The sequence below is a fragment of the Hemiscyllium ocellatum genome, chromosome 26, assembly GCF_020745735.1.
Source record: "Hemiscyllium ocellatum isolate sHemOce1 chromosome 26, sHemOce1.pat.X.cur, whole genome shotgun sequence".
Taxonomy (NCBI): Eukaryota; Metazoa; Chordata; class Chondrichthyes; order Orectolobiformes; family Hemiscylliidae; genus Hemiscyllium; species Hemiscyllium ocellatum.
This window is the reverse complement of record NC_083426.1, coordinates 41,846,030-41,918,118: the sequence shown is the minus strand read 5'-3', so window position 1 is coordinate 41,918,118 and position 72,089 is coordinate 41,846,030. Positions and strand designations below refer to the sequence as shown.

Genomic DNA, 72,089 nt, shown 5'->3' with positions numbered 1-72,089 from the left:
GCCATGAAGGAGCAGGAGACATGATTCAGCCTTGTCTGATGTCGATGCAAACTTGCTTTCAGTTTTGAATGCAGAATCAAAATTAGCATTAGGTAATTTGAAAAATTTGTTTTTCTATTTCTTAACAGTTCCTATTCTCTCAAGCATGACTTCTTTATTCTCTTATGCCAACGGAATAGTATTTCAGAACTACAATTGCAACAACATACCACATTCAAACTGCAAGGCATCATCAAGACTCACATCAACCCTCTTCCGACAGCACCATTCAAACCTGCAACATCTAACATATAGAAGGACAAGTGTAGCTGCAAGTTACACCCCATGCTGATGTAGAAGTAGATCACCATTCCTTCAATGCCACTTAGTCAAAATCCTGACAGCATTGTGGGTCCCCCTACATGGACTGCAGCACTTCACAAAGGACACTTCTCATGGGCAATAAATGCTGATCTTGTTAGCAACACCAAAATACCATGAAAGAATAAACAGTACAGAGCACAGCTTAACACTTCCTCCCCGCAACAATACTCATCTGGTACTTTCCATTCCTTTGAGCACCTCGTTGCCTTCTACTTCACTCCCCTTGTCATACAATCACACAGCACTGAAACAGACCCTTCGGTTCCAACCAGTCCATGCCAAACATAATCCAAAACTAAACTCAGCCCATCTGCCTGCTCCTGGCCCATATCCCCCCAAATCTTTCCTATTCATTGTCCAAATGTATTTTAAATGTTGTAATTGTGCCTGCATCCATCACTTCCTCAGGAAGTTCATTCCACACACTATCCACTCTGTAAAAAATCTGCCTCATTTCTTTTCCAAATCTCTCTCCTCTCACCTTAAAAATGAGCCCCCTAGTCTTGAAATCCCCCATCTTAGGGAAAAGACAACTACCACCAACTCTATCTATAACTCTCATTATTTTACAAACTTCTATCAAATCACCTCTCAACCTCCTACACTCCAGTGAAAAAAGTCCCAGCCTATCCAGGCTTTCTTTATAACTCAAACCTTCCATACCAGGCAACATCTCAGTAAACCTCTTCTGAACCCTTTCCAGCTTAATATCCTTCCCTTAGCTGGATGACCAGAACTGGACACAGTATTCTAGAAGAGGTATCAACAATGTCCCGTACAACCTCAACATAACGTCCCAACTCAAAGAACTAAGCAATGAAGGTAATCATCCTGTTTATATGTGAGGCAAACTTTAATGAATTATGTTCCTGCATCCCTAATTCCCTCAGTTCTACAACACTACCATTAATTCTATAAGCCCGACCCTTGTTTGTAGTACTAAAACGCAATGTCTTGCATTTAAACTAGATTGAACTCCATCTGCCATTTCAGTCCATTGACCCACTTGATCAAGATCCTTTTGTGATCTGAGAAAATCTTTTTCACTGTCTTCTATGCCACCAATTTTGGTGTCATCCACAAACTTAATAACCATGCCTTCCATCTTCTCATCCAAACCATTCATATAAAACAACAAAAGAGGACCTAGAACTGATCCCCGTGAAACACTGCTGGTGAAAGACCTCCACTCCAAAACGTAACCCTCTACCATGACTGTGTCTCCTGCCAATCAGCCAATTATGTATCCAATTAGCAAGCTCACCCTGAATCCCATGTGACCTAATGTTACTAATTAGTGTGTCATGTAGAACCTTGTAAAAGGCTTTACTAAAGTCTGTGTAGACAATATCTACTGCTCTGCCATCAACCTTTTTAGTAACTTTCTCAAAACACTCAATCAAGTTTGAGAGACATAAATCTCCTTGCACAAAACCATGCTGGCTACCCCAAATAATTTTTGCCTGTCTAAATGTCCATAAATTCTATCTTTTATAATCACTTTCAACAATTTACCAGTTTAAGTCCAGATGTTTCTTCTTCTCAAGTGTCTTCCTCCCTATAAACCGTCAGCCATATGCATGGCCATGCCCTCAACCACAACATCTCATATAGTTATAGAATCTCTACAGTGTGGAAGCAGGCCATTCTGCCCATTGGGTCTACACTGCCCTACGAAGAACATGCCACCCAGACCCATTCCCCTACTGTAAGCTTGCATTTCCCATGGCTAATCCACCTAGCCTACAATGGTCCTCTCCACTTCTTGATTATATAAGTCTACTTTTGCCAATTTGCTTGTATTTCTTATCAACTGTACTCCTCAACAATCCTAATCATTTTTCAGCTTTCCATGTCTATTCAGGAGTAGAATTATCTTCGTCCAAACACAACTGTTTAATCAATGTGACTCCCTCCCCCATTTGAATGTGATGTGATGTTATGTGCCAGCCCCAAGTAACATTAGGTCCTCATCACCGGCTATTAAAGGGAAAAGGAACCCTGTCCTCTAATGTTGCAGAACCATATGAATAAATAACCACAGATTCTTCCGAAAGGAGCTTTGCTGGGCCTGTTATTGCCTTCTTGGATGCATTATCAGGAATGTAGCAGGTTTGTGTACTAACACCCGCACTGATACGATAACATGATGAATCATTCTTGCCACAGCATTTATTTTTAGCTTAAGTTCAAAAATAAGAAAACCACATAAATAATGCTCCAAAAATAAAGTGAAACTGATATTGCCATATTGCTTTGCAATTTCATAGCTGTAAGGACCATGTTGCAAAAACAAAAAGAAATGAGATTCCAGTGGAAGGTGTGAGATTAAGTTAATAAGACTTCTGCTTTGGTTTGAAGAGAGAGAAATAGACAAGTCACAACGTAGCATTCTGAACAAAGCATTGAATTAGTGTGCAATTGGCAGGAAGTCAGAACCAGCAGGAACCAGCATGATCTACTGGGAACTACAAGACGGGGGGAGAATGGGTGAAGAATTCATAAAATAACTCAAAATTACACTTCAATTGAATGCCTTCAAACTACTCCAGTATTTGTTGTTCTAACCACAGTCATGTAACAACGCGTCAATATTTATTCTTTTGGGACTTGAATTGCATCACTGCTGCCTGACATAAACTGGAAGCAAGAATGTGGACAGGCATCAAGAAGTTCAGCACACTGGAGGGCAAAGTGGCTCTTAGATTGAAAGCAACCTCTATCTTAGATTCAACATTTAATGTGCCCAATCAATAAGGAAAAACAGAGGGACTAAAGTTTTTGAATCAAAAAAAGGAGTTCTGAGATCATAAGACCATAAGATATAGTGGAAGAATTTGGCCATTCACGCACCCAGTTTATCCCACCATTCTCCTGCCTTCTCCCCATAACCCTTGACGTCCCCCCTTATTAAACAACAACCTATGTATTAAACACACTCAATGATTTGGGTTACAAAGCCCTCTGCAGCAATGAATTCCACAGATTAACCACCTTCTGGTTCTAGAAAATCCTCCTCATCTCAGTTCCTTTACTCAAAAGCTGTGCCCTCAGGTCCTAGTCTCTCTAATTAGTGGAAACATCTCCTCCACACCCACTCTATTTAGGCCTCTCAAAATTCTATAAGTTTCAATCCGATCCCCCATCATCCTTCTAAACTCCATTAAGTGTAAACCCAGAGTCTCTACTGCTCCTCACACAGAGCACGAAAACAGACCCTTTGGTCCAACCCGTCCATGCCGACCAGATGTCCTAAACTAATCTAATCCCATTTGCTAGCACTTGGCTCATATCCAACTAAACCTTTCCTATTTATATACCCATCCAGATGCATTTTAAATCCTAATTGTACCAGCCGCCACCACTTCTTCTGGCAACTCGTTCCATACACGCATCACCCTCTGTGAGAAAATGTTGCCTCGCAAGTCCCTTTTATACATTGCCCTTCTCACCCTAAACCTATGCTCTCTAGTTCTGGACTCCCACACCCCAGAGAAAAGACCGTGTCAATTTATCCTATCCATGCCCCTCGTGATTTTATAAACCTCTAGGAGGTCATCCCTCAGCCTCCGATATTCCAGGGAAAACAGCCCCAGCCTGTTCAGCTTCTTCCTTTAGCTCCTGGCAACATCTTTAAGTTTTTTTCTGAACCCTTTCAAGTTTAACAACAGGTTTTGATAGGAAGGAGACCAGAACTGCATGCAATATTCCAACAGTGGCATAAGTGGGTACTGCAGATGCTGGAGATTAGAGTCAAAATTAGAGTAGTGCTGGAAAAGCACAGGTCAGGCAGCATCTGAGGACCAGGAAAATCGATGTTTCGGGCCAAAGCCCTTCATTCCTCTGATGCTGCCTGACCGGCTGTGCTTTTCCAGCACTACTCTAATTTTGACCCATATTCCAACAGTGGCCTAACCAATGTCCTGTACAGCCGCAACATGACCTCCCAATTCCTACAGTCAATGCTCTGACCAATAAAGAGAAGCATACCAAATGCCTTCTTCACTATCCTATCTACCTACAACTCTACTTTCAAAGAATTATGAACCTGCACTCCAAGGTCTCTTTGTTCAGCAACACTCCGAGGACCAAATGACAAGCCCGTCATCCCCGGGATCATTTTTGTAAACCTTCTTTGAACCCCCTCCAATTCTAGCACATCTTTCCTTAGATACAGGGTGCAAAACTGTTCGCTATATTCAAAATGTGGTCTGACCAGAATTTTATGTAGCATCAGCAGTATATTTCTGCTCTTGTATTCTAGCCGTCTTGAAATGAATGCTAATATTGCATTTGTCTTCCTCAACACCAACCAAACCTGCATTTAACATTGAGAATCCAGAACAAGGACTCCCAAGTTCGTTTGTGCTTCACATTTCTGAAGCTTTTCCCCATTTAGAAAATAGTCTACCCCTCTATTCTTACTGCTGAAATGTATAACCTCTCACATTCCCACATTGTATTCCATCTACCACTTCCTTGTCCACTCTCTTAGCCAGTCTAAGTCCTTCTGCAATCATCCCACTTCCTCAACACTACCTGTCTCTCCTGCCATTGCTACTCCATCATTTTTCCTGGTAAGCCTCCTTTCCAATCAACTCTGTCCAGCTCCTCTTTGTAGTTATCTTTGCAAATTACACATCACATCATACCTGCCAATATCAAATCTGCTCTCCAAGCTCATTTACATGGTTTTGTATACTGCGTGCATTTAAGTACAACAGCCTCAGTCCTGCATTCACTGCATTCCCCTTGTCATTGTTATCTCTTTATTTGCTGTGCCTGAAGTTAGATTCCCACCTTTTCCATACTCTCTGTCCTATTACTTGTCCTGGAAACTCTAAACAACCTCTGCTGAGCTCTCCCCTTTGTTAATGTTTTCCACAATTTTCCATTTAACTGATCCCGCACTTGACTATTTAGTTTAGTATCCTATTTGTAGCCCTACTTTTAGAGATTCACCAGGACTCTGGCCCCAACATAATTCAGGTGGAGCCTGTCCCATCAGAACAGCTCCCTCCTTCTGCCATTTGCCCATGAATTTGAACCCATTTCTCCCACACCAATCTTTGAGCCACACATTCACTTCTTTAACCTTGTTGACTCTGTGGCAATTTGCTTGTGGATCAGGTAATAATCCAGAGATTATCATCTTTGTTTTTTTTTTAAAAAGCCCCTGGCTGCTCATATTCGCTAAGAACCTGTTTCAACCATATTGTTGGTTATGACAATAGGATGTTTCCCCTTTCACTCCAAGTTCTTCTGCAGCCCAGGTGAGACATCCTGCACCTAGTAATCAATCAGGCTATCAACAAAGCCTTCTGGACACTCAATCCTGGCCATGTAGAACCCTTCCTATTCCCCTGACTATACTGTCCCCAATTACAACTACATTTCACCTTTTGACACCGTCTTGAATGGCTCTCTGTACCATGGTGTAATGGTCAATTTGTTCATTCTCCATACAGCACTCACTCTCATCCACATTAGGAGCAAGAACCTAAAACCTGAAGAGCGGAGGCGCCTTCAGCACTACCTCCTGAATCATTCTACGTGCCTTGCTTGCAGTCACAGCATCCTGTCCCTGACCACTGACCGAATTAGAGGAAGTTAATCTCATGAGTGTAATTGCAGCCTGAAACCGTGTGCACAGGTAACCCTGCCTCTCCCTAACGTGATTTAGAATTAGAATTAGGTTTATTGTCAAATGCACTCGCATAAGCATAGTGAAAAGTTTACAAGGTGCCAGTTACAGTGCCATCTTAGGGACAAAAGATATCTAGGTACAGGTTCTGAAGTATAAATTCTCTTAGGAAAATAAATTAGAAAAATAAATAAATTAGAAAGTCCAACATTACAGACCTTCACACCATTGTAGATACAAAAATAAAGTAAAAAGAAACAGTAATATGAAGTTCAGAAAAACAGCCCTTCCAACACCTTGCCTCCAGGCCGCATTGGGCCTCACCTCCAGTCTCCGTCGACACCGACTGTGCCGGCATCTTGGCTTCAGACTATGCTCTCGAGGCTGGGAGTCCACACAGGGCTTAACCTCGAAGATCTCAAGGCTGGGAATTAGCAATGACTTCACTGAAGGTTCAAGGAGAGGAGGTGAAATGAAAGCAAAAATAGAAATACGAAAAGAGAAAAAAAAAGTGACAGAGCAGATGAATTCCAGCTGAGGAATCCTACTCCACCGCCATCTTGCATTACTTGGAATAAGTCACATCAGTTCTGAGCTGGGAGTTCCTCAGGCAACCAACACCTGCTACAGATGCGGTCACTATGAACCACAATGGGATTCACCAGCTCCCACATCTTGCAGGTACAACACATTCTTTGGCCTGGCACCTCTATTTTAATGACTTAGTTCTTAATTTTATTCTTTAAAAAAATATTCTGGTCTTTTAGTTTGTAACCTGTAAATATTTCCTTCAATCTTAAAGTAACCAATAACAGATATTCAAATTATTAGCTCTTACCAGCCAATGAATTTATGGTTTTCCTATTATGTCACTCTTGTGCTGGGCCCCAGATCCTGGGCTTCAATTATCCTGTTAAAAAACCTTGTACATTATACTCGCTCTGAATGGAATCTCTCCCTCCTGACCATACAAAGCTTATTGACCTCGTTAAGATGTGATCTTCTAGAAGCAAATGAGGTACAGAATAGGAAAATCATGCGGAAATGCTTCCAATAAGTGCAGGTCAAAGGGGCAGAGCGCCAGTTAAGGATATCAGAAATTTCTTCAGGTAGAATCGACTCAAAGAATAGTGGAGATAAAAATCCCTGGAAAAACTTATTATGATGGATTGAGGTTTGTCCGAATAAGCAGTTGCATAAATTATCTTACAACCTGATGGTTCTTCCTTCCTCTCTATTTTGTGTGGTACCTACCACCAATTTTTGGTACCATGAGGTGGCCCTACTAGCATAAAAAAGATCTGGCAGCAACACTGCACAGGCATTGCTTGAACACGCAGGCCACTGAACCCAATCACCAACTCTCAAAAGGACACTACTGACAAAGAGATCCAATGCCAGATTAGTTGTGCCTGTTCAACTTCCTATAAAAATACAGCGAGTATTTGAGAGCAGAGACCTCCACCAAAAGTTCTAATGTACAGAGTTGCTGTCACCACACTCCAGCCCTGCAATGATAGCTGGATAATGTAGCAATGGCAATAAAGAGTGCTGGAATATTTCCACCTGGAATACCTTTGATTCTCCCATCGGATTCAGTAAATGTGGTAAAGGCATTCCTGGTGGAATTATTCCAGCACTCTTTATTGCCATTAATCCATTGTCCAGGTACAATGGGAGGATCATTGAACAAAAGCTTGTGTCTTTCTTGAAGACAGCATCACGAGCAGTTCGGCCAAACTCTCGTAATATCACCGACGATGAATTGTTAAGTGACCAGATGGCTAAAAGTGTTTCTACAAATTCCCATTTCATCTACTGCCAGGAGGCCAGTGCTCCAGGAGAGAACAAAGTAAACACTATAAAGATACTGGGGAACATTCTCTGAAGCACAGCACCATTGAAATTAATGGCAGCAAAGAGCTTATCACTGATTGTCCAAAATGGTGACTTGACCATCAAACTGCGCCATATTTTGAGTCCGAACACCTTAATGATGAGACAGAGGGGTGACAGAGAAGGCAAGAAAAAGGAGCAAATCCTGCATTCTGGATTCCACTACTTCACAAGATGTACTGTACCATATACTCAAAAGATTTGCAGGTCTGTTCAGTCACATGAAAAGTCAAGGCAGAAACTCACAACATAAGAGTCGTGTCATCCTCAAATTAAGAAAAAGTCAACAACAGAGAGAGTGAGAGCGAGTGCGCGAGAGAGAGAGAGAACATTTTGTGCCTGGAAAAACCCATACAGGTAGTTTTGCTATAATATGTTTTTTTAAATGCAAATGATGAACTGGGAACACTTTCTAAAGCATGAACTTTTAAAAGTGTATATTGGTTATAACACTATTCTGGCCCCACTAGTTTAAATGGCGAAGTTATTACGCGATGTTCTTATAATATGGGATTGCACAAGAATGGATCTTCCACATTATAGCAGAACTGATCCTAGTTTGGAAATCTTTTGGGTTTCAGTTTGCAGAAGTTCGGGTGGAGTTATACCTAAGAACACAGTTTCATCCGAAGAAAGGAGATATTTCAGAACAGTTAAGGAACAGAGTACTTCAGCGAAAGGGTTTTAGCTTACAAGCTCCAGTGAAGTATTTGAATAGATCCCTGAATCGATTATTTGAATTAAGAAAATCTAAGCTCAGTTATGTGACTAGTCAAATAAAAGACTATCAAAACTGTTAAGACCAGGAATCAAAAGGAACAAGATTTACCTAGAGATGTGATTGATGAGGGAACTATTTTTGAGTGCTGTAAAGTAAGAGTGCTGGAATTGACGGGTTTTAAAAAAAACTGTTCCTTTCAAATGGCAATATATTCTAATAGCTTATTCTATTTCATCATTTCTTTTCCATAATAAATTTCTGATTTATTGTTAAAAATAGGGGGTTTCATGATTAAATATAATTAAAATGGATGCAGGTTTGCTCGCTGAGTTGGAAGGTTCATTTTCAGATGTTTCGTCCACTTACTAGTAACATCCTGAGTGAGCTTCGAAGACTCACTGAAGATGTTACCTAGTATGATGACAAAACATCTGAAAGTGAATCTTCCAGCTCAGTGACCAAACTTACATCCAGGACCTCAACCTGAGCTACAAATCTTCTCAAAACTCGACATTTAAAAATCTATCAAGCCAATTCTCAGTCTGAAATCTGACTTGTACAGTAGTAACATCAGTTAGGATTGTAGGATCCTGCATGTCTGAGATTCAAGCAAAAACCAGTAAACAGTAGTCAGGAGTTTAAACTCATCACTCCTTTACTCATTCTCTCAAACTAAGTCAAGTATCCCTAACTCTGCCCCAGCTTAGCTCAGCTAATGACGATTGAATTAAAACCATTGGATGAACTTATCAGGACAAGAGGAAGTTCTGGAGATGATTCAGTCTGGATTTTGATGCAAACTATTTTCAGCTTTTCAATGCAGATTCTTGATTTGATTTTACTTCAAGATTGTTGTAACTATAATTCTGAACAGTTAATACTCTACAAAACCACAAACACAGAATCAGGAGTAAGCCATGTGGCCATTTGAGCATGCCCTACTGTTCATGGCTGACCCAACTCTCCTCATGTCCACTTTGCTGAGTTTTCCCTGTAACCCTCAATTCCCCTAGTCAGAGTCATACAGCACAGAAACCGGCCCTTCACTCCAACTAGTCAATGCTAACCACATTGCCTAAACAAAGTAGTCCCACCTGCCTGCGCTTGGCCCATATCCCTCCAAAACTCCCCTATTTACTTACTTATCCAAATGTCTTTTAAATGTTTTAACTACATCCATTACTTCCTCTGGCAAGACATTCCACACACAAACCACTGTAAAAAGGTTGCCCCTCACGCCATTTCTAAAAACTTTCTCCTCACCTTAAAAATATGCCCTCTGGTTGTGACCTCCCGCACCTAAGGGGAAAATAAAACCCTTGTTATTCACCCTCCATCCTTCATGATTTTAAGCTTCTATAAGGGCACCCCTCAACCTTCTATGCTCCAGAGGAAAAGGCTCCAGCCTATTTTTATAACTCAAACCCTTCATTGCCAGTAATTTCCTGGTAAATATTTTCTCCAATTTAACAATATCCTTCCTGTAGCAGGGTGATCACAACTGTACACAGAACTCCAGAAGAGGGGTCAATGTCCTATGGCATCTCAACTCCTATACTCAAAGGTCTGAGCAATGAAGGCATGCCTTCCTAACCTCCCTGTCTACCAGTGATGGAAATTCAAAGAATCACATACCTTAAGCCATGGGTCAATCTTCTATAACAATCATTAATTGTATAATCCCCGCCATTGTTTGTTTTACCAAAAATGCAATAGCTCACATTTATCCAAATTAAACTCCATCTGCCACTCCTCAGCCCATTGACTGAATTAAATCAAGATCTCTTTGCAATTTAGATAACCTTCTTCACTCTCCACTGTACCATCAATTTTGGTGTTATTTGCAAACTTACTAACCAAATCTCCTAAATTCTCACCCAAATAGTTTATATAAATGAAAATGGGCTTAGTATTGGTCCCTATGAAACACCACCGGTCACAGGCCTCCAGTCTGAAAAACAACCCCCCACCACCACATCCTGTCTCCTATCATAAAGCTAATTTTGTATTCAACTGGCCAGGTCTCCCTAAATCCCACGTTATCCAACTTTATTAATCAAGAATCTTATCTCATCCTTAAATATACACAAGGATTTTGCCTCCACAGCTCTCGACATTTATCCTAACAACTCTCTTAAAAATCCTGTATACTTTAATAAGATGACCCCTCAATCTCCAATGAGTAGAGATCCAACCTGTTTAACCTTTGCTCATAAGATAATCTCTCCATATCAGATCACCCCAGTGAATCTTCTCGAAACTACATCCAATATTTTTTTCTTAAATAAGTGGTTCAGACTTGCTCCCAGTCACTCTCCAGATGTAGTCTCACCAGCCTCTTCTACAATTTCAGTGACTTCCCCACTCTTACAATGCAATGCTGTTAAAATAAGGGATAATATTCCATTAGCCTTCCTGATTACCTGCTGCACCTGGGTGTTAGCTTTGTGTTTCTCGCACAAGTACCATCGAGTCCTTTTGTGTTGCAGCTTTCTGCAGTTTTTTACATTTAAATACTATCCTTTTGTTCTCCCTTCCAGACTTCACATTTTTCCCACATTATGCACTATTTGCTAATATTTTTGCCCACTTACCAATATCTCTTTAAAATGTTTATATCCCTCTTGTAACCTACCTTGACACTTATTGTCATCTAATCTGCAGATTTGGCTAAAGTATCTTTGCTTCCTTCTTTCAAGTTATTAACATACACTGTAAACAGTTGTGAACCCAGAACAGAAATGATTAGCTTTGAATCCACTCCAAGAAGTTCCCCTTATGAACAAAAGTGGATTATCGAGGCAAAAAGGAATCATCAGTGAGTACAACTGATGTTGTCCATTCCTCTAAACATGCTGAATACTGTTAGGTCCATACACACAAGTTTTTGGTTTATCGGATAAATCTTGGTTTATAGGATATAGGTTTGTAGGAATAGTTCTTTTCGATGCCCAGGATATGCCAAATTGCAAACTGACTATTAGAATCATAGAGATGTACAGCATGGAAACAGACCCTTTGGTCCAACCCGTCCAGATATCCCAATCCAACCTCGTCCCACCTGCCAGCACCCGGCCCATATCCCTCCAAACCCTTCCTATTCATATACCTATCCAAATGCCTCTTAAATGTTGCAATTGTACCAGCCTCCACCACTTCCTCTGGCAGCTCATTCCATACACGCAGCCCCCTCTGTGTGAAAAAGTTGTACCTTAGGTCTCTTTCATATCTTTTCCCTCTCACCCTAAACCTGTGTCCTCTAGCCCTGGACTCCTCCAACCCAGGGAAAAGACTTTGTCTATTTACCCTATCCATGCCCTACATAATTTTGTAAACCTCTATAAGGTCACCCCTCAGCCTCCGATGCTCCAGGGAAAACAGCCCCAGCCTGTTCAGCCTCTCCCTATACTTCAATTCCTCCAACCCTGGCAACATCCTTGTAAATTTTCTGAACCCTTTCAAGTTTCACAGCATATATCCAATAGAAAGGAGATCAGAATTGCACGCAATATTCCAACAGTGGCCTAACCAATGTCTTGTACAGCTGCAACATGGCCTCCCAACTCCTGTACTCAATACTCTGACCAGTAAAGCATACCAAATGCCTTCTTCACTATCTTATCTACCTGCGACTCCACTTTCAAGGAGCTATGAACCTGCACTCCAAGGTTGCTTTGTTCAGCAACATTCCCTAGGACCTTACCATTTAATGTATAAGTCCTGCTTTCCCAAAATGCAGCACCTCACATTTATCTGAATTAAACTCCATCTGTCACTTCTCAGGTCCTTAATTCTATTTGCCAAAGCTATCTCATGTCTTTTTGCCCTCCTGATTTCCCTCTTAAGTATACTCCTACTTTCTTTATACTCTTCTAAGGACTCACTCGATCTATTCGGTCTATACCTTACATATGCTTCCTTCTTTTTCATAATCAAACCCGCAATTTCTTTAGTCATCCAGCATTTCATTCCCTATACCTACCAGCCTTTCCTTTCACCCTAACAGGAATATATTTTCTTTGGATTCTTGTTATCTCATTTCTGAAGGCTTCCCATTTTCCAGCCGTCCCTTTACCTGCGAACAACTGCCCCCCAATCAGCTTTCGAAAGTTCTTGCCTAATACCGTCAAAATCTGCCTTTCTCCAATTTAGAACTTCAACTGTTAGATTTGGTCTATCCTTTTCCATCATTATTTTAAATCGAATAGAACTATGGTCGCTGGCCCCAAAGTGCTCCCCCCATTGACACCCCAGTCACCTGCCCTGCCTTATTTCCCAAAAGTCAGTCAAGGTTTACACCTTCTCTAGTAGATACATCCACATACTGAATCAGAAAATCGTCTTGTACGCACTTAAATTCTTCTCCATCTAAACCCTTAACACTATTACTTTCTTACAGAAGCAGTGGTTTATTGTACCTACTATTTTCAGACCCTATAATCTGGATCACTCATGAGGTTACTGATCTATTCTTGTTCCTCATTTGTAAGTACTATAATGCACACATTACAATTGATATCCACTACAGCTTCCTGAAGTTATAATGCTCATCCACCCAAACACTTGCACTTTATAAATAGAACAAGGCCTGAAAGCTGGGTTATTTTTCAAATAGGGAAGGTGGAGGATCTACCTTGTACATTTATCACTCTTCACGATTATATATAGACAAAAAACCCCTTAAAACTCTTACTTATAATGCCTTTTTGAGCTGCATTGCACACTGGTATTACTTTAGCAGGACCAGAAAATTCAAAGCTTAAAACATTAGAGAAGTCTAGCCAGTTAATCATACCTTCAGAAAACTGATCAATAAGATGCAAAGCTTCAAGGGCCGTGTGCGAAAACAAGAATTTTTTTAAAAATCAACTTTTACATGGAGCTTTGGTTGTGAAATCAAAATGCCATAAATAATTTTGGAAACCCAAACTCATTATCTCTGTACAAAAATCACATACTACAGATGCTGGAAATCTGAAACAATAAGGAAAATTAGACAAGTTCAACATCTGTGGATAGATTAAGTGAAGTCCATTAATCAGAACTGAACAGGTCAACCAAACGGAAATGTTTCACCGTGTAACCTGTTCAGTTTTCCCTCGATTTCCTGATATGGAGAAAATAGGACACAGGTAATGACTCAGCTAGGTCTCCATAGGAATTAGAAATCAGAAATTAACATTAGTCCCTGGTAAAGGTCAGGATCAAGCTCTCCATAGTCAATTTAAAAATTGTGGGCAATACCAAAATATCCTCCCGGCAGATACCCGACATGCTCAACTGTCTAACTTTCCACACCCCAGTTCCAGAAAAGAAAAAGTGGTCTGCAAATTTACTCCAATGTTTTAGATGTTAAACACTGACAAGTGCAGGAATAATAAATGTGCCATTATATGTAGAATCTAATTTTAGATGTTCATTGCTCCATCCGCCCATAATCCCATTTATGAAAAACGCCATGAAATTGGGATTAATAAATTAGCATCAGATGGCAAAGTGACCAGATAATTTTCATCACAAAACTTCTAAACCATGATGAATCATCAGGAGATTAAGGAATAAAATCACAATTTACTGTCACATGTATTTATGAAAATACATTAAGATGTGTACAAATTATCACGATTTAGTGCCATTTTAATTGCAAAAATTATAAAAATAATTAAAATAAAGTTCGGACAAATTTCATCTTTTGTTCCCTTCATGGCTCCTAGGTTTATAGTATCCACAGGATGCTGTCACTAAAGCTGCCTGAGGTCACCAAAGCAAGGATTTCAGGACCGAACCCACCATGCAGCCACTGCTGAAGCCACTGCGTCACTGCACAGCCTGGACCCATGAAGGCATCAATGCTGAAGCTGCCATAGCCACAAGGAACCAACTGAAATCACTATACTGCCACTCCTGAAACCGCTGCCAGGAGAACTAACCAGACCCACTGACAATGACACCTTCGATAAAGGCATGGGCTGCTATGGCCATCCTCATCCACCATGCTGCTGCCACATGCCCTTGCAACAGCCTTCCACTACTACAGAAAAGGTGAACTTTGATACAACACAAAAGAAACAAAAACAAGAAAGGAAAAAAAGGAATGAAACTAATGGCATTTATAATTATGCCTTAATGGACTGGTGCATCTTTCTAATTTTATGCTCAATGTCACACACGGAAAACAATCTAATTTTTTAAAGTACAAAATACATAATCCTTATTGTATCTTGATACAATTTTCAGATTATGTGGTTCACCAGAAAACAATTATGTAAGGAGGCTTCTTATTAGTCAGTCAAGATGTTACATTGTATGATGCATTCATTTTGAAGTCAATTAACCATAAATGTATTTCTCAGTGTAAATACTTCATTAAGTGCTGTTAGAAACAGTAGAAATTACAAGTGGCCCAAGACAACGGTAGAAAACGCGAACACAGCCTGTTTTCGATTTGACAGAACCGCAAAAGTCACAAAAGAAATAAAGAAGTGGCGGGGGGGTGGTTGGGAGAAAGAGGAGAATTCAGCAGTGTGTCCGTGCATCAACCAGACTAAACAAACAGTCTCTTCAGGGAAGCATTACACAACAATGCACTTTCCAATTTTGTTTGTTCCTATTGTGTCATTTTTGATTGTTGTAGATTTTCAAGCAACTCTGCTTTATCTATTACTTAGCCCTGGTATGGATAGAGTTTGGGGTGCAAGATGACGTTCAAAGTGCAGGTCTTCACAGAAATTACATATTAGCACCAATTGTCTTATGACTATATGGAAATTTTTCAAGGTTAAAAAAAAACACAGCATTGTTGCAGATGCATGGCTTTATTTCCTGCACAAATATACAACTGCCGCTTGCTTCTTTCTTCTCCAACACAAAGCAACAAGGAATGAGTAAAAAAAGCATCACAGTTGATCAGTTTTAATTCACATTAGATTAAGAGAACATTCTCATGCAACATCACATGCATTCTTAAGTTTAAAAAGGACATTTTAAGGAAATTTCAAAAGTTACTAGCTACTGAAAGGTCGCAAGTAATCTTTAGTAAGAAAAGTACATCGGTCAGTTCACTTTTACTCATATTAGACCAGCAGAACGTAAAGTATAAAAAAGCTAGAGTTTTTCAAAACAATACAACGTAATAATAGTGCTACATACAAAAATGCATTATATTGTGGCATACCATGATACTAACTGTAGCTGTGCAAAATAAAGGCAAGTGTTTTCAGAAAAACTGAAATAATACCCCTTTCTGGTTCATTACAAGAGCCGCCCATGATTGTCACTTTGGTCAATATTTCTACTGGGCCAGCAATACAATATAATCAATATCTACAGAAGAAAATAAGGATTGAAGTAAATCTGCTTCTTTAACCTTCTAACGAATATGTAGGAGGAGAAACATCTTATACAAAAATACATTAAGCCAAATGCAATAACTTCATGTTTTTCTTAAATGATTATTTCTATTTGAATCTTTTGGTCCTGCCCAAAAACCATCACAGCAGAAATATTGTGTGTAAATTAATTTACACTTTTTTTCCAGCTGAGGAAGGGGAAGATTGTCCGAACAGCCACTGTGCAATGCAAGTTGAGGAACATTGAAAATAATCAGATTTAAATTGTACTACATTAATAGAAACATTTCATGAAGAGAACCAAATCAAAACAAGATAAAAATAAATTTAGATGGCGGTTATCATCACATTTTTAAATGATGCCTTTGTACACCAGGCAGAAGCTTGGAGCAAATTTCCAGCATATTTTACTGCTAGGGATCAGTGTTTATGCAGTCCTAAAAGGAAAAACTACACTAAGCACAACTAAACTGGTAAATCAAAGATTTCCAGTTGGTTCCAAGCCGTCCAGAAAAGAACAAGGTCTCAGAAAAGCTGATGCCATTCCCTTTGTCAGCCTACAAGGGGATCTAATTTTAATCCAGTGAACCTAATGAGTATTTTTTTAAAAACAACTCCCCTGAAAAACTGATATTATAATTTAATGGAAAACCACATTTCATAATTCTTGTTAAAACCTAGGTTTTTGATCAGGATCACTCTACATAAAGCAAGCCTGTCTGTATGTCAAAGTCAATTACAATTGTTATTTATTGCAAGTCACAAAGTCTTTGAGAGAAGAACGTGGCACTGCAATTGGTGCTTATGTTTTAGACAAAAAAAAACAAGCCTAGATCATTCATGAAAACAACAGAAATATGTATCACATTTTTAAAGAGCCAATAATCTGAAATTTTAATATTAGAGGTAACATTTCAAGCTGTTACCTTTAGCTACATGGTCCCACTATAAAACTTTACACCTTACCTCATGAATTTTGATTAAAATCTTTTGAAGTCTGTTCAAATCATTCGCATCACATACAACAGAGTGGGATCTGAGACAGACATTAAGCAATTTTGGAATATTATGCTTTACATGCATTAGCAAGCTATTTAACAGTTATGGGAAATGGGTGGAACCAGAAGTGGATCTACAGTCTGCCAAAGTTCAAGCTGGATCTGCCCAGGCATATGGATGCAGCTGATCAATTCTCAAACCAAAAGACATAGTATCAGATGGCAATATCCTTGTTACTGGCTTGCCAGAGATCAGTTAGTTCAGCACAAATTAATTGGACCCAAGGCTTTCTAGTGTAGTCCAGCCAATATTGAAATCCACTGAGCAGGCCAGTAAAACAGAGTGCTCAGCTATTATATAGACTACCTCTGTTGGAATCACACTGTAATAAATGCCTAATGTATGTTTTGTTTAACATCAAAATTCAGTAAACTGAAATATTCAGCTACACTAATTTGTTAGGAAATCAGATAAGTCACAGTTTACCTGATCATTTAACACCATAGGATTGTCTGTGTAATATCTTTCTTTTTCACTCTGGAAACATTAGATTTTGAATGGAATTTAAAACTCTAAAGTACTGAAATTTCTAGCCAAGGAAACACTCCATGACCAAACAAAAATAACCAGAACTTTGCCCAGGTAAAGAACTAGTATTCCTGAAATGCTAAGTTTGACATTCTGTTTCAAAAGATGCCTCATAATTGGTAAAAATGAATTTTCCAATTTTTCTCTACAAGATTATGAGAACTATTTATTCAGTTGTTACAAAAATGAGTCCATAAACATTAATGTGCGAGATGACAGGCAGAGAGAATATTTACATGATGGGTAAGGGTTAAACATTATACCAAATTAATCTAGCACAGACCAACAGATTACACACAGAACTCTGGACCTCTAGTCCCCACAGTTTTGTGGCACATCAAAAGACACTTAATTACTAAGGTAATTCAAGGAGCTAAAAAGACCTCACGTCCTCCCAATAGGGCAAATCTGGAGGCTTCTACTTCAAGTATAAATTGAGTAACCAAATGTTACCAACTGGTGTTATGACAATAGACAGCATGGCTATTAAAACAGAGGCATCACTGCTTAATCATTAGTACACAGATTTTTTTAAAAAAGTACCCCAAGAGAACAGCAAAATTTCTGGTGTCAGCAGCTAATGTCACAGCTTTCAAAGATGCCACAGATATAACTGGAGCTATGTCAGAGGTCACAGTTGCTACTTGGAGCAGGATGAAAAATTAGATTAAATATAAGAATCAAATAGTTTTGGAGAAATAGATTTTCAATCAATTGAAATGATTTCTTGATAGATAACAGCAAGTACCTTTTATCAGGGAAATGCCATTTCTTTGTCGTCTTGGTTGTTCAAACAGTACTCCACATCTATAGGCTTGGATTATATATAGTGTTTTGACCAAAGCAGCCATAAACCCTTGCCATGTACAGTGTTCAAACAGAGACAACTACACTAGAATACACAGCTGCTGGTATGAGGTTTCAAATGATTTATTTTAATAAAAAACATCCTAGGAACTAAAGGAGTGCAACATGCCATTACATGTTACTATTCCACAACAGGAAAATTTGGAGAGATCAAATACTAGTCCCAAGATTAAGCTTTAGATTGCTCTTTCTTAGAATACCCACCAAGATCATCCTTCAAGTGAAACAAATGTCAGAATAAACCTGCATTTTGAAAATGCAGGATTTCTCACAACATTGAGAATGTAAAAAAAACTCTATAACACAGCTCAGACCTAAGCTGCATATAAACTAACGCAAAATCTAACCAAATTCTAAAATTAGTAAGTAATTTCCAGGATCAGAAACATTTTGGACTATTATTGAACAAGTTGCTGAGTTTCCAATAGATACTGTCAAGTAGATTTTCAAAATTAATTTCCAATCTTTAATTTTGAAAGCTGATTATTATTGAAGTTAATCTCAACTTTATTCATATCACTTACCTCATTTTAATTTTCAATTTCTGAGCACTTCAGCCCCAGATCATTTTTATCCCTTGGAGTTTTCTGTTCCAAATTTTATTTTCTCAGTCCTATATCTCATTATTATATAGTTTTTGTTCCTTGGTACAGCTTCAACCACACCACAAACTATGAACATTTCAATCTACATTCTGCTATGCAGTTTTTCTCCCCTCCTGTCAGCCCAAAATGAAAGCTGCCTTCCCTTTGCAACTGTGCTTTTTATTTGATAAGCTCCTAATGATAAAGTGTAAGACCACAAGTACTATTCAAATGTTAGTAATGAAAATTGTTGCAATATCAACTGTTCAAAGCCCACAGGTTAAAGTTCTCCCTTTACATTATAATATCTGCAATCAAAGTCTCAAATCTGCATAAAAACATATCATGCAGAGGTACTTATTAAAAAAAACTTAGAATTTATCTTAGCAACCCCCAGCCCCCAGATTTCATACACACAGCCTTTAAGGTCACAAACTTTAATCTCAGCAGCACCATTCATCAGTCTTCAGACATTCAGACTGTTATTACTCCTGAAATACTATGCAATTTCAAACCATATTACACATACCTAATTCATAACAGACATTGCTGGAGGCACACAATTCTGATGCCAGAGACACCTGTACATGCAATTCTACGAAAGACAAAGACTTCTAAGCTTAGCAACAGCTGCATTCTTAGTCATTTTTGAAAGCTGAATTTGATTTCGGCTGTGTACAGTATGGGTTGTCACCTCAAATGCAACAATTCATGTACAGTACAGGAGTCATACAAAAAGTGCATCAGTGAGAAGTATTTTGGAAAGGATAGTATGTAAGTGCTCTTACTGAGAGCCCCAAAGATCATCTTCAAGTGTTAAGCAAGGAACAATCCGTTCTGCTAAAACAAAAACAAACTCTTCACGCATACAAAAACAAAATGAATGGAGTAATTTGCCTTTGAATTTCTAAATAACGGCTAAAATTTCCATTCATCACATTTTTCAATCTTTAAACAATTGTAATACACCATTTATTGGTTATAGTTTGTGTCTCAGCATCCAATGCTGTTCCTACAGGAACAAGATTCAGAAGAGGAGATGAAAACCAGGGTAGTTTGCCAACATGGCCTTAAAGCGAGTTACAAAGTTACAATGTGGAGGAGTGTGGCTGAACTTAAAACTGTCCTGCACAAAATCAGTCTGAGAATCAATATCCTTTCATAATGAATTTGGCAATTTGATAGCAGTTGAAATTTCTGGTTAAGTATCTCCCATTCATTATCAGTAGCAAAGTCTTCACAATTACGTAGACGTAAACTGCTGCTAAAAGAATCTCTATTTTTTATAGTCCAGGGCTAGAGGCCTGCTCTAGCGAATATCCTCCAACTAAGATTTGTAAAACTTGTGGACCACAAATACACCAACCAACACTATAGCCAGAATCCCAAGCATCCATTTGATATAGATATTATCCAATTCCAGAGCTGCAACCTGTTGAAAGAAAAGAAGATATATTAAATAGATAGCCTTTTACAGAATTTGTACTGATTATTTTTAAATAGAGGCAGGAGACGAGATAGTATAGAATAAGTTTCCATAACACCACAAAAGACAACTTAGAGATCAAGAACTCCAACTGGATAAATTCTGAACTAAACTGGCAAGGCACATGGGACACATTTTGCCCATAATGAAAACAAACAATGCATCTTGGAAAATCAGGCCCAAAGTCATGCAGATTGTCACTTCACTCCCTTACCTTTACGAACCAAATAGACTTCTGAATTTTTAGCAGGAGGTTCTAATCAGGGCTCGTTCAGAAATACAGAGCCATACTTGCAGTCTGACAGGCCACTATCGTGTAAAAAAGCTGGGGGAAGGGAAACACGTGCACTTTTTGCACACCAGTCAGTTGCCAGATTCTGAAATTTAATAGCCCAGCATCACAAACACCCATTGTCAGAAGCTGCCAATTGTCTAAGGGTGAAGGCAAGGCACCAAGGCATATGGCAGCCAGGGTGCCAGGTAAATGATGGAGTGCATAGAATAGGTCAGAGCTGGTAAGAAATATCAGGTCCAGTCGGGGAGTAGTTTGGGGGACACCAGATCGGACAGCAGAATAATGGAAAAGGTTGCCAAGTATAGAGAATGGAGAAGAGTTAGTTCCCAGGGTAGTGGAGACAGCGCTGGAGACATTGAATAATTACTCAGGATTTAGACTAGATATTTAAGTAGTTTAACTTTTCCAGAGTAATTGTTTCTTTAACTGCAATGGTGTCTTTCAAATTCTCAGATTTAAATGAATACGTTTGGTTGGCTCAAAGCTCAGAGGGATTACCCATTGCCATGTCCAATTTTCCAGCCAATTTCCAAGTCGGTTACAGTGTGGATTCTGTAGGGTGACGATGCACAACTTCCACCAACACTTCAAAAATTATGTTATCAGAAAACATGGGTCAATAAAACTTAAGAAAAGTGAACTGCACCGAACAAAAATATACTATTGCAAAAAGGCCATCAGAACCTGACAAAAAATTAAACATGTTAACTTCTTATCCAAAGGACCTGGTTTGATAGCTTATTCCATTCACCCATTCGCTTTGTAAGCACAGCACTTGAAACAAGCATAGGAACCTAGCGTTAATGGAATGTGCAGGACAACTAACAGATGAACAACTCAACTAATATTTAAGTTCTGACTTATTCTAGAAAGCCATGGAGACCAATAACAACAAAAACAAACTTCCCAAATGATCCCAATGGAAGTGAACAAGAAACAACTTTCACTGCAACAAACGAAAATCACCAAAAGACATGTTATGACCCTGGGCATGCTTATGTATATGTAAAGCAGGAAAATCCATCTGTATTCTGCTCAGTTTCTTTTAACCAATGGAAGGACCTATCCATCTTGCAAGGTTGTGGAGCATGCAAAAACCTGACCACAGGACTGGAAACAAATGCGAAAGCCTAGTCATGGACATGGGACAACCATAAAAGAGGAGTCCCCTGATAAGTTAATGACTCAGAAGAAATGCTGCTGAGATAGAGGCTGAAGGACAGTAGCTCTGAATTGTTGGAATTCAGGAAGAACTCCAAGAAGCCTTTTGATAGCTTCCCTGTAGTAACGACATAGGAGAAAGAGCAGTGTTTGATGGTCAACTGAAGCGAGGAGGGGTTCTGTTCTGAAAAATGTGCAGCTGTTGCAGGCTTTGAGCAGTTGGAATCAGAAGTCCCTCAAGCTAAAAGGTGCAGGTGAACACTGAGGTTAGAAAAAGCCATGGAAACTTGGAAGATATCTGTGGTTGGAACAGCAGCATGTCTGTGAAGCCAACTGAATTGGTCAACTTGCCATGAATAGCTTAGTAGAGGTGATAGAGGAGGAAAGTCACAAGTGGTATTTAGTTGGCACGGCAAATAATGACGAAAGCTAGGGGAAACCTAGAGGACAGTACTAGCTTAGTGAAGTTAGCCGTCTGCTGACAACCTGTAATTGTGCCAGTGAGTAGGCACTGGAGAGCAGTTTCCAGAGCAGGGAGTGATGTCACAGGAAAAGACAAGAACCACCAAATGAGGAAGCAGTCCACAGCAGAGCAGCTCGAGGGAATTCCAAATCAAAAAAGTGCAGGACTGTAATCCCACGTAATCTGTTAATGAGACTGATGGCCCAGTGTGCTGAGAAATCCAAGGGATCTATGTTGACTACATTTGCTATATAACATACTCTGTAGGGTATTTAACATAGTTTCTGTTACCCATTTTTATCTTTTGTTAATTCTGGAGATCAGGGTACAAGTTGAAAAGATATAATTGTTTTGCTATTCTAGCTCTGTATAGTAATTTTGTTCATTCAAAACCATTGCAACTTGTGGCTAAATTATCAGGCCAATTGTATTCATCAAAATAAACCAAAACGAAACTTTAATACCCAACACAAAGGTAAATCTTGGGTTTTTCAGCCAGCTCTCTTAACATGCAAGTGATACCACATACAGTCAAAGTCCTTCTCTACTCTCTTCTAAAAGTTCAATTAGTCCTTCCCTCATGTAATTTAATCATGAGCAACCTTTGACAGCAGCTTTCCTCCAGAGTTCTAAATGACAGAATTAACATGGCATACTTCAGTAGAACTCGCCATACTCATAGCACAATGTCCAAATGGCATTGCTTTCCCAGAGTTCAGTTCAGTTAACTACTCAGGTGATAACCTGGTACAGGCCAAAGTTGACTGCTGTTTAAAAGAAACCATAGCCAGCTCTCCTGCATGTCAGGATGGCTCAAATTTTATTAGGTTTCAGTCTATGAAGCTGGTATTACAGCCACACTATACTCCTGTCTTGACCACAATTTCTAATTTCCCTAAAACCTACAAGAGATGCACTTCAGAAGATGTATGACATACTTGGCAACTCAAATTAAGAAATTCCAACCAGAAACCTAGCTTTTCAGTTTCAATTTCACTAAGGAGACTTCAAGAAAAAGAATAAGAATTGGTCTGTCAAAACACTTTATCACCTTTATATTTCAGTATAACAGTCAAACCCACAAATTACAATTTGCATTTATATCATGCATTTAACACAAAAAATAAAGATGTCTAGAGTTCTCAGTTTCCTTTAAAAACTTAGAATTGCATAAAGAGACATCCAAGCATATTTAACAGTGACTTAATTTAAAAAGGGAATGAATCTGGAAAATTCTTTACCCTTTAATCTTAAAGCAGTCAGTTTCTAACCAAATTGAAAAGTTTTAGGTGTCAAAAAAATCTTTCCTCTTTAAAAACAAAAAAAATTTCTTTTCTCAAGAGCTGACAGTTTTTTTTAAATGAGTAACTGATATGTACAGATACTCAAGTTCTTAAGATCAATATTGCTTAACTAACAAAGATTCTTAAAATAGGCCTCAAAATTTGTGGGTCAAAGCTAGAAAAGAGTTGGAAAGGGCTGTTTGCGTCGCTATTAGGAAAACTGGAGTAAATTAAGATATGAAGTACCTTTTGACACAACTGTCAAGGCATGAAGAATGATTATTTGGGGAAAAGGCACTTACTGAAGTGCATCAGGAACATGAAAAGAACCACACTACAGACAAAAAAAAATGCTCAGTGCACTTAATGCCCTATCTAACCAAAAACTGAAATCAGAAAACCAGCAACCTACTGCTGTGCACTTACCCAGCCTCCTTGTGCTGCAATCCATCGTGCAATTCTATTTTTTAATACAAACTCTGCAATGAATTTTGCGATTTGACTGAGGAATCCCTTCATACCCTTCTGGAAGACATAAATGGCCATTCGATAGCCAAATCCTAAAAGAGCTATCACACGGCCCCAATTTATGCCACTTTCAAAAAGCCTATAAAGGAAAAGAACAATTTTCAAAATATTTGCAAATATGGATTAATGAGAAAACATTTTTAATATACAATGAAAATTCATGTTGACCTTATTTGAAAACATGACAGTGGTCTAATATTTACACTTTTATAGCATCTGTTATTACTTATGTCAACAGATTGCATATGGCAGTCCAGTCAATTTTTGGAAAGTTAAAATCACCTCTCATAACCACTCTATTATTCTTTCAGATAGCTGAGATCTCCATACAAGTTTGTTTTTCAGTTTCCCTATGACTATTAGGAGGTCTATAATACAATCCCAATACGGTGATCATCCCTTTCTTATTTCTCAGTTCCACCCAAATAACTTGCCTGGATGTTTTTCTGGGAATATCCTCCCTCGGTACAACTGTAATGCTATCCCTTATCAAAATCACAAACTTTCCACTTATGGTAGGGGATTTTAACTTTCCAAACATAGACTGGGACTGCCATAGTGGTAAGGGTTTAAATGGAGAAGAATTTGTTAAGCATATAGAAGTAAATTATCTGATTCAGTATGTGGACATACTTACTAGAGAAGGTGCAAACTTTGACCTACTCTTGGGAAATAATTCAGGGCAGGTGACTGAGGTGTCAGTGGGGCCAGTGACCATAACTCTATTAGTTTTAAAATAGTGATGGAAAAAGATAGACTAGATCTAAAAGTTGAAGTTTCAAATTGGAGAAAGGCCAATTTTGATGGTATTAGGCAAGAACTTTCAAAAGCTGATAAGAAGCAGATGTTCACAAGTAAATGGAGGCTGACAAATGGGAAGCCTTCAGAAATGAGATAACGAGAGTCCAGGGAAAGTATATTCCTGTTAGGGTGAAAGGGAAGGCTGGTAGGTATAGAGAATGCTAGATGATTAAAGAAATTGAGGGTTTGGTTAAGAAAAAGAAGGAAGCATATGTCAGATAAAGACAGGTAGATCAAGTGAATCCTTTGGAAGAGTATAAAGGCAGTAGGAGTATACTTAAGCAGGAAATCAGGAGGGCAAAAAGGAGACATGAGATAGCTTTGGGCAAATAGAATTAAGGAAAATCCAAAGGGGTTTTACAAATATATTAAGGACAAAAGGGTAACTAGGAAGAAAATAAGGTCCCTCAAAGTTCAGCAAGGTGGCCTTTGTGAGGAGCAGCAGATGAGGCAGACACTAAACGAGTATTTTGCATCAGTGTTGACTGTGGAAAAGGACATGGAAGATTAGAATGTAGGGAAATAGATGGGGACACCTTGAAAAATGCCCATAATAGAGGAGGAAGTGCTGGATGTCTTGAAACGCATAAAAGTGGATAAATCCCCAGAATCTGATCAGATGTACCCTAGAACTCTTGTGGGAAGCTAGGGAATGAATGCTGGGCCTCTTGCTGATATATTTGTATTATCGACAGTCACAGGTAAGGTGCCAGAAGACTGGATGCTGGCTAATGTGGTGCCACTATTCAGAAAGGTGGGAAGGACAAGCCAGAGACTATAGACCAGTGAGCCTGACGTCAGTGTAATCCTGAGGGACAGGATGTACATGTATTTTGAAAGACTAGGATTGATTAGGGATAGTCAACATTGCTTTGTTCATGGGAAATCATGTGCCACAAACTTGATTGAGTTTTTTTTTGAAGTAACAAAGAGGATTGTTGCGAGCAGAGCAGTATACGTGATCTGTATGGACTTCACTAAGGTGTTCGACAAGGTTCCCAACGCGACACTGCTTAGCAATGTTAGATCGCATGGAATACAGGGAGAACTAGCCATTTGGATACAGAACTGGCTCAAAAGGTAGAAGACAGAGGGTGGTGGTGTTGGAGGGTTATTTTTCAGATTGGAGGCCTGTGACCAGTGGAGTGCCTCAAGGATCAGTGCTGAGTCCACTACTTTTTGTCATTTACATAAATGATTTGGATGTGAGCATAAGAGGTATCATTAGTAAGTTTGCAGATGACACCAAAATTGGAGGTGTAGTGGACAGTGAAAAAGGTTCTCAGATTACAACGGGATCTTGATCAGATAAGCCAATGGGCTGAGATGCACATGGAGTTTAATTTAGATAAACGCAAGGTGCTGCGTTTTGGGAAAGCAAATCTTACGACTTCTACACTTAATGGTAAGGTCCTAGAGGCTGTTGCTGAACAAAGAAACCTTGGAGTGCAGGTACATAGCTCCTTGAAAGTGGAGTCACAGGTAGATAGGATAGTAAAGGTGGCGTTTGGTATGCTTTCCTTCATTGGTCAGAGTATTGGGTACATGAATTGGGAGGTAATGTGGCAACTGTACAGGACATTGTTTAGGCAACTTTCGGAATATTGCTGCAATTCTGGTCTCCTTTGTGTTGGAAGGATTTGTGAAATTTGAAAGGGTTCAAAAAAGATTTATGAAGATGTTGCTAAGGTTGGAGGATTTGAGCTATAGGGAGAGATTGAATAAGTGAGGGCTAATTCTCCTGGAGCGTTTGCCCACATTTCTGTGGGTATGGAGTTACATGTAGGCCAGACAAGGTAAGGATGGCTGATTTCCTTCATTAAAAAGACATTTTTTTAAAAAACGTATCTGGTTCAATAATGAACAGTGGTTACATGGTAATCATTGGAATAGTGTTTTCAATTCCAGGTTTTTAAATCAAATTCAAATTTAACCAACTTCTATGGCAGGATCCAAACCATGACCTCAGAACACCATCCGGAGTTTCTAGATTATTGGCCAGTGACATTCCTGGAGGAAGGGAGGGCTCCAAACAATCACTGAAATAAAAATGATCCAAACTTCTTTGATGTCAAACAGAATAAGATAAAGCAAATAAAAGGAACGTTAATTTCAGATACTACAGCTCAATGAAGCAAAATGTTTTGAAAATAGAAAGCGTGGAGCAAAATCGGGACAGGTACATTGATTGGAAACACAGATTTTACAGATACCTAAAGGGCAGGAGAATAACTAAGGAACAAGAGTAAGGTCAATTAGAGATAAAAAAATTAACATGTTGAAATAGAAAACATAAGCATCATTCTCCATGAATAATGTGTTTGTCTTCATAAAAAGGGCAAAGACAACACTGGAGTTCATGATTTGAAACACTGGATGGAATAAAGAGAGGGGGAAAGGAAATATTAGAAGGGTTTGACATCTTCGCCAGTGGGTACAACACTATTCAGAGACAAAAACCCATTCCAGATTGCTATATGATACCAGCGAATAACAGTCTCGAACCATCACTTAAATTTAGTGCTCACTAGGTATATGCGTATAGTGGAGGACTGCTAATATATTACTGTTCAAAAAGGGAGGAAATGATAATAGTTGTAAGCTAGTCAGCCTAACTGCTGTTGTGGGTAAATGATTGGGAAAAAAAATGGAGGCAAAATATAAATTAGTACTTCAGAAATTTGTTTAAGTACAAGAGCAAGGAGATTTTACAAGAATTGCATGAAACACTAGTTAGGTATAATATTATGTATGGTTCTGCTCATTGCATTACAGAAATGATGTGTTCACATTAGGCAGGGTACAGAGGAGATTCAGGAGGATCTTGCCAGGAATGTAGAATTTTAGCAATGATGAAATATATAACGGTATAGATTAGGTAGTTTTCTCTGGAAGAAGAACAGAGATTTAATTGAAGGTATGGAAAATTTTGAATAAATTGGAAACTGAACATGAAGAACCAATTTCTCTGACAAAGAGGTCAGTAACCATGGAACATCAAATTAAAGTGATAGAAAGAATTACATGGGAAGACGTAAAGAAATTTCTATACAGTGGACAGTGGGCAGAAACAATCTTAAAAGTATTGGGTGTGCACTTGAAATGTAGTCATCTATCTGTAAAATCTGTTTTGCAACAAATTTCAGTGTTTCAAGTCAATCAATTGTCACTCAATATCTTCCAAATTTTAAAGTCGTGCTTGAGTAAGCACTTTAAGTTTAACAATATTATAGCATGACGGCAAATCCAGTAATTTGAGAAATTGCAGCAGTTAACATCTAATCTTTGAGATGTTGATTTAAAATAAACTTTCCCGATACTTTGAGTGAAATTCACTTCCAAACTTAATACAAGACAGACTAGAGTTGCCAATTTTTTTTCAGCTCCTTTACCTCTTGCGGCAGAACTCTTGACTCTAGACCCATTATAGGACTTGATGAACAAAGAAGGTGCATTCATAGTACAGGAAAACAGGTTGCATACAAACACATGCCAATGGTAGGCAATAAATGCAGGAGCTCTTTTCCATCACTGGCTGATCTGAAAGTTGGAGCCACTACAATCACTATCCATACCTCCAAATTACAATGTCTAAAAGTGTATACTGCCACAACAATTCCGACGCAAAAAGAATTACTACCATTTAAGAAGAACTCTCAAATGCTCTTGAACTTCAAATACTAAAGGTTAAACATATTTTACAGTCACATTTGTTACTAGCACTTTAGACAAAACAATGGCAATCATCTACTGCAGTTAGTCAGGCTAATATCAAATACAACCAAACAGAAACCACTTAACAGCTTGGAAGGAAGTGCAACACAATGTGCATTTCTGAATCACTTGCTATGACATCATTTTAGTGAATAGATTTGTCGGAATTCTTTCCAGGACTTTTTTTTTTAAAAAACGTTGCACGTTGACAACTTAATTTAACTATGATCAGAGGTTTATTTGTTTTAAGTAATCTTAAAAGATAAAAGAAAGTTTGGAAAATGATTACGAAGCAAAATGAGAATGTGTTTACCTGCCCTTTTGCTGTTGAAAAGCAGTAATAATCAAGCTATAGTTAAGACTCTATAGTCCAGCATCCAAAGGAAAGCAGAAATAAAGGACAGGAAAGTCAATTAGACAAGATATGAACAGTAAGCATCAGTAACAATTTTTGAAGAAAGCTAACTGTTTTTCTTAGTGTTTAGAAACCAAGTTTAGCGGTAGCCCATTTCGTCACTGTCCTACCATTCAGATGGATCACTGAACTCTGGTGCATACAACCTTTGCTTCATTTCCCTGAATACAAACATGGGTTATGGTTAACAAACATCTTCAATACCCCACCTCACTCCAGGTTATTGTTGTGTAAGCAGTCAATTTGCAACACCTCTCCCATTCTCATTGATATTAGCTAACCCAAGAAACAATTCAAAACAGATGTCTTTAATGATTTTTAGAAAACTGGTTCACACCTGGGGTGAGCCTCTAAAATGTTTACAACCATTATTTTGACAATTATAGAGAAAGGATTTCATTTCACTGACATTTTAAACTGGTTCGAAATTCAGGTATGTTTTACTTCCATGTTAAAACAATGTCATTGAGTAGATAATTTGAAATAAGCACATGGTAGTACAGAACTTAAACGTGGCTAAAAGGAGACAAGTAGTTGAAAGTTATCATTTTGCACCCATCAGAACAAGGCTGCGAGAGAGAGATTTGGAGAAAGAGACAATTTTATACTGCATGAGAAGAGGATCCTGCTTGGAAATCCAGCACAAACATTTCACTGTCAATTTGCATACTCAACAGATAGGTAGATGAGGAGTCGTCAAAGCATTTCTATGGGAATGCAGAGTTTTGCTGCCTCTAGCCATTTTTTGAAAAAAACGACAATACTTCCTTTTACCTACTTAAGTAATTGACACCTTATTTTATGTACAGATCGTTCTGCTGTAACATGCTTGGTTAGCGCAACTTTGTTACAATGTAATTGATAAACTGGGGACACTGTTTCTAAAGCACAAACGTTTTAAACGTTTTGGCTGTAATGCAATTATATCGCCAACACTAAGTATTGTTCTAAAGCATGCTTTTTTTTATAATACGGGTTTGCACAAGATCGTGGCGAGGTGGCTCAGTGGTTGGCACTGCTGCCTCACAGCAGCAGAGACCTGGGTTTGATTCCTGCCTGTGTGGACTGAGACAATTGCTTCTCGAACATGTCAGTACTTATAGCATTTCATACCCTACTCATAAATGGAAGCCAAAACAATGTCGGGGATAAAAGTACAATTTGGGAATGAAAAAGAATGTTAAATTATAAACGGAAAGATCCATACATTCTTCCAGTGTCTGCATGGGTTTCCTCCCACAATCCAAAGACATGCAGGTCAGGTGGATCAGCCTGCTAGGTTGCCCACAGTGTTAGGCGCATTCGTCAGGGCCAAAAGATAATTGGGTCTGGGTGGGTTACTCTTCGGAGGGTCGGTGTGGACTCATTGGGTCAAATGGCTCGTTTCCACACTGCAGGGAATCCCTAACCTAATCCAAACAAACATGTCATCAGCATAATCAGGTGTCATCCAGGGGTGGAAGGTTAATAGTATCTCTAGAGATAAACTTCTAATGATAAGCAGCAAGGATGCCAGCAAAAAACTGGACCTAAATGGGTTCCCAGAACGACACCATCTATTTGGGTTTCTCTACTTTCAAGTTTGTTTATTACATCTTACTCTAAAGAGTGCATGACAAAGTTTCAACTTCTAGTGTCCTTTCAGCAGGTCTAATTTGGAAATTATAAGCAGGCAGTGTTTGTTGGCTACAGCAGAGATTATAGAAATCAACATATACTACTCCAAAAATTGATTAAGTGTCAACGACCAATACAAATCGTTTAGCAATTATTTGAACTGGAATAGTTAACTGCAGTGGACATCTTTTGGTACTTCTCAATTTGTGACTTTTTCAAACTACTGAATTTGTTTAAATATCTACACCATGCCCCAAATGAGAAATTGTGAACGAGAAGAAAAAGCAGGTGCATCTGACATTTTATGCTAATATTCAAGGTACATTACAAAGACCAACTGAATAAGAATTAATCTACAGGGAGAGAGTCAGCATGGGAATAGATTTTTTGTTCCAAATCAGTGTTGACCAGACATCCCAATCTGCCCTAATCCCATTTGCCAGCATTTGGCCCACATATCTCTAAACTCTTCCTATTCATACACCCATCCAGAGGCCTTTTAAATGTAATTGTACCAGCCTCCACCACTTCCTTTGGCAGCTTATTCCATATACATACACACCACTGTCTGCATGAAAATGCATGAAAAAAAAACAAAACAAAATATATATTGTAGACTAGGAAACAGAAGCTACAGTAGCAATAATTTATGGAGCTAAGCAGAGTAGGCAAAATGCAAGTCAGTTGGCAATGTAGAAATGAGACACTTCAACACAACATTAACATTTGTACATTTTTGAACAGAGGACCTTAAACTTTAGTTCACCTTAGACAATTGCTTCTCGAACATGTCAGTACTTCTAGCATTTCATGCCCTACTCATAAACGGAAGCCAAAATAATGTTGGGGATATAAACAGAGTTTGGGAATGAATTTGCCAAAACTGAAAAAGAATGTTAAATTATAGGGCGGCACGGTGGCACAGTGGTAGCACTGCTGCCTCACAGCACCAGAGACCTGGGTTCAATTCCCGCCTCAGGCGACTGACTGTGTGGAGTTTGCACGTTCTCCCCGTGTCTGTGTGGGTTTCCTCCGGGTCCTCCGGGTTTCCTCCCACAGTCCAAAGATGTGCGGGTCAGGTGAATTGGCCATGCTAAATTGCCCATAGTGTTAGGTAAGGGGTATATGTAGGGGTATGGGTGGGTTGCGCTTCGGCGGGTCGGTGTGGACTTGTTGGGCCGAAGGGCCTGTTTCCACACTGTAAGTAATCTAATCTAATCTATAAACTGAAAGATCCATGCATGCATATTGCATTAAGACAGTGACATCTAGTACATATTTAATAAACATTTAGTACACGTTAATTTAAATGATGTTAGCGTCACTGGTTAGACCAATGCTTATTGCCCATCCCTAAGTGCCCAAGGGCAGTTGAGACTCAGCCATTTTCTAAGAGTCTGGAGTGAGATGGAGGCTAGATCAAGTAAGGATGGCAGTTACCTTTCCTACAGGACATTATTGAACCTGATGTGTGTTTCTGATGAACGACAATGGTTTCATGGGTCATCATTAAACATCTAAATTCCACTATCTACTCAAGCAGCACAGTATTAGTGAAGTGACTTTAGTACAAGAGTATTTACAAATCTTGATGGCACTGCTATATTTTGCCACAACTCAATTACAATTCCTGAAGTTTTTTGTGCCACTCTTTCCAACATCCTCTCTTCCCTTCTTGCCCCCAGCCCAAATGGTGTCATATTTTAGCTACACATCTTAACTGGCTAGTTGAAACCCAATTAGCTCAGTAACATTCTTCTAGATTAATCAAATTAAAAGCATTAAGTTTTATTTAAAACCAACTGCCTCCACATGAAACACTCTTGAAAACGGTCTTCTGTACAACCCAGGAACCTTTACAAATAGTTTGTTTTCACAATTCAGTTTATCAACTTGCTCCTTACCCATCAGCTATTTTCCGGAAGTAGTCATAAGCATTTCCTGCATTGAGCGGCAAGGTTGATAGCAGATTGTGGAACTCTAAATCATATCTACGATTGATGTCATCTCCGATAAGAGCAAGCTGCCGGCCCACAAGAGTTGGAGTACTTGAGGGAAGGAAGACAGAAACAACAAAAACAAAAGGAAGATCACAACTACTTATAAAGCCACAAAACCGAGATACTGAGGTAAAATAGCCAAGATGGAAATAAATTTAATGAATGGGGAAAGTGGCATGCTTGGTGATGCAAAACTCCACACTTCTTCTCATTTTTTTTTAGTAAGCTATTCTGAAGCTTTTAGGATATTTCATGCAAAGATTCCCAGAAACATTTGTGCACAAAAGACTATGAGTGAAGACAACATATTCATCTATAATGACTTTTACTCTCCTCTCACAAAAGGCCCTCACTTAAAAAACTGAGAACAAATGTTAGTCATGTGTCTGCTTAAACACTACTTTTAAATTGATATTATATGAGACAAATATCCTACTTTTCAGGAGGCTGCTGCATCTCAATTATCTCCGGATCCTCTGGGACATTTGCTCCTTCTTCTCTCTCCGATTGGTACCGGAAGAAGACGTAACTCCTGAAAACGTCCTCAGTTTCCTGCACAACACCTTCCTCTATGATGCAAAGGAAAATTTGTTTTCAGCATTTAAAAGAACATGTAAATTTAAAAAAATTGATACTCAGCTAAACTGGTGGGACTATTTTACTGTAACCATTCTCTCTTTTTCTACATCTGTAGGCTCTTCAAGTGGTGGTGGTAAGGGTGGCATGTGGAAACAATAAGTGGAAGTGGAGTTCAGAGAGAAAGAAAAACAGTTGGGGATAAAGATCAGCCTGGGAGAATCAACACTGCTAATGAGGACTATTAGTGGCTGACAGTAGGATGGGTGTGGTAGCTGCCCATGTTTGTTGGAGTCAGGATATGGGAGAAGGTGCTCTAGCCTTAAAATTATTGAACTCAATATTAAATCCTGAAAGCTGCAGAATCCCCAACCAGAAAACGAGAGCTGTTCTTCCACCTTGCTCTAAGGTTTACTGGAGCACGGCAGCAGGCCTGAAGCAGTGATGTTGGCCAGGAAATAGGGTAGTGCGTTGAAGTGGCAGGCAATAGGAAGCTCAGTCATTTTTGTGAACAGAACACAGGTGCGCTGCGAAGTGGTCATTAAGTCTACTTTTCATCTCCCTAATATAGAACAGACCATATTGTGAGTGGCAGATAATTAGACTAGATTAAACGAAGTGCAAGAAAATCACTGATTCGCCTGGAAGAGGGGTCTGGGGCGTGAGAGAGCAATGAGGAAGTGAACAGGCAGATGATGCATTTTCTGCGATTGTATGGAAAGGTGCCCGTGGGGGTGGGGGGAGGTGTTGGGAGTGGAGGAGGAGTGGACTAAAACAGCTTGGGGGAGGAAAACAGTCTTTCCAGAATACTAACAATAAAGGAGAGGGGAATGTGTATCTAATGGCAGCATCCCACTGGAGGTAGTGGAAATGGCAGCTAATGATCCTTTGGATGTGGATGCTGGTGTGGTGATAAGTGAGGACCCAGGGAAACCCTATTGCTGTTTTAGGGAAGAGACAGAGTGAGAGCTGAAGTACAGGAGAAGCTACTAAGGATCCTGTAACCTAACACTTTATATCAGTTTCAGAATTTCCAACTCATGGGCTCTAGCTGCCTTCTCCTTACCATCGACATGCAATTCCTTTACATGTCTATGCCACATCAGGATGGTCTCAGGGCTATCCACTTGTTCCTGGAAAAGAATATCTTAACCATTCCCATCCTCCTCTGCCTGGCAGAGCACATCCTTATTTTAAACAACTTCTCTTAACTCCTCCCACTTCTTTCAGGGGAACGGTGTGGTCTCAGTTACACCAGTGTCTTTTTGTGGGATATGTGGAACATCTCAATTACCCTCAATGTCCTAACAAACCATTCAGCTCTATCAATCGCTTCAGTTTTATCAAATAAATGAAACCAGATATATCACCTGGCAGAGACCTAGGCACCAGAAAGACAACAGCAGAAGCTACCCTACTGACTCTGCAAAGTCCTCCTTACTAACATCTAGGAGTTAGTGCCAAAACTGGAAGAGCTAGTTCATAGACTGGTCAAACAACAGCCAGCAGTCAGACTCATGGAATCAAAAAACTTACAGACAACATCCCAGACATCATTACCATCCCTGGACATGTCCTGTCCCACCAGCAGGGCAGGCCCAGAAGTAGCGACATAGGAGTATACAGTCAGGGAGTTGCCCTGGAAGTCCTCAACATTGATTTCAGACCCCTTGAAATTTCATGATTTCAGGATAAACATGGACAAGGAAATCTCCTAATTATCATATATGATCCTTCCTCTGCTGATCAGTCAATCCTCCTCCATGTTGAACAGCACTTGGAGGAAGCACCGAGGAATGCAAGGGCACAAAACATATCCTAGGTGGGAGATTCAAATGGCTGCACCAAGACTGCCTCAGCAACAGTACTACTAAATCGAACTGGTCAGGTCCAAAAAAGCATAGCTGAAGACTGGGTCTACAGGTGGTGAGGGAACCTAGAGGGAAAAATATATTTCAACTCATCCTTTTCAATCTGGCTACTGTTGATGGATCTGTCCATGACAGTATCGATAAAAGTGACCACCACACAGTACCTGTGGAGATGAACTCTCGCCTTACATCAAGAGTAACCTTCATTGTGTTGGAGAGTATTATCACCAAGCCATATGGAACAAGCCTTGAACAGATTGAGCAACTCAAGACTGGACATCATTGAGGCACTGTGGATTATCAACAGAACTGTATTCCAGCACAAACTACAAACACATGGCCCAGCATTTCCCCCACTCGACCATTACCATCAAGCCAGGGGATCAATCCTGGTTCCACAGAAAGTACAGGAGGATGTATGAAGCACCAGGCATAACTAAAATATGAGATGTCAACCTGGTGAAGCTACTGAACAGGGGTACCTGCATGCCAACAGCATAAGCAGCAAGTGATTGACAGAGCTGAGCGATTCTCCCAATCAAATTACCCAGCTATTTCCTGTACAAATACAGCTGGACAAATCCAATTCGATCAATTTCCACCCTTCGCTCTACTCTTGAACATTAGTAAAGTGATGGAAGATGTCATCAGTGCTATCAAGCAGCACCTGCTCAGCAATAACTTACTCACTGTTGCCCCGTTTGGGTTCTGCCAGGATCACAACACCTGACCTCATTACAGCCTTGGCTTAAACATGGATAAAACTGCTGAATTCCAAAGGTGAGGTGAGTGTGATAACCGTGGACATCAAGACTGCATTCAAACGAATGTGGCATCAAGGAGCCCTAGCAAAACTGGAAACATTGGGAACCAGGGAGCAAACTCTCTGCTAGCTGGAGTCATACTTGACATACAGGAAAGATTGTCATGGTTGTTGAAGGTCAGTCATCTCAGCTCCAAGACATCTCTGCAAGAATTTCTCAGGGTAGTGTCCTAGGCCCAACTATCTTCAGCTGCTTCATCAATGACTTTCCCTCCATAAGGCCAGAAGTGGGGATGTTCACTGATTACTGCACAATACTCAGTACCATTCACTACGACTCAGAGACTATTGCAATTCATGTTCAAATGCAACAAAATCTAGACAATATTCAGGCTTGGGCTGACAAGTGGCAAGTAACATTCATGTCACACAAATGCCAGGCTATGATCATCACCAATAAGAGACAATCTAACCACCGCCCCTTGACATTCAATGGCTTACTATCACAGAATCTCACACAATCAACATCCGGGGGTAGTGGAGGGGTAGACCATTGCCCAGAAACTCAAGTGGACTGGAAACATCAACAGAATGGCTACAAGCGCAAATCAGATGCATAGAATCTGTAGCAAGTAACGTACCTCCTGGTTCTCCAAAGCCTGCCCACTATTTATAAGGCACAAGTCAACAATAAGAATGGCCTGTCTGGATGGGTACAGCTCCAACACCACCAGGAGCTAAACGCTATCCAGAACAAAGCAACAGGCTTGACTAGCATCACTTCCTCCACCACTGACATTCAGTAACAGTTGTGTGTATCATGAACAAGATGCAATGCAGAAATGCACCCAAGATCTTCAGACAGCACCTTCTAAACCCACGACCGCTTCCAGCCAGAAGGTCAAGGGCAGCAGATACAAAGGAACACCATCACCGCCTGCAGGTTCCTCTCCAAGTCACTCACCACACTGACTTGGAAATATATTGTTGCTACGTCACAGTTGCTAGGCCAATAGCCTGGAATTCCCTCCCTTATGGTGTGATGGGTCAACTCACAGCAGTTGGAATGTAGTGGTTCAAGGCAGCAGCTCACTAACACCTTCTCAAGGGCAACTAGGAACAGGTAATAAGTGGTCAGCTAGCGATGCCCACATCCCACAAATGAATAAAGATCAAGAAAAAAAAACTGTCTCTGGCACAATAAGACCATCAGTGACACTTCCCCTCTCCGGATTTGAAAAATTTTACCCATTTTGCTTCCAATTTCTGCCTTGCCCTCACCTTTACTTGACCCATCTCTCACTCCTCCCTCACCTTCCTTGACATTTCTGGAGATAGGCTGGTCTATTATATCTAGTATACACTCACCAACTACAGCTGCTTTGACTTCACACCCTCACACCCTGATTCATGTAAAGACTCCATTCCATTCTCCCATTTCCTCAGTCTACATCACATCTGTTCTGATTATGCCAAATTCAACAAAGGGAGCCTCCGATCAGTCCAACTCCTTTCTCAATTTGAGGATTCCCTACCATTATAGTCACAGGGCCCTCAGTCATGTCTGACCTACCTTCTACACTTTGGCCTCTCTTCCCTCCCACAGCTGTGATAGGGTTCCTCTGGGTCCTCATTTACCACCCCACTTGCTACCACATCGAAAGGACCATTTAGTTGCCATTTCTGCTACCTCCAGCACGATACCATCAGCAGATACATTCATCTCCCTTCTTTGGTCAGCCTTCCACAGAAACTGCTCCCTTCAGGTTACTTTGGTTCCCCCCTCCTCTTCTCCCAACACCTTCCCACAGCACCTTCCTATGCAATCACAGAAGATGCAACACCTAACCCATTTACTTCCTCCCTCTTCACTCTCCAAGGTCCCAAACACATCTTCTAGGCGAAGCATTAATTTACTTGTATTTCATTCAATCTAGTCTCCTGCATTCAGTGCTTACAACATAGACTGCTCTACACTGGTGAGACAAAATGGAGATTGAGCACCACTTTGTGAACATCTAATTACACCCATGAAAGTGACTGGGCTTCCTATTGCTTGCCACTTCAACACTGATCTCTGACCAAGATCACCATCTCAGGCTTGCTGCAGCGTTCAAGCACCGCTCTTGCACTTGGGGGACTCCACAGCCTTCTGGATTCAATCATCAAGTTTGGTCTTTTTAGGTCATAAGCATCTCCTCCATGTCCTTACCTCAATCCCACAAACCAGGCCCTGCCATCATATTGGGTTGTTCCTAGTAGCAGCCTTTGCCAGCCACTAACAGCCCCCATTAGCAGCTATTGATATTCCCAGGCTGACCTTTACCTTATCTTTGGTTTGCCCAACTGCTTTTCTCTCTGGACTCTCAATGTCACCCTCTGGGCCACTCCCAGCAAGTTCTGTTTTGCTACCAATAAAAAAGAATTTATGCATAGAAGCAGAGGGTGTAGCAGGAATATGAATGATACATTTCACCATTCTTTACCAAAGAAGATGCTACACAAATCATAGTAAAAGGAGGTGATCAATACACTTGCATGATTTAACAATGAAGCAGTTGTGGCACTGGATAAGTTGTCAATTCAAAATTGATAAGACACCTCCAAGAATTTGGAGGTAAATGCTCAAATTGCAAAGGAGCTTCCTCAGACTGAAGTTATGCCAGAGGATTGGGAATTGCAAGTGTTACACCTTCATTCAACAAAATGAAAAGCCCAGCAATGACAGACCAGTCATTTTAATACTGGAGGCATAAAAACCACTAAAAATTATATTCAGGACAAAATTAATACAGCTCATTCTCAAATCTGGCCGCCTCGGGCTGAAGGCTGTGCTGGATTTTGGAACGTGCCATTTTTCAGATAAAAACAAACCGTATTAACTCAATGTAGATTGTACTAATCTGAATAGGGATGTAGGAAAATTAAGTCAAATGATTGCAAAGCAGTTCAAGTTAATGGTCATGTCATTGAAATTATTACTTTTCTACCACTGTATTTACTAACTCATTCATTTTTCCCTCAAATTTTCTACATCAACCCATGTAAAAACAGAAATTGTTTTTTAAAAAAAGTAGAGGTTTTAAATGCCAATTTTTGAATAACCATATTAGGAAGGAGGAATCAATAACCACTTGGGACATACTAACAAAAGCCAGTACTGATTTGTTAAGGGAATAAGGTATTTAATTAACTAGAAGTTATCAATTTTGAGACACCTTATCGATGTAAGTAAGAAGATATGCATATCAAATCATGATGTTCAGCAGACACCTGAGAGAAACTGAAAGCATTGTGTAAATATATTCATCCATATCTGAAGGGCCAATACAACTGTACTTCAAAAAAAGGTTATTCAAAGCAAGCTGTACTTTCTTTTTAACTTCGCTTGTTAGATGAATGGCCAAAGACATGGCCAACATTTAGAATTCATTTCCAATTGCAGTGAACCAAAAGTTCAATTTACTGAAAAATATTACTGTACAAAACTAAAAAACCCACAAGCTTTTTTGCTGCAAACTGTGGTCACTATGCTTCAAGTCCAGCACAAGTAGCAATTAGCCTTCTTCCACTGCTGAGACAAACTAATTCAGAAATTAAGTATATCTGCAACAGGAGAATAGTACTCTGGCTAGTCAAGTTGCATATGCAATTCAGTATATTCAAATAAGAGGATTTATCATAAATTTAATAATTGAAAGGGTAGTACATGTAAAAATAAATGAGCAACTTGCAAGCTGTTTCTGTTGTGAACTTAATGGCCAAGCAAATAAATCAGATTTCAAATTGTAAAGAAAAAGGTATTGAGAGATCCATTGCTTTTATCTTTCTACACAATCTTGAACACATTGACCCGCTTTACTTTCATAGCATTTGATCATTATACTCAAGACAATAGACATCCTGGACAGTGAAGGACCAATTCAAGATGTTATAATATACATTTTCTTCTGCAGTGATATTAGATAGCTCGAACTCTTGCACTGCTCAAAAAAGCAAAACATGGTAATGTCAATACAGTGAAGAGAGAAAATACAGGGAGTGGGATCTAGAATATTTTAGAATGGTTTCAGGGAATTTAGCATGATGATTAGATTGGAGAAGACTAGGTTATCATCTTCGAAGCATTTAAAACAGATGTATAAGATTATGACATATTTGAATAAAGGTACTCACAAAAGCTCATCTCATTTGTTGATGATTACAAGGACTAAGTGACGTGGATACAAGAGACGCAATAGGAATTAAGGAACAGCTTTTATATTTATTACGCAGGTTGATATTAACCTGGAACGTCCTGCCGAAATAGTTGTTGGAGGTGGAAGCAACAGTTCAAAGGGAAACTGAATAGTCACAAATAAAATAAATTGTTACACTACAGGGATGAAACTGAGTGAATTTTTCTATAGAGAGACGTGGCATGGACTTGACTATTGCATGATCTTCTTCTATAAGCAGCATAAGCATATGGTAAAGTATTGACTGATAATTTGGGGGTGAGCTAACAGTTGACTCTCAAATTGAGAGACAATATTTGGAAAAATGACATGGAGCTAGATCTTAATTGGATTTTTTGAGAGCCCAGAATTTAAAAACTTTTGGCTACAAAGTCACTAGACGATCAAGCTGGTGCATAGCAAGAGCAACAGGGCTTTTGGGATCAAGTAAATCACATCAAAAATCAAAAAGATTTAAGAAATAACAAAGAGCAAGATTTGCCTTTCATAGAAAACTTTTTTTTTTAAGCAAAATCTGGGTCATAATTTCCCCAAGGGCGTAAATCAAATAGTAAACTGTCAACTAAACCATAATCACCAAATACCCAAGTTTATTTCCAACCACTTAATATAAACAGCAACGTGATTTTGGACTACAGGTTGTTCTGCTATAATGTGGCAATAGCGTTTTTCTGTAACCCTGTTCTATAGAAAATTGCGATACCCGTTCAGTAGAAACTGTCCACAATCTGGCAATCATGTTATAGCCATTTTGGGTTGACAAATGCACATTATACCTAAACACCCCGTATGAAGAAAATTCTAAGGGAAATGCGGTACCATAAAAATGCTTAGGCCAAAGAATAGGAGAATCCCATAATTCATGGTATGCAGATTTTGCATGTAAAATTTATAAGTGTTGGAAGTCTCACTGAATGTGAAAGGCCACTATGTTTAATGCACTAACAATCAGAACCCTAATCCATGAAATATCAACTCTACATTTTTCTCTCAAGATGCCGGCAAATCAGAATACTTATGACTAAGAAATAGAGGAACAGGAGTAGGCCATTCGCCAAACACCCTAACCCACCTTGAAAACCTCCGCCATTCAATTCAATCATGGCTGATCTGACATTTCTCATGCCCACTTTCTGCCCTTGCCATAAGCTTTAACCATAATCAAAAATCTCTCTCAGCATTAAATGCAAGAACTCTGTCCCCACATTTGTGTGGCAAAACGTTCCAAGGAGAGACAACCCTCAGACGAAGTTCCTCATCTCAGTCTTAAATTGGCACCCCTTCATTCGGAGACAATGCTTGCTCGTCCTAAACTCCCAGGTGGGGAAACATCCTGTCAGCATTTACCCTGCCAAGCCCCTTAAGAATCCTATGTTTCAGCAAGGTCTCCTCTCATTCATGCCAACCAGATATCTTAAATTCATCTAGTCCCATATCCCTCTAAACTCTTCCTATTCATCTAGCCATTCAGATGCCTTTTAAATGTTGTAACTGTACCAACCTCCATCACTTCCTGTGGCAGCTCATTCTATACATGCACCACCCTCTGCATGAAAAATATGACCCTTAGTTCCCTTTTATATCTTTCCCCTCACCTTTGCTATGCACCCTACCCATACCCTCATGATTTTATAAAATCTCTGTAAAGGTCACCCCTGAACCTCTGACAGTCCAGCCTATTCAGCCTCTCCTTAAAGCTTAAACCTTTCAGTACCTGCAACATCCGAGTTAAACTTTGCTGAACTCTTTCAAAGTTTAATAACCTCTTTCCCATAGCAGGGAGACCAGAATTGAATGCAGTATTCCAAAAGTGGTCTAACCGATGCCCTGTACAGCCATAACATGCTATCCCAACTCCTACATTCAATGCACTGGTCAATAAAGGCAAAATGTTCCAAATGCATTCTTCACTACCCTATCTACCCACGACTTCACCTTCAAGGAACCATTAACTAGCACCCCAAAGTCTCTGTTCAGCAACACTTCCCAGGGCCCTGCCAATGAGTGTAGATGCCTGCCCTGATTTGCCTTACCAAAATGTAACACCTCACACATTTATCTGGATTTAACTCCAACAAAAATCCTTCCCCCATTGGCCAATCTGACCAAGGGAGATATACTCTGAAGTAACCTTCTTAACTTACCACTACAGCTCCAACTTCGGTGTCATCTGCAAACCTACTAGCCATACCTCCTACATTCACATCCAAATCATTTGTATAAATGACAAAAAGCAATGGACCCAGCAGCAAGCCTCGCAGCACATTGCTGGTCACAGGCATCTAGTCCAGAAAACAACCCTCCAACATCTCCTTTGAAACCAATTTTGTATCCAAATGGTTAGTTCTCCCTGTATTCCATGGGATCTCACCATGTTAATTAGTCAACCATGTGGAACCTTGTCCAACACTTTTAAGTCCATATGGACAACATCCACCACTCTGACTTCATCAATCCTCTTCCTTACTTCAAAAAGATCAAGCGAGGCATAAATTCCCATGTACAAAGCCATGTTGACTATTGCTAATCAGTCGTTGCCTTTCAAAACACACGTAGAGTCTGTACCTCAGAATCCCCTCCAACAATGTACCCACCACCGATGTCAAGCTGATCGGTCTATTGTTCCCTAGCTTTTCCATACAACCTTTCTTAAATAATGACACATTAATCACTCCCCAGCCTTCTAGCACTTCATCCGTTGCTATCAATGATTCAACTATCTCAGAAATCTCAATCCAGGTTCCCACAAAACTCTGGGATACACCTGATCAAGTCCTGGAGTATTAACCACCTTATGCTTTTAAGACATCCAGCACCACTTCCTCTGTAGTATGGACACTAAGAGATCACTATTTATTTCTCCAAGTTCTCTAGCTTCCATATCCTTTCCCACAGTAAAGACAGACACGAAATACTCGCTTAGTATATGGCCCATCTCCTGCAGTTCCACACATTTCAGTTACTCTTTTGCTCTAAATCTCTTTAGATTCTCCTTATCCCTATTTTACTAAATCCTCTCACATTCTCTTTTTCGTCTCCTGATTTTGCCCTTATACTCCAAGAGATTCACTCAATCCCAGCTGTCTATACTGGCCATATGCCTCCTCCTGTCTTGACCAGCATTCCCTCCATGTATCAGCTTTGCCCTTCACACTAAGAGGAACATACTGCATCTGGACTCTTGTTATCTCATTTTTGAAGACCTCCCACTTTCCAAACACCCATTTATCCGCAAATCATAAACCCTATAGTGTGGAAACAGGCCATTTGGCCCATCAGGTCCCCACCAACCCTCCAAAGAGTAACCCATCCAGACCCATTCCCTCACCTTATTACTCTATATTTCCCCTGACTAATGCACCTAACCTACACATCCTTGAACATAATGGGCAATTCAGCATGGCCAACTCCCTAACCTGCATATCTTTCGACTATGGGAAGAAACCGGAGCATCTGGAGGAAGCCCACACAGACCCAGAGAACGTGCAAACTCCACATAGACAGACAGTCACCCAAGGCTGGAATTGAACCCGGGTCTCTGGCGCAGTGGGGCAGCAGTGCTAATCTCTGAGCCACTTTGCCTCCATAGTCTCTCCCAATTAGCTTTTCTTGCCTAACACTGTCAAGATTGACCTTCTTCCAATTCAAAACTTCAACTTTTAGATCCAGTCTATCTTTTTCCATCACAATTTTAAAACTAATAGAATCATGATCACTGGCCCCAAAGTGCTTGCCCACTGACACCTCAATAACTTGCACTTCCTTATTTTTCAAGGGAAGGAGAGGTTTTGCTCCTTCTCTAATATGTTCAACCACATACTGATGAAAATTTTCTTATACACACTTAAATTCCTCTCCATCGAAGCCTTTAGCAACTTAGCAGTTCCAGTCTATTTTTGGACAGTTAAAGTCTTCAACCATTGCAACCCAATTTACTTATAGATATCTGAGATCTCCTTAGAAATTTGCTTCTCAATTTCCCACTGACTGCTGGGGAGCCTATAATACAATCCCAATAATGTGACCATCCCTTTCTGATTTCTCAGTTCCATCCAAACAATTTCACTGGATGTATTCCAAGAAAAATCCTTTAAGTACAACTGCAATGTTATCCCTAATCAAAAAGGCCACTTTACTTTTCTCTTCCCCCAACCACCCCTTTTAGCATCTATATCCTGGAATTCTGATGAGTAGAGTCTCAATCTGTTTAATCTTTGCTCCTAAACAAATCCTCCATACCAGTTATCATGTTAGTGAACATTGTCTGAACCGCTTTCAATTAAATATTAAATAACAGGAGCAATATTGCTCACAGCACTCCAGATGTGGTATCACCAGCACCTTGTGAAGTTGCAGTTGGACTTCCCTTCTCTTATAATCTGACCTCCTTGAAATAAGGGCTAACATTCCATTAATCTTCCTGATTAGCTGAACTTGTGTGCTAACTTTGTGTTTCATGTACAAGTATCAAAGTCCCTTTGTGTCACAGCAACCTGCAGCTTTTCTCCATTTAAATGATACTGCTCTTTTGTTCTCTCTTCCAAAATTAACTTCTTATTCTCCCACATTAGACTCCATTTGCTAACATTTTGCCCACTTATTTAACCTATCAGTACCTCTGTTTGCACCCCACATTTCCACTTATTTTTGCGCTGTCTGAAATTCTGACAAGAGTACATATGCATCCTTCCTGCAAGTCATAAGATATATATTGTAAACAGTTCCCAGTGATCTCCGTGGAACCCCAATGGTCACAGGTCACCAACGTGAAAAAGAACCTCACTGTTTCCTGCCCATTAGCCAATTCTCTTTCCATGCCAATGTACTTAGTCCAATACCGAAGGCTCTTATCTATGACAACTTTTTGTAATGTATCTTGTCAAAAGCTTTCTGGAAGTGCAAACACCACATCTACTGGCTCCCCTCTATCCACTCTGGTTTAGACGGAGCAAAACTGTCATTTGCTCCAAGTATGATGGTATGGCAAAAAAAAAGCATAAAAGTCAAAGTCTAATTCGGCATTTACATATTGTAAACATCAATTCTTTGGGTAGTTATTGTCAAGTACACAGTATTAAGCTGCAATGGATAATTGAAGTCTTAATCAGAAGGCACAAGAGATTAGCACAAAAGGAATTTCACTGACCATCATCTTACCACCACAATAATACTAAAGGAAGTCCACGCTGATGAATATCTACTTTCTAAATTTGGTGTCAACTGCAAGATAATCAGATGTGTAATAGATCAGCTTTACTTGGTTTCAAAAAGGAAAGCACACCAAATCCACACGAATACTATTCTACTTGACATCAGTGCAATCTTTTTCATTAACTATACTGAAATCTAACAACTAGGTCGCAAAACATCAATCAATCAATAAGGAACACAATTGAACAGTATCATTTCACTTAGGGCTTTCACAGGATACTGCATAAGGAAGTCTTTCATATCATCTACCCTTCACATTTTCTAAAGAGCCAAAAGGTCAGCAGATGGTTAGCTAAACTGTCACTTCACTCAAACAACCAAGATATGCTTGGGAAAGCAGAATCTCAATTATGTTTGAGGTTGTGTGCATGCACAACCTTTAGGCAACATGAATGATGATTCAAAATTACAGATATTTTTTGTCAAAAGGAAATTAATAAGCACCAAGGAAATTATATTTCATCAAGGTTGAGATGAATGAAGAGGAGAAAAAAAACTAAATAGACCACTTGAACACAATGCAGCACATCCTCAAATACAATTCAGTGCAAACAGTAAAAATGACACATTTGCACAGACCACCATTAAATCACAATTATTAAAAATGGATCAGTAAATATTAGCTATTTTGACCAGAATGCTCAGTTTTGCAGTTGTGCTCAAGTTCATATTGAACTAAGTGGATATTTGGATTTCCTCAACATTTGTTACATAGTGTGGCAATGTCTGAAACTAAATCATTCAAAGGGGATTCAATTCCAACATGAAGAATGCTGATTCAAAGTACCTAAATATTTTGTGTCCATCTAACATAAAAGGTATAGAAAAATAATGCAATCTAAAAACGTAATGGAGTCAACTACCCCACTGGGTTCACTTGATTGCTCACAGAATAACCAATCCATTAACATTAGTAAGAGGTTATATTTGTTTATGTATCAAGTTTGTGTAGACTTCGCTTTTGTTTTGCTGGTGGCTGCATTTGGGTGGGTGGCATGCTTCAGTCAGACTCAAGACGTAGTAAAGAGAAGAAACACAAAACAAATCAAAATAGAATACAGAAGGGTGGTAGGCAAAACCATCCCCAAATGACAAACCTAGGAAAAACCCAAAAAACATTTTCCCGATAAAATGAAAAAGAATTGGTGCAGAGCTATTCAGCATGTGCTTGCTGCTGACATGAGCCTAGCAGCAATACACATGAATGGAGCAGCAGTTAAGAAAGTATGTGACAGTAGGGTGCTAACCGGTGACTGAAAGATAGCTGTGCGTGTACAGGAAGATGGCAAGGGAGAAAGAGAATGGCTTTAAACTTGTTAACAAATGGGCTAACTGGGTTTGGAGAGGTAATAAAATAATGAAATTCTTGCAAAGCAATGTGTAATATCTAGATTAAGACAGCATATATTGAGGGGCTGTTGTACTTGCCAAAATTATTTTGTGGATCCTACATAATGAGCAATGCAAATTTTAAATCTGAGATTTAAAATCCAAAACAAAAAATTTACAGCAGATGCTGGAACCTGTACTGAAAACAACAAATACTGGAGACTATAGCCAGTAAGACAGCATCCATAAAGAGAGAGCAAGGTAACGTTGAGTCCAGATGACGAGGTAACAACTGTCTGGTTAAGGTGTTCCGGATTTCTTAATATGCGTGGAAACCTATTAGTTATGCCCTCTCCAATCTGTAATGGTGTTTAAGGTAGTTCAGGAGACTGTATGTTAGTTACCGAGTTTTAAGAAGATTTGTATGTTAGTTATTTTGAAAAAGGTTTTGTCACAACTTATGCCAGTTGTCTTTCACCAATTTAAGAGGGACGCAATGGCCTAGTGGCAGTATCGCTGGACTCTTTATCTGGGTCTCTGGATTATGTTCTAGGGATCCAGCTTCAAATCCCACCATAGCAGATGGTGGAATTTGATTTCAATACTAACAATCTGATGATGACCATGAGCCCATTGCCAATTGTTGGGGGAAAAAACCCACCAGAGAAGGAAACTGCCATCCTTACCTGGTCTGGCCTACATGTGACTCCAGACAGACAACAATGTGGTTGGCTCTGAACTGCCCTCGGGGCAATTAGGGATGGGCAATAAATGCTAGCTAGCCAGCGACACCCTAATTCTGTGATTGAATAAATTACATACTTCTCTGGTTCTAAAAATTCCCTACACACTAATTTCCTGAAAATAATTTAATTCAAATAGTCATGCAGGACCTACCCTTAATAACCTAACGTTAAATTTCTAATTAGTAAACATTTTGGAAAAGCATGGGCTAATTTCCATGCATTTTATGTAGATTTTTCTAGAAATAAAATCTACATGAAGAAGAAATTAGTGCTGTGGATTTACATTTAAAGATGAGTTGTATAGTACTGACTTTTTTTGATGAAACCTTCTAACCCTGTTCCTGAGAGTGTCTAACTTTCCCCAGTGAATACTAATACAGAAGACATTGCCATTATCTGACTGCATCACCTAATTAAATTAGCTTTTTATTTATTTTCATGGGATCTGAGTATTGCTGCCAAGGTCAGCATATGCTACCCATCCTAATTGTGCTTGAACAGACAAGCTTGCTAAACCATTTCAGAGTGCAGTTAAGATTCATGAAGCACATTGCTGTGGGCCTGAAGCCATACGTCAGCCAGACTGAGGAAGGATGGCAGATTTCCTTCCACGAAGGACAAATGTCTGAAAGAGTCATTGAGACTGAACTATAGTCTCTGTAAACCATAAAGCAATCCATTAGAAAATCTCAAGCAACCCTCAAATCAGAAAAGAAATTGTTTCGCCCTCTGCTCACCAGTGCTTGAATGTCATTCAATTATTTTATGTAAACTGCTAGACACTCAAAGTAAGTGAGTTTTCAGCACAGGAGGTTTCCAGTATCTTAGAAAATACTAATGATGAATTTGTACAAGTGGATCACTGTCCATTGCATAAAGTCACAAAAAAAACCCACTGATCTGTATTTTCAACTTTCCAGGTATTTGCAAGTACATACCAAAATATCTTAAGGCTCTTATCATTCCCCACCAAATTCTTTTCACTATTCTCTTTTCCAAATTTACTATTTCATATTTCTTTCTCAATGTTCATTTTGAGAACAATATTTCTGGATTTTTCAGCAGTTTCCCATTTTAGTTAAATTTCAAATTGTTGCCAAACTTCCTCAGAGTGCCAACATGTAAATCTAGAAAGCCCAAAACAGATCTCAGAAGGCACCAGCCGTATAAAGCCAATCCAAAACATCATTTTGGTTTTCTGCTTTCCAGCTACTTATAGAATTACATTGTCTCTAATATCAATGTCTTAGCTTTCAATATGCTGCAACTTAGCAAACACTTTCTGAAAATTCACAAACATCCACAAAACTTTTCTATTTTGCACACTAACATTTTGAAAAGAATATTCAAGTTAATAAATCAGGCATAATCTACCTTTTATAACTCAAAATGCAGAATATCTCAGATTAGCCCATACCTTTCCAACTACAAATGCACCGATATAAAAACATTTAATTTCCTGGTTTATCCTGCTCATTCTGATATTAGGTGAAAAATAGGCTTAGACTCATTGGTTTTAAAAACTGAAGTTGAAAGCTCACGAGTGTTCAATGCTGAAGCCCACTCATGAATACGAGACACAAACCAGAACAAGAAAAGGTGAGCAACATACATTGCAAAGGTTGCGAAATTAATCCTGTATAGTATATATGTACATGACCCTGCAGGCTTGTCACTACACAGGGACTTTAATGTCTTGGTACTGGTACTTTTTTTTTGAGTCATGTCCCAAATGAACCTAAGTAGAAACAAGTGTGAAGAAAGTGGCTTTTTCCTTAAACTACACCATTTGATAAAGGACAAACAGTTACTAAACACATGCAAACTTGCTATTTTGCCAAACCAGAAAAAGGCAGGAATAGATCATATTGAATGAACAAAGGAAAACTATTGGCATATATCACCATGGATATCCTAAATATCTTGCACGCTTAAAGGCAACAGAACTTATAGCAGACACGTTATTGGTGTTCTACAAATATTACAGAAATGTGACAAAACACAAATTAGGGGACACTTTTAACATGTGTTATGAAGATGTGGGTATACTATAAGAGAGTTAAAGGCAGCAGAACTACGGACACAGCACCAAGTGTTCCCACTGAGGCAACAATGTAACACTTGCTCAAACAACTCGATTAGCTCATTGTCTGGAAACAAATTCGAATTCAGTCAGTTTAAATTATACCCCCAAAAATATCAAACTCCAATCCAGTTTGAATTTAGTATATTGACAATCATAAAAGCAAATCCTGTGCTTTGATGGTGTAAGACTGGGAAAAATTGAACAGTTGACAGGAGAACTGACAAGCCCAGCATGTAAGCAGAGTGCCTGAAAATAGCTGTCCTAAAAGTAACCTTTCGATCAGTCACCTGTGACGCATAAATTCCTAAGAAGAAGAAAAAACAACACAAGAAGATCCGAATAACAGAACAAAAGCTACCTGATTTTGAGATAAGAAGTGTTCTTTCATAAATCTTAATTGGGAATTTTATTGGACTAGTATTATACAAGGGAAGGTAAAAGATAGGTTAGAGCAAGAAATTGTAAATAGTGGTTAGTTAATTATTCTCTGTTATGCTTCAAATAGTTCTTGGCCACTCAAATTTTTACAGATTACTGCATGGGATAAATCTTTTCTGTGTTGCTGATTTAAAATTCTGCAGGAAGGTTTACCCTGCATCGTATCACATGTCCCTTGGAGACATTTTTATAAAGTCTTCAAAAAGGATCTCCTTGTGCAGAAGCATGTTGTAAGGTGTTTGCCACAGTACATAGTCAATGAAATATCAAATCAGCCTTGAGATGTTTACGGATGTCAAAAGGACATTCAAAGGTTCAGCAGGCCAGTGTTAACTAAATTAACTAGAGTTAAAAGCTGCATTGAAGGGATAATTGAACGGTTTACACATCCCCTTGTCCATTTAAGACAAGATGGTGACACAAACCACAGCTATCTGTGTATAAGTTTTCTTTTGACTTCCTTTGAGGTTATGATTTGGAGATGCTGGTGTTGGACCGGGGTATACAAAGTTAAAATTCACACAATACCAGGTTATAGCCCAAGAGGCTTATTTGGAAGCACTAGCTTTTTGAGCACTGCTCCTTCATCAGATGGTTGTGTTATGAGTTTTAATGCTATGCTATGAGAAAAGGTATGAGTTTTAATGAACCTAACTTTTTTTCAGTAAGTACACTTAATACAGTTTGTCTAGAATGTGCATCCATACTAGGAATCTTAGAACATCATCTCAGTTCAAAACTCTAGATTAGAGTATATATACGTAGGAAGGCCAAGCAATTAGGAAATCCAAAATATTCATAACTATTGTTTGCTAAATAGGGATGAACCTTAGATGAGCAGAAGGGAGGGGGAAAACAAGGTATGCAGGAGAAAGCAAGTTTCTTCTCTCCCCTTTATAAATGCAACAGTCTGTTTTATTGTCTGGCCACTGTTACTTTGCAGTTACCATCTTTCATGCATCAGTCTAACCAACAAACAGCATATTATCAGCTGAAGAAAGGCAGACAAACTGTTGTCAACACATGGGAACTAAATGCTCAGATACTTTCTGCAAATCAGAAATGGTCTGTGGTATGAACAGTGCACAAACCTGCCATTTCAACAGCTAGATCTCAAACCCCACAGAACACAGAATATATCATATAACATTATTTTTCATGCATATTTAAAATCACAAGACCAGAACAGATGTAGTATAATATAGAACATTTGGTTCTAACTGCTTACCACATGGACTTTTGTGAAGCATGTCATTTTTCATATCTCCTTTACTTCAATTAAGGTATTCTGACTTTTTCCTTTAACAGAAGTATTTTTTAGGATTCACAATTGTTTTAATTACCAAAAGACTAGCACTCACCTGTTACTGGTCTTGATGGGCGCCTACAACGGTTCTTATGCAGGTTAGCTGGATTTGTTTTGAAAGGGTTTTCATCACCGCCACCTGAAGCCATGATACAACCCAGATGACTGCAATCAGTCAGTCTACAAGCACAAAGATTATAAATCAACATTCAACATAAGCGAGAGTTAATCTCCCACCAAAAGCCTCACCCCATACTCTAAGGAAGAGGCCTGATGAGTAAAAATACAAAATCAAAATAATCTTCACATGGGATATTACAGATATAAAATTTACACACACACACACAGACAGTATCAGGGATGATAGGTTATTTCAAATCAAGAGTATTTTAGAAAGATTGACCCTTTTTAAAAAAAAAAGCCTAGCTATTTACAACTCAAAAATATCCCACAAGCTATATTAACTGTTGTCTAATGTTTCAGCATCTTTGCAGGCATGATATCCCTGACCTTTCAAACATTAGCTGCTACCAAAGGCACTAAATTAATTCTTCTTTTTAATATGGTAAACATAGTTAACAGCAGATTATCTCATCTCTTTAATCTTAACAGTAAACGTTTTTTTCATCCATTGGAATCCTATACAACGATATAATGACTCTTGAGGCTCAGTGGTAGTGTCCCTTACTGCTGAGTCAGAGAGTCTGGATCAAGTTCCATTTGAACTAGAGGTGTGTCCTAACATGTCAGAACACGTTAATTTGAATCAATGAAGTGACTCCCATCAACAATTATTCTGTATCACTGGGCTCTTGACAGATCTTGAAAAATGTGTCCTGACTGAAATGTATCACTCAACCTTAGAAAATTGTGTTAAGAATAGGAGAAAAGGTTATGGTGAAGATGGGTTGTTCTAGTTGTCCAACCTGTCACAAAACTGAACATCGCAGTATAATGACTCAAAGAAGTCACTTCAATGTTGAATATATAGTGAATCAGAATGCCAGCCAAATTTAGATGCAAATGCACAGCAAAATTCTTTTATAGTTTAGTTGGCAGCAGCATCTTGGAAGTGCGCTGCAGTATATAAAAACTGTAACGTCATTCACCTTGATCAGCAAATTACCCCAAGTTACACATCACTTTGACTGTCATTAGTTCAAGACCTCAAAACCCTTCCCTAATAACCACTGCGTGTGAACTTTTTAAAAAAAATCTTTCATAGAATGTTGTGTCACTAGCTGGGCCAGCATTTACTAACCAATCCTATCAGCCATTTAAACTGACTGGGTTGCAAAAGCCTTTTCACGGAGGTAGTAAAAGGCAATCACATTGTCAAGTGTCTGGAGTCACATGCAGTCCAAAGCAGGTAAGGATGACAGACTTCCTTTCCTAAAGGATAGCGAAGCAAATGGGTTTTTACAATAATCAACCATGGTTACAAGACTGACATTAGACTAAGCTGAAAAATGTGTTGCTGGAAAAGCGCAGCAGGTCAGGCAGTATCCAAGGAGCAGGAGAATCGACGTTTCGGGCATAAGCCCTTCTGAAGAAGGGCTTATGCCCGAAACGTCGATTCTCCTGCTCCTTGGATGCTGCCTGACCTGCTGCGCTTTTCCAGCAACACACTTTTCAGCTCTGATTGCCAGCATCTGCAGTCCTCCTTACATTAGGTTAACCTGCAATATCAGATTTTCACTGATTCAAATTTCACCAGCTAACATGGTGGGATTTGAGCCATAGCAATAGCCTGGGTGCCTAGAATGCCACTGACTGCACCTATTGGTTTAAAGTATTTCACAACCACCTTTTGGAGACAAGTAACAGATATTGGTAACAATGGAGGTGGTGGAGAGAATGCATATTCACATTAGAACTAATAGATAAAATAGATAGTGCTGTTCCAGTAATGATAAAGGTAGAACATGGGTTGGCTATTCTTCTACATGACAATTTCCAACTTCAGTCATATCAAAAGTTGGACCAAACATGGATGATGCTGCTGCCCAGAATGCTATTCACCTCCTCTATTTACACACATCCACATATGTGATTCCAGAACTACAGAAAGTTTGTCCTCGAAGAAAGTTAGCAGAGTGGTGAATGGTTCCCTGCCCAAGCCAAAATGTAAAAAGCAAGAGAGGATAATTACTCCCACAGTTTTTCACCTCAAATTCAAAGCCCATTTTATACTCCAAGGTAATCAGGTGGGAAAGGAGAGTAAAGATACAGGGCCACATCTAATCTGCATAACTGGTAGAGTCAGGTCAAGAACTGTATGAGCCTCCCATTTCTACATCTGCACGTGAGCAGATTTTTCACACATTTTCTTTAAATAAGCCAGAGATTGATACATGAGAATGCCTAGACCACTCGGCATCTCATATCTGCAACGTCTCACCGTTAAAAAGGCGAATGCAATGTTGTCATTTATCTCAAGAGGGTTGGAAAATAAAAGCACTGTTGTCATACTGAGACTTTATAAAGCTCTGGTTAGGCCCCATTTGGAGTACTGTGTCCAGTTTTGGTCCCCACACCTCAGGAAGGACATACTGGCACTGGAACATGTCCAGCGGAGATTCACACGGATGATCCCTGGAATGGTAAGGTCTAACATATGAGGAACGGCTGAGGATCCTGGGGTTGTATTCATTGGAGTTTAGAAGATTAAGGGGAGATCTAATAGAAACTTACAAGATAATACATGGCTTGGAAAGGGTGGACGCTAGGAAATTGTTTCCGTTAGTCGAAGAGACTAGGACCCGTGGACACAGCCTTAGAATTAGAGGGGGTAAATTCAGAACAGAAGTGCGGAGACATTTCTTCAGCCAGAGTGTGGTGGGCTGTGGAATTCATTGCCGCAGAATGCAGTGGAGGCTGGGACGCTAAACGTCTTCAAGGCAGAGATTGATAAGTTCTTAATGTCACAAGGAATTAAGGGCTACGGGGAGAATGCGGGTAAGTGGAGTTGAAATTCTCATCAGCCATGATTGAATGGCGGATTGGACTCAATTGGCCGAATGGCCTTACTTCCACTCCTATGTCTTTTGGTCTTATGGTCTTATTAAGATATGCTTATTTATTACTGTTAAAACGAACAATTTTGCACTTTCCCATACTGTACTCCATTTTCCAGATTTTTGCCCAAAAACAACCTTTATTCCTTGGTATGCTGCTTATACCATCTTCACAAATCACTTTGCTGCCCATGTTTTGCCATCAAATTATCATACCTTTGATTTCTTCATCCAAACTCTTTCTATGAACTGTAAAGCGTTGATGCCTAGTACCAACCCGTAGCACACATGAGACTATGACAGCCTGGGGAAAAACATCATTTATACCTACTCTCTGCTTCCTGCTAGCGAGCCAATTTTCTACCAAGGCCAATGTTACCTCCCTACACATGAGCTCTTAGTTCACAAAGAATCATGGATGTTCCTGGGCTTCAACTCCAATTGTCAAATCATTCATATCCCACAAAAATTTGTCTGTCCCAGACTTAAACATATTCAATGATTCAACATCCAGAACTCAACTGCCATCTATTAACTCAACATCTTAATTTACCTACCACAAGGTCAGTGTATTTTTAAAGATTTTTAAATGCAACGAGCTCCATTGCTTCTTTAAACAGTTAGACACGCAAAACTGAATATTCAGTTCTTCCAACTCCAAGTGTTTAGAACAGTCAGCCATATAAACTATATACTCCTGTAACCACTGGAAAGAAACTGTACATTGATTTAAAAAATGCAGTATAAACTCAAAATGAAGATAAGCATGTACTTAAAAGAATTTTTATTAATTCTTAACTTCTATATTTTACAAATTCAAGCATCTTGAGGACAACTCTTATTAAAATATATAGTGGCATTTGTAAGCTAGTAAAAACATGATAGTATATTAAAAGCTGTAGAGATTAAGAAATTTGAAGACAATCAAGCACTGATCATCAAGATTGGCATACAAGTCATCTTATTCAACTAAGACGACGCTGCAGCCTTACAATGCTTAAAGTAACTATTACAGTAATATAAAGCATAAACTGCCAGCATCCAGCTCCTATTCCCATTTTACATTCACAAATGCAGCAATTTATCTCTGTCTTAGCCCCTATATCTTGCTTTACTGCCTCAAAATAATACTTTTGTTACAAGTTATTTGGAGGATCAATTATTACTTCCTTGCACTCCTTTTCCATAAATCTTTAACTACAGTATGCAAGCTTTCATCAACAACTGCAATGAAAATGAAATCAACTGTTAACCTTGAATCTTGAGAAGTTGTTACTTGCATACATAAGGATTGATATAGAGTCACAGAATCTAGATTGTGCAGAAAGAGGCTACTTGGCCCACCAGGGTGGAGGAGGAAGGTTGTTTTTCAAACCGGAGGTCCGTGACCAGCAGTGTTCCATGGGGATCGGTCTGCTTTTGTTTGTAGTTTATAAAAGTGATTTGGTTGCGAATATATGAGACATAGTTAGTAAGTTTCCAGATGACAGCAAAATTAGTGGTATTGTAATAACCTTCTTTACTGTCCACTGAGGGATCTTGATCAATGGAGTCAGTAGACAGGAGTGGCAAATGAAGTTTAATTTGGATAAATGTAAAGTACATGTATTGCATATTGGTAAAATAAATAAAGGCAGGACTTACACAATTAATGGCAGGGCCAACATATCATTGTAGAACAGAAAGACCGAGGGGCTCAGGTACATAATTCTTTGGAATTTGCATCAAAGGTGGACTGGGTGGTTAAAAAGGTGTATAGCACGCTTGCACTCATTGTTTAGACCTTAATTCTCGGAGTTGAGATGTCATGCTGACGTTGTACAGGATGTTGGCGAGGTTTCTTTTGGAGTACTGTGTAGAGTTTTGATCACTCTCCTATCAGGAGGATTTTATTAAACGGAAGAGGGTTCAGAAAATATTCACCAGGTTGTTGACGGGTACGGAGGGTTGGAGATATAAAAATAGGCTGGATCTTTTTCCACCAGTGCATAGGAGGTTGAAGGGGGACCTGATAGTGGTTTATAAATTATGAGGGGCATAGGCAAGGTGGCAAGTAGCCTTTCCCTAGGGTAGGGGATTTCATGATAAGGGGACATATTTTTAAGATGAAAGAAGACATGGAGGCAACTTTTTTCTTTTAAGCACAGGCTGATTCATGTGTGGAATGAACTACCAGATATAGTGGTGGTTGTAGGTACAGGTACAACATTTAAAAGACATTTTGATAAGTACATAAATAGCAAAGGTTTGGAGGAATATGGGCCAAATGCCAGCAAATGGGACTTGTTTATTTTGGGAACACAGTTGTCATGGACTGAGAGGACCAAAGGATCTGTTCCCATGCTGTATGACTATGACTCTAATAAGTCTGCATCGATACTCTGAATCTGGCCCAAACCCAGATCCCTATCCTATGCCTCTACACCTGCCTGTACATTCCTGGACATTACTGACAATTTAGAATAGCCAATTTATCTAACTTGTACAGTGGAAGGAAACTGCAGCACTCAGCGGAAGCTGCAAACACAGAATATGCAAACTGCATACAACAAGTCACTGAAGGCTGGAATTGAACTCAGATCCCTGGTGCTGAGGTAGCAGTACCAATTACTGCGCTGTCTCAAATATGGACATATGGATCAGGTGCCCTTCAATCATTATGACAGGGACCAAAATCAGTACTACAGTAAGGACCAAAGACCTGGATCAAAGCAGTTATAAAAGTACAGGTGACATTATTAATCCTTCCCGTGGCCATCTTTCATCCCACAAAGTTACAGTTCTTCACATGTGCAGACTTGGTCCTCGTCTTTCAAACTAGGAAATTTCAGGATAATGGAGAAAACATTCACTGAAGACCTAAATTCACTGGAAGCCTGCTTAGGAATATGAAACCTTCAACCAAATTCTGTCCAGATTGATGTTTCAAACTTCCACCTGAACAATCGACTTTTGTGGCCAACCACTATTCCATGATCCATTTCTAAAATTCTCATCTTATATCGCCCTGTATGCATTACTTCGGCAACACTGGAGTCAAGGTTGGTGCTGGGTCCACTACTTTTCATCATTTCTACAAAGGATTTGGATATGAACATAAGTTTGCAGTTGACACCAAAATTGGAGGTATAGTGGACAGCGAAGAGGGTTACCTCGGATTACAATGGGATCTTGATCAGTTGGGCCAATGGGCTGAGGAGTGGCAGATAGAGTTTAATTGAGATAAATGAGAGGTGTTGCATTTTAGGAAAGCAAATCTTAGCAGGACTTATATACTTAATAGTAAGGTCCTGGGGGGTGTTGCTGAACAAAGAGACCTTGGAGTGCAGGTTCGTATTTCCTTGAAAGTAGAGTCGCAGGTAGAAAGGATAGTGAAGGCGGCGTTTGGTATGCTTTCCTTTATTGGTCAGACTACTGAGTATAGGAGTTGGGGAGTCATGTTGCAGCTGTACAGGACATTGGTCAGGCCACTGTTAGATTATTGTGTGCAGTTCTCCTTCCTATCGGAAAGATATTGTAAACTTGAAAGGGTTCAGAAAAGATTTACAAGGATGTTGCCAGGGTTGGAGGATTTGAGCTATAGGGAGAGGCTGAAGAGGCTGGGGCTGTTTGCCCTGGAACATCGAAGGCTGAGGAGTGACCTCAGAGGTTTATAAATTCATGAAGGACATTGATAGGATAAACAAAAGTATTTTCCCTGGGGTAGGGGAGTCTAAAACTAGAGGGCATAGATTTAGGTGAGGGGTAAAGATATAAAAGGGACCTCAGGGGCAACTTTTTCACACAGAGGGTGGTACATGTGTGGTATGACCTGTCAGAGGAAGTGCAGCAGGCTGGTACAACTGCAACATTTAAAAGGCATCTGGATGGGTATATGAATACGAAAGGTTTGGAGGGATGTGGGCCAAGTGCTGGCAAATGGGACTAGATTAAGTTGGCATGGAGGAGTTGCAAAGGGTCTGTTTCCATGCTCTATGACTGAGGGTTAAACTCAGAAATTGGCAGGTACCACCTTGAGCAGCACAGTCATCACTATGCACTGCTTCACTGCCCCAAGTTGACTTAAACCTGACTGAGGATGTGCCATTAAAAAAGTTGATATCCATCTCTGAGAAGAGCGAGATAATTGTCTTAAACTTTAAAACCAAAAGTTTAATTGGCTTAAAGTATGAGCAAACATTAAAACTTCTGATATCTTCCCCAAAAACACTAGATGATAACTAGCAAAGCTGAACTATTGGTAAAGGATCTCAAAGAAAATCCACATATCTGTCAAATATCCTATAATTGCACATGCCACACCTGGCAAACCAAAAGTAATCTTGTAATGAACCACATCCTGGCTGACTGCAGGAACTACCAACTGCAACAATGACTAAGGTGGTTAAGTTCCACAATTCAACCTTCAGATTGTGCAGATTCAATCTTTAGCCACTTGAGGCTAGGCCAAGCAAGGAACAAGTGACCACTCACCTAAGTGGAACACCAGAACAGCTCAAGTTGAGACCATTAATATCGACAGACTACTACTAACATAGTAACCTTTTGATTGGTGAGGTATATTCCTGGTGACATCATAACCAGTGCATTAGCTGAAGCTACTGCATGGATGGATAATGTGCATCACACGGTAAATGCTTCCACAGCCATAGTAACAAAAAGAAACGACAAATATTCATTTCAATCAGCACTCATTAACCCTGCTGAAGCAGTATGTTTGTGACAATGCAGTGTCTGCATGGAAGTGGAAAGCGAGGGTTTAATTTGAGTCTATATGCACACCAACATATTAATTTTAAAGGCATAAACTGTACTACTTACCTTGGCCAGATAAACAACTTATGGGGACTAGCCTATGGTAAGAGAGGTTGGAAAAGTCATAGAAGTCTAGATAGAATTTAAAAAATTCAAAAAGGACTTTTAGGATGTATAAGAAAAATCAGAGAGAGAAAGTGACTTAGAGAGGGTGGTTGAGACAACTGAAAGTCATAATTTATGACAAGTAAGGAAGAGTTTGTATTGTAGACAAAAGCAAATTTTAAAGGCATGTTGCTGATGAAGAGGGGAATAAGACTAAAGACAAAAATTGAACATTTAACTGGAATCCATGTTGGTTATTGTGGCAACAGACAAGAGCTATGGATTCAGGGGAGCTGAAATTTACAGAAGAGGGCAGCACAGGGGCTCAGTGGTTAGCACTGCTGCCTCACAGCACCAGGGACCCATGTTCAATTCCAGCCTTAGGACAGCGACTGTATGTGGAGGTTGCACATTCTCCCTGTGTCTGAGTGGATTTCCTCCAGATGCTGTGTTTCCCTGCTACATTCCAAAGATGTGCTGGTTAGGTGAATTGGCCAAGCTAAATTCCCCATTGTGTTCAGGGATGTGTAAGTTCGATGCATTAGTCAGGGGAAATGAGTATTAGGGTATCATAGAATTCCTACAATGTGAAAACAAGCCCTTCGGCCCAACAAGTCCACACCGACCCTCCAAAGAGTAACCAGACCCATCCCTCCCGTCCCCCCTCTCCTCTATATTTACACCTGACTAATGCACTTAACTTGCACATCCCTGAACACTATGTGCAATTTAGCACAGCCAATTCACATAACCTGCACACTTTTGGTTTATGGGAGGAAACCGAAGCACCTGGAAAAAATCCACACAGACATGGGGAGATTGTGCAAACTCCACACAGACTGTTTCCCAAGGTTGGAATCGAATCCTGGTCCCTGGCACTGTGAAGCAGCATTACTAACCAGTGAGCTATCATGGTCTGCGTGGACCTCTTTGGGGGTCTGCGTGGACTTATTGGGCCAAAAGGGCCTGTTTCCACAGAGTAGGGATTCTACGAAGTGGAAGATGTTAGTGTGATGAAATGATGGCAGTATCATGAAGTTTAAATTGCATCTTGACAAATTACAGATCGGATCTCAATATACCTTGTAGCCCAGCACTACAAAATGCCTTAAAAAGGCTGTTCAGTTGTATTGTAAGTCCACTGTACTACTTTCTTTCCAGGAATTGAATTTACCACCCCCTCTTTGGTTAGGGCTGCACACAAAACTAGGTCATCAAACTTAGTAAGACGTATAAAATTTGGACTGCCCTGAAAAACTGTATTCAATTTACCTATGGATTACAATCGTACAGAAAACTCTTAAAAATTAATACAAATCAGCTTAAAAGTCCAACGACAAAGTAAAAATGTGACCACTGCCAGTGCAAACACAATCCAATTCCTTCAGATATAAAGCTTTATCAGATTTCCTCAGTAACAATGCCACTCTTTTAAGATAAACCGGCTTGCATGGTGCGGGCACTGACTACTCAGAGACTGCTCCTCACAATTTGTCATCCATAGTTTAACCAAAGCGGTTTGCGCAACGCGATACAGGAAACGAAGGTTCACTCACTAGAACATTCACCTGAAACCCGGTTGTACCTGTCCAGGTCTGTTTACCTCCTCGTTTGCCGGCCAACCGGCCGGTCAACCAAGACCGAGCACTCCGCTGCCGCTCGGTTTCGCCCGCCTCAGAGCCGAGTCTTTTGCCTACTGACGTGTGGCGGGCGGTGAATTGACAGCAACGCCGAGGAACCGCATGCAGAGACAGACCACTACGACCGGGCCTTCTCCCTCCTCCAACGCTCAGTCTCCTCGCCGCAACCTCACACTATCAAATGCGCCGATTGGCCAGGGGCCAGGCACGCAGCTGCTGACTGCCTGTGATTGGTCACTAGGGGACAGGGGGAGCCCTCATTGGCTACGGACAGAACACACCGAATCCAGGGGCTGGGTGAGCTTTGGGTATCAGGGAAGATTCTTCCTGCTTCAAGCCAATGATGCAACACAAATCACAATAACAAACCAACAGTCATCGGAAAACAATGTAAAATTATTAAAATCCCAAAATGTTCATGTATTTAATGTTCCTTGAACACAAATATTACATGAATATATAACACTGGTCACATTCAATACCAACAATTGCACTGCAGTCGTTTCCTTAGTGTCTTGGTTCATACGGCCAAACTATTTGGCAATTAAAAGATGCATTAAACGGACTGGCCATTCAGCATCTCGTTAAAGTCCCTGTACGTATTTCCGCATTTATCCGCTATAATATTTGATCGACTCTCCAAATCCAGAACATTGTAAGATAAAGTATTTTTTAAGAATTTGGGTGTTCAGACATCGGGCAGATGTGAGTTTAATACGAACCTTCTGACCCAGCGCTAGGGACATTACTGCGCCACAAAAATCTTTAAAGAAAATGCTTTTAAAAATAGTAAACATTTCCTTTGCTCGTAATTAGGCTTGAGAATTATTCTGGACTAGAAACACAAACAATTCAAATTTTAATGATTAAGTATCTTAGTTGTAATCAAGATTGAATAGTTAAATTGTGAAGTCAGGTTAAATAGAAATAGATTGTGCTCTATGGAGTTCAAAGGTTAACAGTGATCGAGGTGTTTGAAATGTTTCAAAGTAGATAAAAAAAACTATTTGTTTTGAATTTTCCAATCAAAGGAAAAGTGCACAATCAGGAGTGAAACTAGGAATCACTTTCACACAAAGGACCGTAGAAATCTACGAGTATTTCCCTCAAAAGGCTTATGACACTAAAGTGGATGGAAACACAAGTTGTGACGAAGGTTTAAGGAGTATTAACGGACCAACTGATTAGACTAGAACACGGCAAATTGAATATCATACATCATGTGTATGCACTTCGATAGAAAAACAGACAAGAAGGCATCATTCCAAAGATACCCTGCCCTGTGGACATTTTCTTTTAGAATGGAGCCTCATGTCTGTATAGTTATGTTGACAAAAATTGTGCTATTGATTTGTCTATCTCAACACAGATTGACGCCTGCGTCTATTAGAGAGGGACTGCGGCATTGTCACAGAGATTCAATTGTTTATTTCGGATGGAGGTTTGCTGGCTGAGCTGTAGGTTTGATATCCAGACGTTTCATTACCTGGCTAGGTAACATCATCAGTGGCTACCTCCAGGTGAAACGCAGCTGTTGGGTCTCCTGCTATCTGTTTATATCTTTCCCCGATAGGGTTCCTGGGTATGGGGTGATGTCATTTCCTGTTCGTTTTTTAAAGGGGTTAATAGATGGCATCTAGATCTATGTGTTTGTTTATGGCGTTGTGGTTGGAGTGCCAGGCCTCTAAAAATTCTCTGGCATATCTTTGCTTAGCCTGTCCCAGGATAGATGTGTTGTCCCAGTCTAAATGGTGGGTTTTTTTCATCCGTGTGTAGGGCCACGAGAGAGAGAGGGTCGTGTCTTTTTGTGGCTAGCTGGTGTTCGTGTATCCTGGTGGCCAACTTTCCTGTTTGTCCTATGTAGTGTTTGTGACAGTCCTTGCATGGAATTTCGTAGATGTTGGTTTTGTCCATGGGTTGTACTGGGTCTTTTAAGTTTGTTAATTTTTGTTTGAAAGTGTTGGTGGGTTTGTGTGCTACTAGGATTCTGAGGGGTCTTAGTTGTCTGGCTGTCATTTTTGAAACTTCTTTGTATAGTAAGGTGGTTAGGCTTTCTGGCTGCGTTTGGTCTGCTTGTCGTGGTTTGTTCTTGAGGAATCTGCGCACTGTATTTTTTGAGTATCCGTTCTTCTTGAATTCATTGTATAAGTGGTTCTCCTCTGTTTTCCGAAGTTCATCTGTGCTCCAGAGTATGGTGGTTCGTTGGAATAGTGTTCTGATATAGCTTTGTTTGTGTGTGTTGGGATGGTTGCTGGGGTAGTTAAGTATTTGGTCAGTGCTTGTCGTTTTTCTATATACGTAGGTTTGTAGGTCTCCGTTGTCCTTTCTTTCGATTGTGACGTCCAGGAATGCGAGCTTGTTGTCGGTTTCTTCCTCCTTGGTGAACTTTATGCCTGAGTGTGTTGTTGATGATGTTAAATGTCTCTTCTATCTTGTTTCATTTTGTGATGACAAAGGTGTCATCTATGTAGCGGGCCCAGATTTTTGGTTTGATAGTTGGTAGAGCTGTTTGTTCTGGTCTTTGCATTACTGCTTCTGCTATGAATCCTGATAGCGGAGATTCCATGAGTGTGCCGTTGGTTTGTTTGTAGACTATGTTGTTGAAAGTGAAATGGGTGATGAGGCTAGGTCCACTAAACGTGTGGTAAGTGTTTCCTTTGCCATGTCGATGTTGACGGAGGTGAACAGTGTTGTTACGTCGAATTGCTTCATCTTCTTCTATTTTGGTGTTTTTGATGATTTTTAGGAATTCCTGGGTGGAGTGGATGGAGTGCTGTGACTCTTCTACTAGGAATTTCAGTCTTGCATGTAGTTCTTTGGCCAGTCTGTAAGTTGGTGTTCTGGGTAGTGAGACTATAGGTCTGAGGGGGGCTCCTGGTTTATGGATTTTTGGTAGTCCATAGAATCGTGGGGTGTTGGGCCCGTCGGGTTTCATTTTCTGGAATTCCGTCTCGTTTAATTGTCCGGAATTGTGTAATTTTCTTAGGCGATATGTAATTTTGTTTCCTAGTTATGGGGTTGGGTCTAGCGCCACCTGTTGGTAGGTGTTGGTGTCTGCGAGTAGTGCATTGGCTTTCTCTATGTTCAGTATGACTGTGAGCCAACCTTTGTCTGCAGGTAATATAACAATGTTTTTGTCTTTTTTGAGGTTTTCTAGAGCTTTCTTTTCAAACACAAATCTAGATGCCATTTATCAACCCCTCAAAAAAAACAAACAGGAATGACATCACCACAAACCCCAGGAACCCATCCAGGAGAAAGATATAAATAGAAAGCAGGAGACAACAGCTGCGCTTCACTGGGAGGTCGCCACTGATGATGTTACCCAGCCAGGGAATGAAACGTCTGGATATCAAACCTACAGCTCAGTGAGCAAAACTACACCCTAAACCTCAACAAACCTTGCATTGTTTATTTACTTAAGAATACGTAAAATACTGACTGGCATAATTTAAAGTGCAGGTAGGCAAATTGCATTACATAGCTGCTTCCTCAGCTACCTCAGATCTGCTTAGCGCAAAGTTTTGGATGAGGCCCCAGCTATCTGACTCATTGCAATTTTGCTGTGACAAATACCCGGGACCAGAAAAGGTTCCAGGAAGCAGTGACAGAAAAAACAATTTTAAAGAAAAAACCCCATATATTAAAATATAGAGCCTCATTAACAGAGTGTTGTATTCAAAAAGTGATAACAAAATCATCCTTAGTACATATGGGCAGCATGGGGCAACTCAGAATCTTACAACACAAAAGCTAGCCATTTGGCCCATTGTGCCAGTTAGGTTACATCAACCCAGACAGTGAATTTTCTGCTAGTCACCCTTTTAGATACTTCCTTCTTTCTCAAATTTAATTTGTCTACCAACTTTTTTAGTGATATTGGCAGCATCCCTTTTTTTGTTACACTGGTTTGGCATTGCATTCAGGACTATCTGTTTCCATTTTCCCTTTTCTTTTAACAGTCTCTGTTTTGCTTTTTTTTTACAAAAATATACTTTATTCAGATGTTATCTATAAGTGCATTACAAAGTGGTTCAACAGACATTCCAGAAAATACAATAAAAATATCAGGTTACTCGAAAGCATTACACTCTTAGCTGCCTCCATCGAAATGCAAAATTGGAACATTTACTAAACGTGACAAGCTACAAAGTGTTTATTAAGTTAACAGACCCTGAGGATATCACAGCAGAAAGAGCTCAGACAATTGCTTTTCCACACTGTGCAAAGTGTCCCAAACTTTAATGCGTCCCATCGCATGTAGTCCTGGACTTTGAAATGTGTCAATCTGCAACACTCATTCAAGGACAACTCTTTGCATGAGATGATCCAGAGGTTCTGGGCAGATCAGATACCATCTTTCACCAAGCTGATGGTCTTCCATGTGTAGTTGATATTTGTCTTAATGTCTGTCTCAGGAATAGTCCCAGAATCAATCTCAACAAGAATCCATGCATCTCTTCCCAAATCTGCTCTGAAAAAGGCACATTCCAGAAAGGAGTGTGGGACAGTCTCTTTATGACCCTAGGTATTTAAAGGGCAATATTTGATAGAGCAGATAGTGTAGGCATTCATATAGGTCTGATGGCTAGTGTCCTTGCTACCAACAGCTCTTGGGGATTTTTGGAAAGGATTTGTCTTCCCGTATTCCTTCAGGGCTTCGATGACATTTTGTACCACTGCAACAACAGATCTGTGGTAGAAATTGCTTTCTTGTTCAAACTTTTCCACAATGGACAGGTGATACGTTATGGTCCAACTACCTGGTACCTGGGGTTAGGTAGAACCTCAGTACAAAGTAAAACTTGGTGTTTGACCATCAAAGATCCAAGTCATAAGCCCATGTGGTAACTTGTACCAACAGCTCACCAGTTTTACAGACATGCACTTCAAAACTCATCTTAATAAATCTTATATTATTTCCATGTTTGCTGTCTATTAACTTAGAAGTACTTTTTCCATTCTAATGTTATTAATCTCTCACAGACCTTTGTGTGTTTTATGTCTATGATGATCCTTTTTTCCAATGATTCATTCCTATGCACTTCCACTCATTGAATTTGCTTAAACCCGCCAACAGCTCTGGTTAATTTCCCCAGAAAGACACTGGTTTCTGTCCTGTTGAGATATATCCCAACCATAATGTACAGCTGGCTAACCAAGAGCTTTGGAGTCAAATGTATGCAACATTAGAAATAAAACAAAATCGGAGTTAGACCTATTCAGCTTGCAGGTTACAAATGAAAGAAATTAGGATAAAGCCAGGTAAGACCATGAGCTAAATATTCCAGGCCCTAGAATTTTTAGAAGTGATAAAGAAAGAGGGAAAGACGGATGCTAATACTGACAAAGACAATTATAGCAGAAATTAAGATTTCAGTAAAAATGATTATACAGTGAAAACATCATAACTTTGGCTCAGAATTCCGTGTTGTTATTAACATGTGAATTGATCAGCAATTTATTGCCTGGACGTGACAGCTCATTAATTAGGAATTCTCACAAGCTACTGCCTGATTTCAGCTGTTCTGCCAATGGCTTCCTTAAAAAGACATCTCACTCTTAAATTAACCTCCCCATCATTTTCATTCCGCTAAATTCACCAGAGTTCATTTCAGCAATTTTTATCACAAATATCTTTGTGAAACCATGTTCATTATTAATGACTTCTGAGCAATTGCTCTTGACCAGAAACTGAAAAACTTTAACAAGCAAAGTCCCATTACTTATGGATTTATCATTGGAGGTTTGTTTAAAAATTCATTTTGTCCCTCTCTTAGGCCAATCTTTATTTTGCTTTGAAAACCAACAAACTTGTAATATTAACTCTTTCACTCTCGAAAGATGCTGTCAGACTTGCCAACATTTTTTCCCCACTTTTTCGCTCTGTTTATTTCTCTTTCAGTACCAGATTTGACATTGAAATTGCCATTTTTTCGATTGAAAACAGTATTAAAGTTTTCACTCCCAAATATGCAGTGGACATTTCAGAATTTCTTCTCAGTACTTTTATTTACTTTTGTTGAGTGTGTGTTGCTGGAAAAGAACAGAGAGCCAGAATGTTGATTTTCCTGTTCCTCAGATGCTGCCTGACCTGCTGTGCTTTTCCAGCAACACACTCTCAATTCTGATCTCCAGCATTTGCAGACCTACTGTCTCAACATTTTATTTACTATCAACCACTACTGTCTGAAAATTAACTATTACAACCGAGTAATTTCAAAATGTTCTTTTTTATCACTCTTCTCTACCTGATTTGACATCAAATTCACTTATCCTAGTTACATTTCCTTATTCTGACATTGCATTGTTCATTTCACAACCCTTCAAACTGAGCGGTTAAGTATACATAATAAAAACAGAATATGCTAGAAGAACTTGGCAGGTCGAACAGCATCTGTAGTGAGATAAACAAAATTAGTGTTTTGAGTCTAATCTAACTCTTCCCTTATTAAGAGATCTAGGTAGGAAAATAGTTACCAGGATCTCAATAGTATTCCCTGGATTACTCCCAGTTCCATAAACATGAGAGTTTAGAAACAGGAGATTAAAGCTGGTGCATGCATGACTGGATAGAGCGGGGGACTTTATAATTTAGGACATTTGGTGAGTGGCTCAGAAAGACATCACCTGTATAAACCAGATGATTTGCACTTGAACAGAACTGGGACTGAGTCCTTGAGGTGTGTTTTTGCTAGTGCGTTGGACTAATGTAGCAAGGGTGTGAGAACCAAGATATAATGTCAGAGAGGAATCGCAAGATGCACAAAAATGTGGGATACATAAATATCATTAGAATAAAGAACTGCAAATTTAATTGGTAGAATCAGAGTAAGGGAGAAAGTAATAAAGTCAAAATCAGGATTACTTTGATTAGTGAGTTACAGGCATATATTGCCAGGTGGATACATGATATTGTAGCTATGAAAGAGAATGGTCACAAAGAAAACAGGAGTGAGCCTTAGATAATCCAGGATACAGGTGTTCAGCACGGACAAAAGGAAGAAAAGGTTTGGGAATCAGTACTGATGAAGGAGGGCACTGTCATGCTGAAGAAAGCTATGATATGGAGGAGCCAGTGTTGGACTGGGGTGGAGAAAGTTAAAAATCACACAACACCAGGTTAAAGTCCAACAGATTTATTTGGAAGCATTAGCTTTTGGAGTGCTGTTCCATAATCAGGTATGTGTGGAACAGGACCATCACACACAGAATTTATAGCAAACAATATACAAGAAGACAAAGGATAGTAAAGGGAAGAGTAGGGCCAGTTAGGAACTAACAAAGATAATTACACATGGAGCCAGAGGGAAGAGCTAAAATATTAAATGAATACCAATATTTGTCCTAACCAAGAAAATGTTGCCCTGATCATGAAGAAAAAGGAGACAAGTAGACAGTAGAAGGATTTAAAATTGATCAGGACGTGGTATTAGATAGACTATTTTACACAAAAGTTGATCAGGCATTAAAACCAGATGTGATCCATCCAAAGATGCTGAAGAAAATTAGAGTGGAAATTGCAATAGTACTGGCCATAATTCTTGACTCTTCTTTAAACCTGGAAGTGGTGTCAAAGTTCTGGAGAATTGTAAACATAATGATCTTTTTGAATAAAATTCACAAGGCAAGCACAACAATTACAGGGTAGTCAACTTAACTTCAGTGGTGGATGAAGTTCTAGAAACAATAATTCAAGATATAATTAATTACATGGATAAGTTTTGTTTATTTAATGAAAAGCAAACATGGATTTTTTTTAAGGAAAAATTGTACTTAACTAGAGTCGTAGAGATGTACAACATTGATCCAACCTGTTCATGCCGACCAGATATCCCAACCCAATCTAGTCCCACCTGCCAGCACCCGGCCCATATCCCTCCAAACCCTTCCTATTCATATACCCATCCAAATGCCTCTTAAATGTTGCAATTGTACCAGCCTCTACCACATCCTCTAGCAGCTCATTCCATACACAGACCACCCTCTGTGTGAAAAAGTTACCCCTTAGGTTTCTTTTATATCTTTCCCCTCTCGTCCTAAACCTATGCCCTCTAGTTCTGGACTCCCTGACCCCAGGGAAAAGACTTTGTCTATTTATCCAATCCATGCCCCTCATGATTTTATAAACCTCTACAAGGTCACCCCTCAATCTCCGATGCTCCAGGGAAAACAGCCCAAGCCTGTTCAGCCTCTCCCTATAGCTCAATTCCTCTAACCCTGACAACATACTTGTAAATCTTTCAGAACATCTTTCCAATAGGAAGGAGACCCGAATAATGTGCAATATTCCAACAGTGGCCTAACCAATGTCCTGTACACTTGCAACATGACCTCCCAACTCCTGTACTCAATACTCTGACCAATAAAAGAAAGCATACCAAACAGCTTCTTCACGATCCTATCCACCTGCAACTCCACTTTCAAGGAGCTATGAACCTGAACTCCAAGGTCTCTGTTCAGCAATACTCCCTAGGACCTTACCATTAAGTGCATTAGACCTGCTAAGATTTGCTTTCCCAAAATGCAGCCCCTCGCATTTATCTGAATTAAACTTCATCTGCTGCTTCTCAGCCCATTGGCCCATCTGGTCAAGATCTGGTTGTAATCTGAGGTAATCTTCTTCGCCTCCAATTTTGGTGTCATCTGCAAACTTACTAACTGTACCTCTTATGCTCGCATCCAAATAATTTATGTAAATGACAAAAAGTGGAGGACCCAGCACCAATCCTTATGGCACTCCACTCGTCACAGGCCTCCAGTCTGAAAAACAACTCTCCACCACCACCCTCTGTCTTCTACCTTTCAGCCAGTTCTGTATCCAAATGGCTAGTTCTCTCTGTATTCCGAGAGATCTAACCTTCCTAACCAGTCTCCCATGGGGAACCTTGTCGAAGCTCTTACTGAAGTTCATATAGATCACATCTACTGCTCTGCCCTCATCAATCTTCTTTGCTACTTCTTCAAAAAACTCAATCAAGTTTGTCCCACGCACGAAGCCATGCTGACTATCCCTAATCAGTCCTTGCCTTTCCAATTACATGTACATCCTGTCCCTCAGGATTCCCTCCAACAACTTGCATACCACCGATGTCAGGCTCACTGGTCTATAGTTCCCTGACTTATCCTTACCACCTTTAAACAGTGGCACCACGTTAGCTAACCTCCAGTCTTCCAGCACCTCACCTGTGAGTATTGGTGATACAAATATCTCAGCAAGAGGCCCAGCAATCACTTCTCTAGCTTCCCACATAGTTCTAGGGTACACCTGATGAGGTCCTGGGGATTTATCCACCGTTATGCACTTCAAGACATCCAGCACTTCCTCCTTTGTAATCTAGACATTTTGTAAGGTGTCACCATCTATTTCTCTACAGACTATATCTTCCATATTCTTTCCCACAGTAAATAATGATGCAAAATACTTGTTTAGTATCTCCCCCATTTTCTGCGGCTCCACACAAAGACCGCCTTGCTGATCTTTGTGGGGCCCTATTCTCTCCCTAGTTTCCCTTTTGTCCGTAATGCATTTGTAAAACTGGCTGGACATTTTTTTGATTAGGTAACAGAAGGCTTTCAAGGGCAATGCAGTTGATGTGTGTGTAGACATCCCAAACACATTCAATACAATGCCATAGATGGACATGGAAGCAAACTTATGGTTCATATAGTAAAAGGTACAGTAGCCACATGGACACAGAATTAGCTGAATAACAGGAAAAAGAAAATAGCGGTAAATGGTTTTGTTTTGGGCTGGACCAAGGTTTGTAGCAGAGTTCCCCGGAGACAGTGTTGGGATCCTTGGTTATCCTCAAAAATATCAGTGACCTAGGTGTCTTTGTGAAATGGGCACAATTTTAATGTTTGCAGATAATACAAAACTTGGAAGGATTGTGAACTGTGAACAGGAGAATGGTATGAGGTTAGATTAGATTCCCTACAGTATGGAAACAGGCCCTTCGGCCCAACAAATCCACACCGACCCTCCGAAGAGTAACCCACCAGACCCACTCCTCTAACACTATGGGAAATTTAGCATAGCCAATTCACCTGACCTGCACATCTTTGGATTGTGGGAGGAAATCCACGCAGACACAGGGAGAATGTGCAAACTCCACACGGAAAGTCGACCGAGGCAGGAATTGAACCCAGGTCCCCGGTGCTGTGAGGCAGCAGTGCTAACCACTGAGCCACAGAGCTGCCCCATCAAAAACGTATTGACTAGAAGTTTGGAAAACATATACTGGTAGGAAATGATATTCAATGCAGACAAGTGTGAAGTGATTCATTTTGGGTGGAAAAACACATGGTGATAACAATACCATCAAGGCACAATTCTAAAGAACCTGTATGTACATGTGCATAAGTCATTGAAGGTGGCAAGACAGGTTGAGCAAATGTTTAAAGCATAGAATATCACAAGATCTATTCATAGGGGCACAGAACACAATAGCAAAGAAATAACATTAAACTTCTACAGGATCCTGGTTCAGCTTCAGCTGGGGAACATATTCAGTTTGGAAAATGAAGGATATGAAGGCATTGGTGAGGGTGCGGAAAAAAGTTACAAGAATGGCTTAATTGATGAGTAATCGGAGAATTTGAGACTGTTTCTCTTAATCATAGAGCCATTGAGTTGTACAGCATGGAAATAGGTCCTTTGGACCAATTTGTCTTTTTTAAAATTCATTCATGGGATGATGATGTCACTGGCTAGGCCAACATTTATTGCCCAACCCTAATTGCCCAGAGGGCAGTTCAGAATCAACCATATTGCTGTGGGTCTGGAGTCACATGTAGGCCACACCCAGGTAAGGATGGAAGTTTCCCTCCCTAAAGGACAATCACTTCCCTGCTTTCCCACAAAGTTCTAGGATTCACCTGATCAGGTCCCAGAAATTTATCCATCTATACGTATTTTAAGACAGCCAGCATCACCTTCTCTACAATATGCTTGCTTCTCAAGATAGCACTATTATTTCTGAAAATGTGTTGCTGGAAAAGCGCAGCAGGTCAGGCATGCCCGAAACGTCGATTCTCCTGCTCCTTGGATGCTGCCTGACCTGCTGCGCTTTTCCAGCAACACATTTTCAGCTCTGATTCCAGCATCTGCAGTCCTCACTTTCTCCTAGCACTATTATTTCTCCAAGTTGTCTAGCTTCCAGATCTTTCTCCACTGTAAATACTAAACATATGACTCTATGACTCGAAGTATTTTGTGTTAATGTTCCACA

At 39.7% G+C, this 72,089-nt stretch overlaps 1 protein-coding gene across 4 annotated transcripts; it reads right to left on the bottom strand.

The window, feature by feature from the left end:
- Positions 1-18,746: 18,746 nt before the first annotated feature.
- LOC132828432 (bcl-2 homologous antagonist/killer-like) lies at positions 18,747-61,007 on the bottom strand. 4 transcript variants are annotated; one of them, XM_060845555.1, is made up of 6 exons: positions 60,772-61,007; positions 51,394-51,518; positions 33,211-33,343; positions 32,679-32,822; positions 24,126-24,306; positions 18,747-20,443 (listed from the first exon to the last, which is right to left on the bottom strand). In XM_060845555.1, exons 2-6 carry the CDS (start codon positions 51,485-51,487, stop codon positions 20,339-20,341), a joined length of 657 nt encoding a protein of 218 aa, XP_060701538.1. In that variant the 5' UTR covers positions 51,488-51,518; positions 60,772-61,007; the 3' UTR covers positions 18,747-20,338. The 4 variants fall into 4 exon arrangements, with proteins under 4 accessions (XP_060701538.1, XP_060701537.1, XP_060701539.1 ...); XM_060845554.1 differs by having other exon boundaries at positions 60,784-61,007; XM_060845556.1 differs by having other exon boundaries at positions 60,801-61,007.
- Between the last annotated feature and the right edge of the window lie 11,082 nt (positions 61,008-72,089).

Excerpts from the sequence above, each read along its gene's own strand:
- LOC132828432 (XM_060845555.1), bottom strand. The coding sequence starts at position 51,487 with ATGGCTTCAGGTGGCGGTGATGAAAACCCTTTCAAAACAAATCCAGCT. Across the intron at positions 33,344-51,393 it reads CCCATCAAGACCAGTAACAG|AGGAAGGTGTTGTGCAGGAA; the intron begins GTGAGTGCTAGT and ends TTTGCATCATAG. Across the intron at positions 20,444-24,125 it reads TTGCAGCACAAGGAGGCTGG|GTTGCAGCTCTGGAATTGGA; the intron begins GTAAGTGCACAG and ends TTCTTTCAACAG.